General features: G+C 41.9%; 1 protein-coding gene and 1 pseudogene across 3 annotated transcripts; one reads left to right on the forward strand and one right to left on the reverse strand.

Moving 5' to 3' along the window:
- Positions 1-4,825: 4,825 nt before the first annotated feature.
- GAN (gigaxonin) lies at positions 4,826-57,277 on the forward strand. 2 transcript variants are annotated; one of them, XM_081107525.1, is made up of 11 exons: positions 4,826-5,185; positions 33,676-33,790; positions 36,339-36,689; positions 38,366-38,583; positions 38,793-38,914; positions 42,777-42,889; positions 44,086-44,235; positions 45,108-45,244; positions 45,494-45,622; positions 56,011-56,120; positions 56,208-57,277. In XM_081107525.1, exons 1-11 carry the CDS (start codon positions 5,019-5,021, stop codon positions 56,387-56,389), a joined length of 1,794 nt encoding a protein of 597 aa, XP_080963651.1. In that variant the 5' UTR covers positions 4,826-5,018; the 3' UTR covers positions 56,390-57,277. The 2 variants fall into 2 exon arrangements, with proteins under 2 accessions (XP_080963651.1, XP_080963652.1); XM_081107526.1 differs by lacking the exon at positions 33,676-33,790 and having other exon boundaries at positions 4,846-5,185.
- On the reverse strand, positions 10,782-11,262 carry LOC308531346 (large ribosomal subunit protein eL21-like; annotated as a pseudogene). The gene has a single exon. The product of its transcript is annotated as a large ribosomal subunit protein eL21-like (transcript).
- Positions 57,278-72,089: the final 14,812 nt, after the last annotated feature.

Consider the following 72,089-nt stretch of genomic DNA (forward strand, 5'->3'; position numbering starts at 1 on the left):
TAAAGATGTTTTTTTAAAGATTTTTTTTAAAAAGAGCCCTGGCCAGTGTGGCCATCTGGTTGAGCATTGTCCCGTGCACCAAAAGGTTGCTAGTTTGATTCCCAGTCAGGGCATATTCCCAGGTTTTGGGTTTGGTTCCCAGTTGGGGTGCTGACAGGAGGCAACTCACATCCATGTTTCTTTCTCTCCTTCTCGCTTCCTCTCTGTAAAATCACTAAAAAGCATTTAAAAATGTGAAAGTTAATTAGTTTCAAAACTTGCTGGCTAAAGAGGTCTAACATATTTCAGAAAATATCAGATTAATTTAAATGTTAAAAAATAAAATTAAAGGCTGGAGCATGAAAGAAAAGGAGTCAAATGAGATGTCTAAAGGACTGGAGTAGGAAATTTAAATGTCAGATGGAGTTAGAAAATAAATTAAGTTCACCTAAAGCCTAGCATTAATGTCAGGGAGAAAGAAGAAGTGAGGCTGTCAACTCAGACCTGGAGAGGATGTAGCTGGTAGGGCCCTGACTGTAGAGGTGAAGAGACTAGATTTTTTACTTGAAAGTAAACTAGAAGCTGGGCAAGAATTGTGATTGATAATAAACATTATACAAGATAAGAGAAACCCTTTCTGATGAGATGACATCTGAGCTCTGATCTAAGTAGAAGGAAAGAGCAAGCTATGAGAATGAGGAAAGAAACTTTCGGGCTGAGAAATCAGCTGATGAAAAGGCCCTGGGGTGGGCATATGCAAGGCCTATTCAAGGAAGAGCAAATTCGCCCTTTTGGTTAGTGCACACGGAGGGAGAGGAGTGTTAGGAAACAAGGTCACAGAGGAAGTACAAGGCCAGATCATATAGGATCTGTAAGGCATGGTAAGGACTTTGGATTTTTTTTTTAAGTTTGATGAGAAGCCATTGGAGGGTTTTGCACTGGGGAATGACAGATTAACTCGATCTGATTAAAGGGGTAAGAGGAGAATCAGGGAGAGCAGCTAGGAGGCTATTACAGGAGTCCAGGTGGAGTTAGCGTCTGGACCAGGGTGGTACTGGTGGAGGTTGTGAGACAAGGCAGGATTCAGGAGACAGTCTGTAGGAAGAGCTGCAGGGTTTGTTGGTGAATTGGATGAAAGGTGTGAGAGACAGAGGTCAAGATTGCCCTTAAGTTTCTGTCCTTTAGTGCTGCCATTTATTTGGAGAATGACTAGGTTTAAGGGGTAAAATCAGAAGTTTAATTCTGACATGTTAAGTTGCAGGTGTTTATTAGATATTCAACTGAAGATGTCAGGTAGGCTGTTAGCTGTACCAGCTTGGAGTTCAGTGGGGACTTACGGAAAACAACATCTTTAGTAATCCCTTATGGATAGAAAAATCTCAGTTCTCCTACCCATTCACATTTATTCATTTGGCAAGTACTTATTGAGCACCTAACTATGTGTCTGTCATTGTGCTGGGTGCTAAGGAGTATAGCATCGATTTTGACAGAAACAGTCACTACCTTCATTACAATTTCATTAGTTCACTGGTTTCTGAGACACTTCTCTGAATATTGTATAAATATAAAGAAGCAACTAAAGAGTTATAAATACTGAGATGTTCTCTGACTCAGCAATTTGGAAGAGCTTAGATTTTTGGAAAGAAATGGGCTACATGTAGATTTGGATAAATGGCAGATTTACCCAATAAAATATATGCAGACCGCCTTAAAATGAATCAGAAGAGACTGTCTCAACCAAATTAACGTTTACAAAGAGTCAAGTTGGTGTAATGGAAAAGCTTACAGAGCTGGGAGGCAGAAGCTCTGGGGCTGTCTGTTCCGCCCGACGAGGTCACATGTATGACCCTGACCAAGCTGTGTGCTCATCTTACTTAAGTTTTCTCTTCAATAAAATGAATCCACTGGATTTGATGACTTGTAAAGAGCTTTCAAACTATTCATTTTTTCCCTTTGTATTAGTTCTTTTACTGGATTCACATTCCTCTTTTTAACATTTATTAAAAAATAAAACCCCAGGGTGATTCTTCTCTTCTTTGGGGGATCATTTTTTCAAAGCAAAGCAAAACTGTTCTTTTCTTTTTGCAAGTGAAATTGTTTTCTTATTTTTTTCTGATTGTAAAAAATGATACATGATCAGAAAAGCACAGAGAGTAAAAAATCTCTACAATGATACCACTGAGGTAATTATGTTTTCACCATCATTGTATCTGCAATGTGTACCAGATAGCAGGTGCTTAATATCTGTTGAATGAGTGACTACTGTTAATATCTTGTGAATATCCTTTAAACCAAAAACAAAACAAGTCCTATTTCTGGGGGTTGTTTAGCCTCTAAACCAGAAGGGGACAGTTATAGTCACCAGAGACTGAAACTGCAGGGATGATATCGGATCTCTTAGATTATCTGTTTCACAATAGCTGGTGTCTTACATCTATGGAATGTAGAGAGACAATAACAACAAATACACCATTCTGATGGCCATAAACAATATCAAAGCCAGCTCAGTTTGAGCAATATCAAGAAAGGCTGCAAAACAGTCCATTGCCCAACCAGGAGTGGCTCCTACAGCAGATGGAAGGGTAGGCTCTGCCCCTCCCCCAAACCCTTCTTCCTTTCCTACAGCACTAGGATGAGTTTTCTTGGGGCACTTGAGTTCAACTCAACAATGTCTATTGAGAGCCTAGCATCCTTTTGATTGTTAACTCCCTTCTCAGTAAACCAAGATGGGTTTCTGATTACCTCTGGGAATGAATTAAAACCAGATCCTGTCTGCAGACATATGCTGCATCTTTATTTCCCAAATGGAATTAGTGGCTAACGTTGGAAAAAACATCCAATATGTGAATCTGAATGTTCAGATCTCTTGAAAAATGGCTGGATTTGGCACCACTGGGCACGTGCAATCAGCCGAGGAGCATCCTCCCACTTGAGACGGGTGTGTGTCCTTCAGCTCCCTGTAATCCCACCTACCCCTATTGTGTTATATCCTGCCTCTCCTGCTCAATTACTCAACTTGCTACCTCTAACTAATTAAGTAAAAGAATGAGGGGGCACCCACTAAGCACTCTAGAGAAGCACACAAACCAACTTATAAACCAGTTAATTACAGTGCGGTGAAGGCCATGCAGCACAGAACACATGAACATGGCATAGCATGGGGACTCTGCCATGAGAAGTGGGTTGGAGGGTCTCTGAAGGTCATTTTGAGCTGGGTTTTGAAGGATGAATGTGAGTTATTCAGGCAGGTGGGTTGGTGGGGAATACTGCAGTGAGGGTGGTATTGAAAGCAAATACAAGTTCTTCTGCTGATTAGCTGCCTGTTGCATGGGTGACCCTCTGAAGCCAGCAACTACCTTGCACCTGAATGATGCTGGTCTGTCTACAATCCTCTAACCAGGCCCTCTCATTCCTTCCTTCTGTCAAAACATCAGAGAAGGCTCATCCTTACCAGGAAGGGCCTGCCTAATCCCCACTCACCTCTTCAATTAAGGCAACACTCCCATTCCGGGATAACTGGTTACCTGAGGGTGATTCTGTTATTTGAGCTCTTTGTTTTGTTTTGGAACCTCTGACATTTGAAGAGTAGGCCGGCATTCCAAGCAATGAATCAATAAGAATCCATCAAATGTCTACATGGTATAGAGAACTCTCTCTGTCCTGGGTATCATTTTGACCTTAAAAAGACAAATACACTAAAAATGTAGAATGTAAAGACCCAAGACTTTATCGGAGCCTTGGGCCGAAAGGAAAGGCTGAGCTGATCCCTTGAGAACCACATCCCGCCTTATCTGGAACGCGGGTCACATTCTTCTGGCCCTTGGTCCTCGTAAAATTGCAATTTCTTTAGAAGCTTACTGAGCACCTGTTTGCAGGAAATGGCGGCTACATTCCCCATTCCCACGGGCAAACCTCGGACAGAACAGGGCTCGCTCTAACAGCCAAGCGGACCCAGGGTGGCTTCCTGTCACAGATGATGTCTGGCCTCTCTCTCTGAAAGGTCCCAACACCCAGGCAATTTCTCAACCCAGAACATTATCCTGGACTCCCCTTCTCTCGCAATTCTGTCTACTCTTTGCAAGCCATCCACTGTTGTGCACCGCCATCATCAGCCTTCCTTCTAGGCCACCGTTCCCTTCCCTCAAGTACTGCAATATAGAAGCACCATTCTGTCTCTGGAACACTCGATCTCTCGATCTCTCGATCTCTCGATCTCTCTCTCTCTCTCTCTCTCTCTCTCTCTCTCTCAGTGATCACCACCCGCTCAAAGCCCTTTCCCGGTTCCTAACACCTGCAGGAAGCAAGACCAACTCCCTTCCCACGGCCAAGGAGGCCCTGCAGAACGCAAGACCTGCCGCTTCCTTCTCCAGCTTCCTCTGCTACCTCTCCTCCCTAGGCCGCGACCTCATCGCTCTTTTCAGAGCTTGTGTTCTCGCGTCTCGGCTCTTACTTGGGAAGCGGCTTTTCCCTCAAACAGAATGAGAACTACACCTACTGCGTCCTTGCTCACAGGCTAGTCCACAATACTAAGAAGTCATCGTCTTCAGGCTGCAGACGGAGAGGTGAGGATGGCACCGTGCCCGTGGCCACAGCTAGAGCGCAGGAGCCGAGACCCGGGGGTCCAGAGGCCACCGGCTCCACCACAGAGTCCCCGCCGGCCGCACAGCCTTTCGGCGCCGCAGTGATCCCTCCCGGCCGTGGACAGCCTCTGACGGCGTGGGGGTGGCACCCGAGGGCCCTACAGGAGAACGACGCTTCTGATTGGCTGCGACAGGCGAGAGGGCGGGAGCAAGAGCGTGGGGGCGTCGCGGAAAAATGACGTAATGCCGCGGCTCCTTAAAGGTACCGGCCCCTCGCGCCGAGGATGGCGCAGGCGCGGTCCGAGGGCTCTCGCTTGTTCACGGATCACGGATACCCGGGCCGGACGGGCGCGGGCGCGCGGGCTGTGTAGACGGGAGCGCGCCGGACGCGGACAGCCCCAGGGGTCCGGCGAGGCGGCGTGGGGAGCAGGTCCGGCCGGCTGACTAGCGGGCGCCGCGATGGCCGAGGGTAGCGCCGTGTGCGACCCTCAGCACGCCGCGCGCCTGCTGCGAGCGCTCAGCTCTTTCCGCGAGGAGTCCCGCTTCTGCGACGCTCACCTGGTCCTCGACGGGGAGGAGATCCCGGTGCAGAAGAACATCCTGGCGGCGGCCAGCCCGTACATCAGGTGAGGAGGGGGCCGGGCGCGGCTGCGCTGCCCGAGCCCGGGGGCGGGGCGGGGCCGGCCGGGCGTGGCTCCCGAGTCCCCCGGCCAGCCGCCTGGGTCCCTCCCGGCAGACACCCCTGCTGGGCCCTGGGACAGCTCCGGTGTCCTCGCCCACCCTCAGGCAGGGCCCCACGGGACCCTCGCGCCCCCTGTAGATGACCTCGGACCCGGGCCGCAGTCCCTCGGCCCTCCTCCGATTCCCACGGCCCAGCGCTCGCCCGGGCCTCCGAACCCCGCAGGCGCCCAGACGCCGTCCCGGGCCGTCCCGGGACCCGGACCCGCGAGCAGAGCGGGGCCGCGCCCGCGAAGAGCCGCCCCTCGGCCGGGCCCAGCCCGCGGATCCCGGCTGAAGTTTGCCGGCGGCTCGCCTCCAAAGCGACGCGCAGCCGGCGGGGCTCGCGGCCGGCAGCGCCGCTCCCGCGCGGAGAAGCCAAACAAGCTCCACGCCGGGTGTGGGCTGAGCGAAACCCTCTGGTCCTGGCTCTTCTCCTCGGGTTGGCGATCCGACCGCCAGGGCTGAAGTTCTGTCCAGCGTGTCTTTTCCGCTTCCTTGCGGGAACTCCGTTTAAAGGAAGGGCTGTCTGTGCGTTATAGACACACGGGTCCAAGTCAGCTGTAGGGAATTTTAAGACGACTGCAGTTCTCAGGATGCGGTTACAGCTCGAGGATCAAGCGATTTTAGCGACTCAGAAAGCATTTTAAAACTTCAGTGAAACAAAGCTTAACCTGACTTGCCATTCCAACTAACCTGGTTAAAGGTTGATGAGATAGTGATTAACCAAGTGTGTCAGATCTTGCAGGGGGGGCTGTTTACTTTCTTACAGCCACTTTCTTGCAAACTAGGTTGCTCTTTTAATAAAAGAGAAAAAAAATGCTAAAAGCTGGAGAAACTTCCCAATAAGCTGGTTAAATGTAGCCTAATAGTAGAGAACTCAATAGAATTGACAAGTCAGAAAAAGCAAAAGGATGCGTACGGCATTCTTAGTGCTTTGCCTTAGCAGAACGCAGCATCCAAACTACATTTTAATCTTTGCATAAGGAGACATTTGTGCTAACTCACAAGCAGTTCAAATGCTCTTGTAACTTCTCAGGGCTCTTTTGTAAATCAGTTTTCACTCTGTGATTTTAAAGCTGGGTTGTGGTGGGAGTCTTCGTTAGTAGGGTGTTTAGATTGCCGATATGACAGCTCATAGCTGGCATTTCAGAGGTTTGAGCAATCATTCTCAAATTGGAATCAGTGGCCAGAGTCTTCCCGGTATCCGAAGTGTTCCCTGTTTGGGGAAATGCTTAGTAGAACAACTCCAGATGCATTATTATTGTAGTTCTTTAAGTGGCATCCTGCCAGCTTAAAAGAAAATTGCAAATCCCCAAACACATGCTCTCTCTCCCCTTTTCATGTTTTCTTTTTCTCCATAGCACTTACCACTGTAAGATAACCTATATTTTACTCCTTTACCTTGTTGCTCTTTCCCAACCACAATGTAAGTTCAGTGAGGCCGGGGGTTTTTCTTTTGTTCTTTACTGTGTCCCTGGCAGCCAGAAAACAAGTGACTAGTGGTTTAGCAAACGCGAAGGAGGGACTGCCTGCTTTTCTGCCACCGCCGATTGGACATTGGAAGGTTGGCCCTGTGACATTTCCACCTCAGATGCTCAGTTATCCCTGACTGAGAAGAGCGTGGGAGCTGCTTTCTCCCTCCAGCTTTTACTCTTGCAGCTGTGCGCTGTTGTAGACGACTTGATCTTGGCTTCGGCTCACGAGTCTGATAAGTGAGGGATACAATGTGTCTTCATCTCATTTAATCTTCGACCCATCCTGTGAAGGAATATGTAATAATGCTTTGAACATGGCACAGGTCTGTACATAAGTCTATAAAAGGTGGTAGTATTCTCTGCTCTATCTGCTGAATTATGAAAGCTGGGGTATCCACTTGTGACATGGTGGCACACAATGAGAATATTTAGTTATGTGAAATGCTGTTTATTTAATACAGTAATTTAGGTATGAAATATTACTAATCAAAGTAGAGGAGCCGGAAAGGACTTCAGATGTCCAGTTCAATTCTGTTACTTTCCACAACAAGAAAATGGGGCTCAGTGGGCATCAGCGACTTGTCTTACGATGAGGTTATTGGTGCTTAATGGTTGAACTAAGATTAGATGCCAAGCTAATGACACCATGTCCCCTACTCACTTACTATACCAGCTTAGAGCATTACTTGTACTTACCTATTCTTTGTGTACACTCCACTACTGGCTGACATATACTGTGTTATGATTTCAAGTGCTTATCAAGTACTTTCGTATACTGCCTCATTTTGATTTTCTTTTTTCTTTTTATGAATTTTAGAAGACGTTTATGAAAGCTGGGGACAGTGAAACAAGGAAGGACTGGGGAAATGAGCCTATGCTGCTCTGCTTTGGCTCATTAAGTCAGAGAAAAAGGGCCTTGGGAACAGGTTCAGGGAGTTTGTCTGGGACAAATTGCTGCTGCCCATCATGGGGTCTCCGAGTTTAGGAGATGCATGCCTGTGGGGGAAAAGGGGTGAGGGGTAGCGTGGGCATGCTCTGGGGAGGAAGACCGCGCCTTGATTTTTATTTTCAGCCATCTTGTGCTGTAGGTAGGGCAGGTGGATATTTTTGAGGTTTTGCAGATAAACATGAATCAGTCAATGTATGTGTGTGTTTCAGTGACTAATTGCTCGAAGTTTATTTGGCTATTGAAGTGGTAGAATGTTCTTGGGGGTCTTTTAAAATTATTAATCTCAAGGCCACTTAAAAGTAATTTCACTAATCTGTATTACTTAGGAACAAAGTGTTTAGTAGTTTTACGATATTAACGATATTGGTGCTGCCCCCCCCCCCCCCCGGCTTGTACCCACTCACGGCACAGAGCAGTTGGGGCCGGCGCCAACAGTGGGTGCAAGCGGGGCTGGTGCCATCAGCAGCTGCTGCCCCGATCGCCTCTCAGGAGCAGAAGGAAGTGGAGAAGCCCTCAGGGGAGATTGGGGCCAGCAGCCACTGTTCGCACCTGCTGACGGCACCAAGTGATCAGGACCCATGCCAGGCACCTACAGTGGGTGCAAGCGGGGCCAGTGCCAGCTGCTGACTCCGATTGCCTCTCAGAAGCAGGGAGAGGTGGAGAAGCCCTGAGGGGCGATCGGGGCTGGTAGCTGCCACTCATGCACCCGCTGATGGTGCTGAGTGATCAGGGCTGGCACCAGGCGCCAGCAGCAGGTGCAAGCAGTGGCTCCAGCGCAAGTAGCGGGTGCAAGCGGGGCCGGCGCCAGCACGCGGGAGCAAAGAATTTCCAATAACCACCAGAGGCTTGCCCGCCTTGGTCTGGGGACCCCGCTTACCTGCTCTACTATCCCGCCATGGTCGACGTCCGCCATGTTCCACGCTCTGCCACCTGCTGCCAACGTCTACCATGTTCCACGCATGCCCCCGGTGGTCAGCACATGTCATAGTGATCGGTTGTTTGGTTCTGCCATTTGGTCTATTTGCACATTAGTGTGTTATAGATATAGATATAGATATAGATATAGATATAGATATAGATATATAGAGATATAGTTAGGTCTGTTTTGTTTGAACAGAACTTTAAAGAATTATATTGAAACAAAATGAATTTGTATATTCCAGAATTTGATGTTTCTTACTTTCCCTTTTGAAGCTTAAGCATTTAGGTCTGTGATGTCATTAATGTATGGATTGGGTTTTCAAAAGTTTGCTAGTCTCCAAAGTTTTATAAAAATCTGAGTTTTGTTTAAAGTCTATAGTTAGCCTAGTTTTAGTAACTGTCATAAGCTTCTGAAGGTATATGGTTTGGAAACAATGTTGTATATTGCTTCTATATGCTCAACAAAAGGAACCAATCCAACTTTGTAAACTAGGAATTAAAGCAACTCATTTGCATACTTTCTACTTACTATAGAAAAGTCTTTTCACCTAACTTACTGGTTTAATCTTTTCCTGTGCTTTATCTTCAGTTTAACATTTGCTTTTCCTCTTGATCATCTTAACAATCAAACTGTACTAGAAAGGCTTTTCGGTATAAAAGGAAAAAAACAGAAAATTCAACTTTAGCAACAGAACCCAATTGTTAACCTGAAAAAAGGTTGTGTAGAGTATGTCATATAGCCTTAGGATACAGATGCTATGGGAAGTCAGGCAGGACCTTGTGTAGTCCATCATGTAAGTGAGATGCTGTTTTCCCAACATACCCACTTCCCAGCTTTTCCTCATTCTGATCTCTGAATGACATTTTTCCTTTGATTTAATGGGAAAAATGAAATCTAAACGTAGCTGATGACCTTTAAGAATGACGAAGTTGATTCATGGACCTAACGACCCACAGAATCTTTCCATTTCTCAGCAACTCTGAGACCTTCTGGGAAAGGTTCCCTGAGGCTTACAGGAAATTTCCCTTTCTTCTGAATATTGCAAAGTTTGCTTTGCTCATGTCCGAGGCTCTTCTGCTCTGGCACAATCCCATAGATCTGATTTGGAGTTCGGACTCCTTTCTCTCGTGAGCTGTGGTTCTTAGGGAGTAATGTATATGAAAGGATTTGAAAGTGGATTGCTTTGTGATTCTGCAGTAACATAGTGGCTCTGTGCAGGTTCCAACCCTGTTTTTGCTGTTGAGAATTTCAGTTTTTCTGGGAAATGTTTAGCTTTGAGTACTGGAGAGTAAAGGAGAGATCTCCTCTACTCCCAAGATCTTGGGATCCTTTGATGAGTCAGCCAACAACAAGAATGGCAATCCCCTCCCCCCCTCAAGGTTTTTATAGAAAGCTGTTCTGATGAGAGTGGAGGGGAGACATTGGGCCTAGAATCCAACCTAAGTCATATTGGACAACTTTTCTGAGACATAGTTTCCTCATGTGCAGAGTGAGGTTGGTTGGACAGGAATAGCAAAGCCCCTGTAAGTCTAAATTGTGTGGCTCTAGGCTATTTTTGTTGTGTTTTGTGTGTGTATGTTGTGTGGATGGGGTCTATTTCTGTTCATGTCAGTTTTGTTATATATTGTCTATTTAAGCTTTGTTATATATTGACAAATATGTAACAAATGTATCATTTAAGTTTTGTTATACATTGACATTAAAGCGTTCCCTTTGCCCTGTCATGCAAGCCTTCTTGGTGGGGTACTCTGCTATATAAACCCAGCCCTGAAGAGTTGTTTGGTAACAAGCATTTATTTTATGCTGCTAATCTGGATGTGTTCCAGGGCCTATATTAAATATAAAGTTTGACTCATAGATGATGCTGATGAAACTACTTAAGGAGACTAATATGATCTCTCTAGGAGTCCAAGTTTCATAGTTACATAGAAATTATCATCCTTTCTTTGGGTACCTGAAATCTGCCCTGTAGTTAATGGCATCAAGGTCCATTGGTATTGTACGCTGTGTGCAGAGCATGCTAGTACTCCCCAAGTCCCCTTTCTTCCACTTGTGCTTTGAGTTTAATGTCACCTTGTGTAGATAGCAGCTCCTGAATGATTGTCATAGGAATTTTTTTTAACAATACAGAAGGCTTTTATTTATGTCTTTTATACTTACCATGCCATGAATTCACAGGGAATGGGTCCCAGCAGCTCAGCTCCTTTCCACTGGTTCTCACAAAGTGTGCTTGTCTGGGTGGAGCAGTCTGGCGCTTCAGGTGAATCCAGGTACCTTTCTCTTTGGCTTCCTTCTTTTTCTGATCTTTCCCTTCACACGTTTCAGGAAATTATCTCAACTCTTAGAGGGCTTAATATGCTCAATAGGTACATTAATTCTCCAGGCAAGAATCTTGCCCTTAACTTGTTTGTTCACAACAATGCCCACCACATACTGGGTGACATTGTAGTCTCTTCCAGTTTTTCCATGGGAACATTTGTGGGCACTCCTTTTTGAACAGTGCATTCCCTTGATGTCTACAATACCACCTTTCTTTTAGATGCCCATGCATGTAATCAAAGGAACAGCTTCATGTTTTCTAAAAGGCCTAGTGACCGTATAGTGGGTACCTCTCCTCTTTCTCTTTGTGTGGGTCATTTTGGCGAATTACTGGAAGATGGTGGTTCCAGCCCAAAGGGGATTGTCAAGAGGATTTTGAATAGCTTGTAACTAAGTTTCTTAGTGCTCAAGGGTTCAGGTCGAAGCTCCAGGTTCTGAGACCCTTGCATTTGACTGGATAGTGAACACACAATACAATATACAGATCATGTATCATAGAAATGTACACTAAAAACCTATATGATCTTATTCAGTGTCACCCCATTAAATTTAATAAATAATAAAATAAATCAACTATACCTGTGTCTTGCTGTACTCTTAGGGTGATGGGAAATAAGTGGGGCCTGATTATCTTTTAATGGATCTGGGCCTTGTTTGTTTTTATCCACCTACTGCAAGGCATCCTTAACAACTGCTTAAAAAGATGAAATCTATCCTGAAGGGCTTACAATCTCATGGTTGAAAATTAGTTTTTCTCCTCCCCCCCTCCTTACCTTTTTTCTAGTATTTGCAATTGTGTTTGATTAAACCCTGTTCTTATGTGAGTTTTTCAAAAGTGATATTAAAGTATGTTCCCTTTCAGAAGATCAAAGAAGTATTCTCTCTGGGCTTCTAAGGAAACAAAGCACTTGTAAATTGGAGCTCTAAGTTTAATATAGGTTACTCATTTCAGCTTTAAATTATTTGTTTATTTATACAAGATTGTGGTGTCACTGTTCATAGCAGTAAATGCTCTAATTCTGGAGAGGTTTTTGGAAGGTTTAAAATGATGAAACAAATCAATAAAATTCTTGTTAGACCAACACACGATGAATCCAAAGAAGGAAGTGAATTTAACATAAAGTGAAGTATTGAGTGTTTAGGTTTATTGAAAAACTTTTCTGAGGATTATTTTGAGTAATAATAATGTGATAAAAGTAATACCTAGCTCTAATGAATACTAACTGGTAAGTCCACACTCTTCTACCTGTGCCTTTACACTTCTACCTCTTCTTGAATCTGTATTTTCCCCTACAAGTCCTTTAAATGTTCTTAGAGTCATTTTTATTATGTATTTTAGAGAGTCAAGCAAAGTGCTTTTCCACATAGAAACGCTGGGTCTTTGGGTTTAGATTTGCGTTATGTAGACCAGCGGTCGCCGACCTGTGGTCCGTGGACCACTGGTGGTCTGTGAGGTCCGAAAAGTTGGCGACCACTGATGTAGACTGAGCATCCAGATTACATAACCACTTTATCCATTGTTTAAACTGTTTATCAGTTCAACTCATGATATCAAATCGAGGCTTAAAATCTATTTATAATCCATAAAGGAGACATAATTAGGACAAATAAGTAGTCATTGCGCTTATGAGTACTATGCTTAAGTCCTTTAGGAAGCTGTATCAGCCCTCTGAAGGATACGGGTCTATCATTTTGTGTACTGAAGGTACAGTAGAAATGAATAATTTGTAAGTTAGAATTCTAGGTTAAGGGTGGAGATGTAGGGCTGCAGGGTGTGACAAGGCTATGGTTGCAGCCTTGAATTTGAGTGCTTCCCATGGTTTCTTTGCCTCCTAAAACACGATGAGTCCAAAGAAGGAAGGACATCAAAGGCTCAGGTAAAAGGCGACAGTTGTAGCTCTATGGAGGTAAAGGTCATGTGTCCACCTAAATGCCCTTCAAGGGTCAGCTGTAGCTCTTGACCCCTTGTGCTCAGAAAAGCAGAGTGAAGTCCTCTTAAGTATTTATTGCCAAAGAGTGACTTAGCCATAAAATGATGATCTCATGTTTGCTGCTTCCATTTCTCTGTGGGAATACATTATAATATGTCTTACTCTATTGAGAGATATCAGAAATAGAAGACGTAGGGAAGATCTTGGTGAAATGTTTTGTTATATAAAAGAATTAGCCTTCAAGCAACAAAGCTTGAAGCAGGGTATATCATAAATGGAAGATGGAAGGACTGGTTTTAAAAAATAGACTGTTGAATAAACCTTAACTGCATAATTTTGCTCATAGGCATTTTGTAATTCTCTCACTATTAAGTATTTCTGTATCTTTTTAGGAATGATTTTAAAAACCATTTGATGCTTGTGATTTTTATCTTAACATGGTAAGGCGAGCAGAAATATTGTGAAACATAGTTTTATTTCAATCAATCCCTGAATTGGAGGGAACCTCACATTTAGGATGTGATATGTGGTTGGTTAGAGTCTCTTCTAGCATGTAGAGCACATTCTTCCACAGGGAGTAGCCAGAAGTTTGAGGAAAGTAGGATGATGAAGAGTGGTGAGAATCCTTAGAAAGTTCATTGATAATTGTTTCCATTCTCCCCTTCCCATTGCCCACTTCTACTTCAGGGGTGGAATTGAAGGCCAGCAGGACCCGTGTCTTCTTGCATAGCCTTTCATTCGATTGGAAAAAGAAGTTTCCCACCAACATCCAGCTTTCCCCCTACACCAGCCGTGGGCAAACTACGGCCCGCGGGCCGGATCCGGCCCGTTTGAAATGAATAAAACTATTTAAAAAAACGACCATACCCTTTTATGTAATGATGTTTACTTTGAATTTATATTAGTTCACACAAACACTCCATCCATGCTTTTGTTCCGGCCCTGCGGTCCAGTTTAAGAACCCATTGTGGCCCTCAAGTCAAAAAGTTTGCCCACCCCTGCCCTACACCAAAGCTAGCATGGGAAGTGCAGACTTACCTTAGCAGATTAGGAGCTTCCCTTTGGGTGTGGTTTGTTTGTTTGTTTGCTTGCTTGCTTCTTTATTTTCCTGCCTGGCCTGGGTGAGCAGAGCCACCTACTCTGTCCCCTGCTTGGAAATTATAATCCCTGTTGGCAGGGAGGGAGGGAAATTCTCATTTTTTTTATCACGCCTGTAGTGGGGCAGGAACAGAGTAGTTGTCTGCTTCCTTTGTTTACCCTCTTCTCTCCGATCATGGGAAAGGGGTTTATGAAAACATTCCCCACTGTCCCAGCTGTTACTGCACTCTTTAGAAATGTCATCACTGCTCGTGGGAACGTGCTTACCATTAATAAATTACAGTTCAAGACTTGGCATTGTCTGAGATACCTTATGTACCTAATGTTGACTGGGGGCTTGATTATAGGTTTTCATTCATTCAACAAATACACAAGAGATACTCAGTATCAGCAGCAGTAGGTGCTAGAGAGACAGTAGTGACAAGAGACAGACGAGGAGTTTACATTTCAGTAGTTTGCGGAGAGTTATGACTTCATTTTCCTGCCTGTGTGCTGGCTGCCATTTGAATGAGTATTCAGTGGTCTCCTACCAACAGTGTCAGAACTGAGGCCGTGGAGACCTAAATCACTGAGCTTATTTCTTCTGCCTCTATGGGGCTAGGAAAGGAAATAAATATAAAACCAACGGTTTTTAAATTATTTTTGATGTTCACTCAATCTTTCAATACTGCATATCCTAGTGTTACGTAGTCATATCAGAATTTCAATGATGGGGGAAAGAAGAATAGATTAGTGTTATATTTGGAGTAGACACTCTTAAAGTGTACTCTAAAAGTATTTAAATTATTTATCTGATCATTCACCACTATATTAGTAACCCCAACGAATCACATTTACAGAAATGACTTTAAAAAATATTTTTATTGATTTTTACAGGGAGAGGAGAGGGAGAGAAACATCCATTTGAGAGTGTAACGTCAATCAGCTGCCTCCTGCAGTTTGGGGATCGAGCCGTATGCACGTGCCCTGAGTGGGAATCAAACTGGCCACCTTTCGATGCACAGGATGGGGACACCACTCAGCCAAATGAGCCACACTGGCCAGGGCTATAGAAACAACTTTTTAAAAGCAGAGAACAGAGGTTTCTTGATTAAGGTTCCCTAATATGCTCGTTCATTCACTAACCTTTCCTTGAGTGGTTATGTTTGGCACTGCCGTGCACTGGGCAGACGGCTTCGGCATGCATGGAATCCTGCTCTGGAGGCAGACAGTGGAGAAGTATAGTTACAGAAGTGTGAGGAGTGGGCATGGTTGCTGCTGTAGACTGGGTGAGGGGAGCACCCCTCAGAGGAAGATCTAAGGGAGGAGGAACAGAACTGGGCTGGGAAGGTGTGGGGGAGGCACAGGGAGGCATGACCGGATGGTGAGCAGTTGGTAGAGTGGCATGAAACAGGAGTAGAGGGGTGGGCAGGGTCCCAGAGTCCCGAGTTCAGGTTACAGTGCTCCCCAGTGAGATTTCAGCTTTTGCTGGAACATTTCCGAGTTACTGAATGTGTGTTGGGACCTGGTGGGATGTGGAAAAGGGACCCATATAAATCTTCCAACTTAGTTTAGTCTGCGTGAGAGTGTAAGTTTTATTTTAAGGGTTATGGGTAGGTATTTCCGGGTTTTCAGAATATGTAGTCTTATTAGGAGGGTACTGCAGTCATTCGGACAGGAAATCAGGATGCCTTGGATGATGGTTTGTCAGTGGAGTTGGAGTAAAGTGACTGGATTATAGATGTTAACAGTAGGACTTGTCAGTGAGAGAAAGGGAACACCAAGTTCTTTATCACCAGTAAGCAATGCTTATCATCACTTACTGGGAGTGTTAACCTAGGGACAGTGTAAAAGATATTCTGTGAAGTCCAGAACCTGTTCTTAAAGTTTAGAGCTTAATTGTGAAGAAAAAACAAATTATGGAACAAAAGCTATTTTAATTGTATGGATAGTTCTAGCTATGGGAGTTCTGAGGAGGAAGAACTACTTGGGTGATTGCATAAGCTTTCCTGGAGGAAACAGTTTGAACAAGACCTTGAGAGGAAGAGGAAGTGGTGGGAGGTAGATAAAGAGAAGGGCAAGGAGGATCATTCAGGTAGAACACAGGTGTAAGTGCAGGAACATAGGTGTATGCGCTCAGGGCAGTAGGTACACTGGACTGCACTACAGGCTTGCACAGGAATCGTGGGAAGTGTGTATGGGCGGGCAGGTAAGAACAGTATTCTAGAGCAGTGGTCGCCAACCGGTGGTCCACGGACCACTTATGGTCCATGAGGTCCAAAAGGTTGGCGACTGCTGTTCTAGAGTGCTGAGTTAACTTAGATTTTTATTCAGTTATTAAACAAAAGTGAATGGAGCTCTATTTTAAGAAGGTAACTTTTTTGTTCTCAGGACTGGGAGGAGATGAGACTGGAGTTGTTAATTCAGATTAGCAGAGCATGGCAAAGTCCAATGGCTGATGTCTGGGGTTAGGGAAGAAAGCAGCTGTCTGCTATTTGCATATGAGGAAGAAGGAAGAGATAACAGGTTTTGAACTTGGCTGCTTAAGGAAAGTGAGGAAGATAATCTGTCTTTGATGTGTTAAATTTGAGGTGACAATTGCTATATAAACACCTTAATTACACTCTTCTAGTTCTTGAAAATTCGATGCAGTACTTCATGTATCTGTGAATATGTGTGTTTGTTTTTGCACGTTCTTCTTCTCTCTGCCTTTCTTGACCTCCTGTTCTTTTCTGGCATATCAATTTGTATTCATCCTTCAGGACCTTGCTCCAATATCCCTTCCTTTGTCACATTGGTCCAATTCTGTGAAACAATCACTCCCTCCCACAGGCTCCTTGAGTGGTTTGTGTACCTTCAGTGTGCCTTAGTGATCAGACTTCTATTCAGGGAGGAGAAATAGAACAGACAGATGGCCTGGATGCTTTTAAAGCCCATCTTTTTATCTCAGGGCCAGAGGCACCAAATCCATTAGTGAAATTCTGTACATAAGAGAGTTGAGTTGACTGCCTTTTGCAAGTACTGATGAAGTATAAGATCAGAGTTCAGGATGCTTTATGCACACTGCTTCTAAATAGGATCAGTCTTTTTGCTATAACATTTTAGTAGCTGAATATGTATTGAGGACTGGGGGAGAGGGACAAAATAACCCATCTAACAAGAGAGGGTTCACTTTGGGGCTATTTTAGATGGTACAGTCAGCTCCAACGAAGTCCATTTCTGGTGCCAAGAAACCGGGAGAAGAAGGGACCAAATTCTGTATTCAGAAGTAGTAGCTCCAGTGAGAGAGCTTTTGTTACAACACGACTAAAGAATTCATTGAGAAGCATTCATTCCCTTGACAACACTTTGGAAGGCACTTTCCAGCTTCAGGTTGTTTGGAGAAGTTTATGACAGTAGATTATAAATTAAGGAGTGCCAGAAGCAAAAAGGTGGTTTTAAGATTGAGTTTAAAAATGCTAACGTGAGGCTGAAGCAGGAGCTGCTCTCATTTATTAAAGGGAACTGAAAGGGGTGTGCTTCAGCTGTAGTTTTTGTTCTCCCTCTCCCCCCATTTTGGGGTTTTATTTTCCCTACTCTCACCTCTCCTTTTTAAAAAAGAAACAGAGATAGTTTCTTAACCTTCACTTAATACTTTGATTTGAGCTGCTTTGAAAGGATAAATTCAAAGACAACAAAAACTCATATAAATTCTTACTTTCTCTGTGAATTTATTCAGGAGCTCTACTTCCTCTGCCTGTGAAAGGGCCTGAACCTTTCTTATAACTCTCTACATTGGGAAAGAGAGAATGGAAAATGCGTAGAAATATGGACCTACTTCTGAAATACACAACTTCTGTAGTATTTCGTGCCATTTGTATAGAGCAGCAAAAAGAGCCAGATCAGCCAGTTTTTCATTAGAAGACTTATAAGAGTGCCCCCAAATAAAAGGGGCTTAGAGATGATCCTTTGCATGGGGTCTAAGGTTCTAGAACAGCCGTGAGCAAACTACGGCCCGCGGGCCGGATCCGGCCCGTTTGAAATGAATAAAACTATTGAAAAAAAAGACAGTACCCTTTTATGTAATGATGTTTACTTTGAATTTATATTAGTTCACACAAACACTCCATCCATGCTTTTGTTCCGGCCCTCCAGTCCAGTTTAAGAACCCATTGTGGCCCTCGAGTCAAAAAGTTTGCCCACCCCTGTTCTAGAAGGAGCCTCCTTATAGCCTCTGAAAAATCATACCTAAGTAAAAAAGCTGGAACTGTGTGACAGGTCGAGGCATGAATATCTTTCTTTTATGTCTATTTCTAAAAGGTCAGGGTGTGACCAGAACAAGGAACCAGGCTTGTTTCATTCTAGAAGAATTTTCTGCTTCACAAGTTGCTGCATCATGATTCTGTCTTTGAACTCATCTTAAAATTTTTAACATGCATTTTCAGACCTTGTCTTTCAAGACATAAAATTTATAGACTGCTTTACTATAAAAATTACAAGAACTAGATTTAAATTTTAAGCATCTATTTTTTTACCAAAAAAAATTTATGGGAAATCACAGGAGAGTTCAATTATTTATGTCACCCAAAATTAATTCTGGTTCTGAACAGTGTACTTAATATATTGTTAGAGTTGTGATCTATATACACATTATGTTTTCACTTGAAGTCATTTCATATCCCTCTTGTATCTCAATGTAATGCCCATAATCATTTTTAATAGCTCTTTGTTATTACATCATATTGCTGTTCCATATAATTTGCTTCATCATTCCCTGATTTGACATTTTAATTTCCAGTTCTCTTTTCTTCTGAAACAAATCAGAAAAAAACTTTGGGTATATTTTCTTTGTATTTTTGTGGGTGCCAGGAAACCGATTTTGGGGTCTGTGTCCCAGGTACCTCTGTTTTTGAAGATAGAAACAGGCTTCTTCTCATTATAAGAAATCAGATTATTGTCTAGAAAGACACATTATCATATAAAGGTTATAAGATGAGTGGCATCTGAAAAATCATATCTGAGTAGAAAATCTGGAATTTGCAGTGTGTATCTGATGTTTTTTCTCAGATCTCTCACCACTGCCTTGTCACTTTTGCAAGTGGTTTCTCAAAGTTGTTATTTTGCACATCTGTTGGGCTGGATTTTAAAATGTGTGTTTGCCATTGTAGAAACATTTAGAGCAGGGTTTGGCAAATTTGTTCAGTAAAGAGTCAGACATATTTTAAGCTTTCCAGGCCTCATGTGGTCTCCATCACACATTCTTTGTTTTGGTTTTAAAAACCTTTTACAAATATAAAAACCATTTTTAGCTCAAAGGTCATACAAAAACAGACTGTGGGTTGTAGTTTGTCCACCATTGATCTAGAGTATTAGATTTTAAAAATTTCGGTCTAAAAACTTTAACTCTGAAGATAAACTTTGATGCTGTTTAAATGTCATGTAATGATTTGCATGTCAGTCTTCTGTAGAGCAGGAAGTCGGGGCTACTTCTCCCTGACCCTCCCCCCACCCTACCTCCCAGCTCACCCACCCATATTCTCCCTTTTCTTTTAGGATGTTGTCCTTTCGTATATCCTCATCCTTCTCTGGTGTTTTTTATTTTTTTCCCTTCTCTTCTGGCTCCTTTCTGTAGCATAAAAGTATGCTTAGGTCTTTTCTAGTGCCTGGCATATAGGAAATGTGCAAATGTTGAGTAAATGCATCTGTTACAAGCAAGCAGCCTCTGTGTCCTCTCCTAAGTGCATGATTTCCTTCACTTTGCAAGCAAGATTTTTGAAAGAAATGTTTATCTTGTCCACAGTCTCACCTTGTTTTTTCCTTCACTTTGTACTTAGACTCCTATCTTATCACTCCATTAAAACTGTTCTTTAAAGTTTTGCTAAGTATGATCACCAAATCAAGTGAAAACTTTTAAGAATTTATCTTACTGGACCTCTCTACTATATTTGTCATTCTTGGTCCTTTTCTTGACACTTGGGCTCTCAGGGCTTCTCTGACCTTTTGACCCATTTCCCCTACAGTCTGCTTTTTTTACTCTCCTTATCTGTCCCTAGACTCAGTGTGGCACAAGATTCTGTCCTCGCCCTCTACTCTCCATGACAGTCTCATACACCCCAAAGCTGCCTCCACCTCCCCCTCTCTCCCGAGCCTTTAGCTCCAACTTGAGGCCCTGTGCACGAAAATTCGTGCAAGACTAAGCCTTCCTTCTCCCGGCTGCCGGCACTGGCTTCCCTCTGGCACCTGGGACCCGGGACCCGGGCTGCTTCCCTCTGGTCGCCGCTGCTGGCAGGCGCCTGGGACCCAGACTGCTTTGCTCCAGCCCCGGCTTCTTCCGGAATGACACCCAGAAGGATGTTTGGTCTAATTAGCATATTACCCTTTTATTATTATAGATAGCCCACTACACGACCACTCTAAACTCAGTCAGCCCCAGCTCCCTCTGCCCCCAAGAAGGTTGTTCTTCATTTACTGAGGAGGGTAATATGCTACCACGCTCCCTAGGAAAAACATGGGATCCTTGGGAATGTCACCTCTTCCTCCATTCCTCAGCATCTCACTGTTCCCAAGACCTATCATTCAACCTCTCAACTCTCTGGAATCTGTCTCTTCTTCACCATTGCCAGTGCTCACGTTCTAGCTTTTATTAGTTCTGAGTTATGATAGGATAATACTGGTTGGTCTGCCTCCATGCTCAGTTCCACCCTGCTGCTGCCGAGTGATGTTTCGAGAATGTAGTTAGATCATGCTTAAAACTAATGTCTTTGGAGACATGGTTGGAGAAATACACCAGGAACCTGTAGTATTTGTGCCAGAAAGTAAGGAGGTGCTCGAAAGAAGATCAACATAGAAGCCAATCTTAAAGAACTCCCAATGGCCACCCCTGCAATAATTTGAGCTAGAAAATGAGTATCAATAACATTCCAGCTCAGCCATCATGGCTCAGTGGTTGAGCATCAACCTATGAACCAGGAGGCCACAGTTCTATTCCCCATCAGGGCACATGCCCGGGCTGTGGGCTCAATCCCCAATGTGGGGCATGCAGGAGGCAGCCAATGAATGATTCTCTCTCATCATTGATGTTTTTATCTCTCTCTCTCCCTCTTCCTTCCTCTCTGAAATCAATTTTATATATATATATATATATATATATATATATATATATATATATATATATATATATCATTGCATTATAATCCATAGAATAAAATAAACACCCATGTATCTAGGGATAAATAAATGAAAGATGAATAAAGAAATAAGTGGGGTTGAAGAGACAACTCTTACAGATGAATTTCAATTAATAAATGTAGAAGGAATAAGAGAACAGAAAATCATCCTTTGCACACCATAGTAATAACTGTAGACAGGATCCACCAGTGGATACTAAAATTAGGGGGCCAGAATGTGAGGAGAAAAAGGACATTTGTATATTCTCAAATTATCTCCTTCAATATACTATTTATTTGTAACAAAGGGGGAAATCATAGATTTCACTTTGTAGTGAAGAAACCCAACAGACATCACCATAGCCAAGTGGCTGAGTTTAACATCACCAGTAATAATGCATATTGACATCATGTTCTCCCTGATATGATGTGGAGGAGGGCATGACAACACTTCAATATTGTTTCTGCCAAAAATGCATCAGCTCAGTGTCATCATAAGTTATTAACAAACCCAAGTTGAGGGACTAAATAATTGACCAGTATTCAACAAAGTGTCAAGGTCTTTGAAGTGAAAGATGAAGGAAGATTAAAGAAAGATCACACCATAAAGACACAACAGCTAAAGGTAGTTTGGAACCCTAGATTGGATCCCAGAGCAGAGAAAGGACATTCTGGGGAAAAATATTTTTATTTTTTTTAAATATTTTGTTGATTTCAGAGAGGAAGGGAGAGGGAGAGAAAGAAACATCAATGATGAGAGAGAATCACTGATCAGTTGCCTCCTGCATGTCCCACACTGTGGACTGAGCCCACAGCCCGGGCATATGCCCTGACCAGGAATTGAACTGTGATTTTCTGGTTCATAAGTCAATGCTCAATCACTGAGCCATGCCAGGCAGGCACAAAATAAAAATATTTTTAAAACACTAAAACTCATCCTGAGCAGCTCCATTTCCCTCAAGCTGAAATCCAAAATCATTTCTGTGGTGTGCAGGTCCTCCAGGAGCCGGCCCCTCTCCACTCCCTTCTCCCATATATCTTATCTCTGTTTTCCCTTCCTGTCTTCCTAAAGGACTTGTGCCTGTCATTCATTGAATATACAGCTCTTTACTTCTAAGCCTTAGCTGTCCCCCTTCTTGGTATGCTGTAAATGCTGTAAATAAGCCTGTAAAATACTCAGCTAGACCCAGATCAGGTGCACCTCTGTGAAGCCTTCTCTGCCAGGTCTCCCCAGGGAGCTTTTTGACTCCCTGGTACTTTGCATAGCACCTGCTTCAAAGTTTACAATGATTTACTTGTCATGTCCCTTGGTTTCCTTAGTCTATGACAGTTGGTCAGCCTTCCTGGGTCTTTCATGGCCTTGGCACTGGTGAATACTGGTCAGTTATTTTGTAGAATGTCCCTCAACTTGGGTTTGTTTGATTTCTTACAATTAGATTGAGGTTATGGATGCATTTTTGGTAAGACTCACACAGGAGGACATTGCGTCCCCCTCAGTGCATTATGTCTGGGGCCCATGATGTTATTTTGTCCCAACTTTGGTAATGTTAGTTTGATCATGTGGGTAAAGATGGTATTCACTGGGTTAATCCACTACTTTCTCTTTGTAATTAACAAGTAAATTATAGGGCAGTACTTAGAGATTATGTGAATATTGTATACCTCAGAGATAGTGCAGGTTTAGTGAATTCTCAGTAATGGGAGTCACAGATTTTTTGGTTTCCTTGTGTATAGAAAGTTGTGTTTACACTGTACCGTAGTCTAGAAAGTGTGCAATAGCATTGTGTCTAAAAATATGCATGCCTTAATTAAATAATTTTTTTCTAAAAATTGCTAACCATCATCTGAGTGTTCACGAGTCATAATTGTTTTGCTGGTGGATGGTCTTACCTTCAATTTGTAAAAAACGGTAATATTGGTGAAGTGCAATGAAGTGAAACATGCCTGTATTCCATTCCTCATCAACTTTCACTTGGTAGGTTTAGCATCCACTTACACTTGGTAACTCAATCATTCCTTTTGTGCTTTGTTAGTTGTACTCCTAAATTTTAGGCTTAAGCAGCTGGGCAGAAAATAGTGCCATTTCCTAGTAAGGTGGAGACAGTGCGGGAAAAGAAATAGGCTTTCAGGTTGTGGCAGGCTGGGAAAACAGGATTACTGTGGGACATACAGGCAGTAGGTCCTGGAACATAATGCTACTAGAAATAGCTGCAACATTTCATTTTACTGACATGAAACGCATGGTTAGAAGTGATGGCTTGCCAGTTCCTCAGAGGTGGGGACCACCAGCTAGTTGAGATCCAATTTCTGAGTCCATCCCTAGAACAGTACTTAATACTGCGCCTGGACACTGCGGTTTTTATTGGTTTGGCCACACTTTGTCTTTTCCCTCCAGGGATTGCTGTGCTGCTGCCAGGTGTAATTAACGCCACTTGTAGTTGTGCATATCCAGTTCCTGTGATATTCTGTGTGTCTTGCCTCCTCTCCCTTCCTCCCGGTCCCCCAAACACAAAAACAAACTCTAGTTTCCTTGAGCTGTTCCCTGCTTAAGATGTAATTTGCATTTCCATGTTCTCTCTTTAGAAAACATTATCTCCCCTCAGATAAATTGCCCCTTTGTTCAAATCACATGACTCTCAAAGCATATGCTTTTTGTTCTCGTATGTCTTCCAGATACTGATGTATTTGGACATGATTACTTGGAGCTGGTCAAAATACAAAGTGCTGTGTTCTTAAGAGTGGATGATGTGATATCAAGAGAAAATGGAAGACTTTATGAATCCTCTTGTGTTGCATAGTCAGTGGCAGGGAGATTGCCAGGAAAGCTGTGGACCTGGCCTCATTGGAGTAGTTGATTCTGCATCCTCTATGGAGAAGCAGCTCTGCTTCAGCTTCATTATCACAGGGTTGGTTGGTGAGGTAACACCTGGACAGTAAACCCTTGATTTTCCAGAAACCTTTCCTAATCCTTGCAATTTTCCATCACTTACATTCCTAATTTTCCCATGCAGTGCACTGGTGATGGTGACTAGAAGTCAACGGAGCAAGTGAAATGGTCCACTGGATAATTAGGTTTATTCACAGACTACAAACCTCCTCGACAACCAACCTTAGAGTCCAGTTGGCCTCAGCACGGAGGTGGACTAGTGCATCACGGTCATTTGGGTGACTTTGCAGTAGTGGAGCATTTGACATCCAGTTCTTGAATTGCTGGCTGTACAACACACCCTGGGTTGAGTGCTGTGGGGAAGCATCTCCCCCTTGTGTGGACGAACCTGCAGGATGCAGTGTAGGGCAGCTCACAGCTCACAGCCGTTCTGCTGGTTACTGATGCCATTCTAAACAGTTGTGCTCATTTTGTTTGAGGGCCACTTTATTTCAGTAACTGACACTGCAGGGTTAAAATCCAGTGGTTCCGAACCTGGCTGTGTGCTGTTACCATGTCCATACATACTTATCAAGTGCCTATTCAGTGCCAGAAGTGATTGGGGATAGAACAGTGAGTAAAACAAAGTCCCTGTTTTCCTGGATGTTGACATTAAACAAATGCAGTTTCTTAGATGGTGATAAATTCTATGAAGAAGAATAAAGCAGGGAAAGGAGTATAGGTGTTATTTTACATAGTGTGGCACCTGGGCTGCTCTTTGGAGGTGTTATTAGAGCATTCACCTGAAGTCAGTGAAGAGTTAAACCAGGTAATAGGGGAGTGGGAAATGGAGAGAACATTCCAAGAGGAAGGGAATATATCAGAATTAGCTGGGGACTTTTTAAATATACACAGTCCTGAACCTGACTTAGTTTGTCTGGGATTGGACTCAGATCTGGAAAAGCTCTCCAGAACATTCTAGGATGCCAGGCTGGGGAGCTACTCTTAAAACCCTTTCAACTTCTGAGTCATTCCAGGATCTACTAGTATATGAGGGAAAAGTTTTGATGGTAAAGAAGTGAAAACCATAATCTCTCTAGGTGAAAAGAATTGGAGGCAGAGAGACATGAATAGAGGAAAATAAAAAAAAAATAATGAAGGAAAATAAATAGTATGGAATTTCCATTATAATTCCACTCTGTAATAAAGTTCAACTCCTAGAGTTGTAATAGGAGGAATGTAGCCCCAGTTGTACCTTTTCTTGGCCACCTCCTGATCTAAAGTATATCAACACTAGGCTGGTGACAGACACAGATGGGTCACCTAGCATAATGCCTGTGCTTTCTTGTGGTTCCTTCTCCTCACTGCTCCCCTGGCTTTGATTGGCCCTGTAGGAAGAGAGCCTCAATGATTAGTTACCCTGAGTAGGTAAAGGTGCTATGGAAGGGAAGCTTCCCTAGAAGTCAGTCTGTAACATCTGGTTCTTATCCCACCATGTGCCTGGGGCTTCCTTGGGCCTTCCTCTAGGGCCCCGATCACGTCTCATAGCCGTGTAAATGCTCTTCTTCCATGTAGATGGAGTTCTTGGGTGGCAGGAACTGCGAGATCGATGGAAAAAGCAGGCCATAAAAAGCCTTGACATGAGAGGATGCCATCTGTTGATGGAAATATTACCTACAAATTTTTATTTTATTAAGTTGAATGGGGACTAAAGAAGTACACTTTTAAAATAGACTTTATTTTTAGAACAGTTTAAAGTTCACAGAAAAATTGAAAGGAAGGCACAGAGATTTCCCATATACCCCTGTCCCTCACATGCATAGCCTCTCCTATTATCAACATGCCCCACAAGAGGAGTAGCTTTGTTACAACTGATAAATCTATACTGATCCAACACTCACCCAAAGTCCATAGATTACATAAGGGTTCATTCTTGGTGTTGTATATTTTATGGATTTGGGTAAATGTACTATAAAGGCATGTGTCCACCACTATGGTATCATACGGAGACATTTCACTGCCCTAAAAATCCTCTGCCCTGAAGATCTTTTCTATTGTTGTTAATTCAGAGGCTATTTTTCCATTGATTTTTAGAGAGATTGGGAGGGAGGAGGAGAGAGAGAGACATCAACGTGAGAGAGACTCATCTATTGGTTGCCGCCTGCACGTACTGTGACCGGGGCCGGGGATCCAGCATGCAACCGAGGTGTGTGCCCTTGACCAGAATCAAACCCGGAATCCTTCTGTCCGATTGGCCGACACTCTGTCCACTGAGCCAAACCAGCTAGGGCCTGAAGATCCTTTTTTGATACAGTTTTTAGGAGCTCATGAAGACAAAGGGAAGCGGGGGCATCTGTAAAGTAGACTCCCACAGGAACATAAATTATTACTTAGGCCTAACTGGGCAAATAGAGTGGTGGGCCCAAGCCCCTCTGCACATATCTCAATGAGCCTGCTCTTGGTAGCTACATAGTTTGATGTGATAGGAATCATTTGAAACTGTATGAGTAATGCTACAAATCACCCTTGACTTCTTGAACTTTACATTCTCTTTCACTCTTTGATTATGTTTCCTTGCTTTTATTGCAGACAAGCTTTTGCATCAGAGAGGAAGAAAAGTCGCTTAGACATATTCTTTGTTCACTGTTACATCAAATCCTATTCAGTATTGTCTAAAGCAGCGGTTCTCAACCCGTGGGTTTCGACCATCGGAAAACACATATAGCACATTAGATATTTACATTACTATTCATCACAATAGCAAAATTGCAGTTATGAAGTAGCAACGAAAATAATTTTATGGTTGGGGGTCACCACAACATGAGGAACTGTATTAAAGGGTCGCGGCATTAGGAAGGTTGAGAAGCACTGGAAAGTGATTCTTGGAAGAAAACAACCAGGTCTGATTATCTGGGGTGTTTGTTATGGCATTTAGACACATGCAGCTTTTTCAGGAATTAGAAGCCAGTAATAACAGGACTGTATGTATAACCAACAGAACTTGGGCTCTGTTATACTTATTCAAAAGTTGTAGACCTCATTCATGGGTGTAAAACTTCAGATAATACCAGCTTCATTACCAGCTAGTAGCTGACAATTTTTTTCTTACAAAACCACTTTTTTGTGTTGTCAAAGAAAGAAAATTGATTTTGTTTCACCTCTGTTCAACTTTAATAGAAAATAATAAACTTCTACCGCATGCCCGATAGAAGGCATAAATCCCAGGTAACTGATTGAGTTGGGTGGACCCTGTCCTCTAGGACTCAGCAGGATGTGTCTCCGGAGCAATCTCTGTAGTAAGTGCACACAGCCTGTTCCAGCAGGTTAGTCCAGCAATGTTCAGGGAGGAAGAGCTCGCAAATCACCTCATTTTACCTCTTCTTTTTACAAATGAGAAAATGGGCAGAGAGGGGAATGTCTTGTCCTAGAAACAGAAGACTGAGGAAGAATGTGATAGGCATGGATATTTATATCTCAATACCTGAGGCCCAATGTTACCATACTCCTAATTATTTCTCATTTTTTCAAAGAGGGTTATGAAATTCTGAAAGTGATATTTATGACTGCTGCATTTTCTAAGAGGGAGTTTGTAAATTGACAATCATATAATAAAAACAAAGATATTGTGCTATTTACATATGACTCTATAGCCTGCTGGGGCAGAGATGGAAGAACATAGAAGAGTTAGCCCATATATACCTCCTGTTATATATATATATATATATATATGGGCTAACTTTAGAAACAAACCTATCAGTTATTAATCCTTTAGCTTTAAAAAAAAATTCATTAACTCATTCAGCTCAGTTCATTGAATTCTCGGTTATATTTGGCAGAGGAGCTAGAGACGATGTGCAAGGTAAAAGCTATGGAGAGAATGTATTGGGCTAGAGGAGTGCTAAGGATAGCCACCTGGTAGGTATTAGGGGGGAAATAGCATATAAAAATTAGGGTATTCACTGAAGGAAAGAAATGTAAAACAGAATGGAACAAAAACTAAAGGGATGGGGGGAAAGTGAAGACAAAAAGGGAGGATAAAACAAGTTTATGAGGTTACTAAATAAGAAAGGCATGGTGACTAAGAAATGAAAGAAGGAAGTAACTATGAATAACAATAAGTATGAACCAAGACTCACAAATTTTTTTAAAAATTTTTTTTATTGATTTCAGAGGGGAAGGGAAAGGGGAAAAGAGATAGAAACTTCAATGATGAGAGAGAATCATTGATCATTTGCCTCTTGCATGCCCCCTACCAAGGATTGAGCCTGCAATCCAGGCATGTGCCCTGACTGGTAATTGAATCTCAACCTCCTGGTTCTTAAGTCAATGCTCAACCACTGAGCAACACCAGCTGGGCTTTCATGATTGATTTGAGTGACTCTTACCATCTAATATTGGAAAGGACTGCCCTAGCCAGTTTGGCTCAGTGGATAGAGGGTCGGCCAACAGACCAAAGGGTCCTGGGCTTAATTCTAGTCAAAGGCACATACCTCAGTTGCAGGCTGCTTCCCAGCTTGGGCCCTGGTCAGGGTGCATGCAGGAGGCAACCAATCGATGTGTTTCTCTCACATCGATATTTCTCTCTGTCTTTCCCCTCTCTCTAAAAATCAATGGAAAAATATCCTTGGGTGAGGATTAAAAAAAAAGAATTATGAACTACAATAGGAGATTGGAGTAATGAGAGATTGGCTAATCCTATATAATCAAAGGGTAATATGCAAATTGACCCTAACAGCAGAACCACTGGGAATGACTGGCCACTGTGACACACACTGACCACCAGGGGGCAGATGTTCAATGCAGGAGCTGCCCCCTGGTTGTCAGTGCAGTCCCACAGGGGAGCTCTGCTCAGCCACAAGCCAGGCTGACGGCTGCCAGCACAGTGGTGATGGTGGGAGCATCTCCCACCTCCTCAGCAGTGCTAAGGATGTCCAACTGCAGCTTAGGCCTGCTCCCCACTGGCAAGTGGATATCCCCCAAGGGGTCCCAGACTGCGAGAGGGCACAAGCCGGGCTGAGGGACCTCCCCGCCCCCCGAGTGCACAAATTTTTGTGCACCGGGCCTCTATTAACAAATAAAGAAAACTAAAAAATACAGGAATCCCTGATAAAAGAGGTAGCCACCATCCCCAGCTGAGATGTAGAATTTTTTCGATAGGCACAGCCATGGCTCACTGCATGGCAGAGAAGCCACACTGGTGGGACTTAATTTAAACCAGCCCTCTGAAATCTACCTTCTAATGTGTTCATGGAGAGGTATCTCACCAGAAACACTCCACCACTGAACTGCCTGAAGGAGATTCTGGGGAAAACCACTGGACACTGAAGTAGCTGTGTACTGCAGGAGCTTGACGCTGAAATGCAGGCTATGTTGTAGGAGGAGCCTGATGCTGAAATGCAGGCTATGTTGTAGCACAGTGGTTCTCAACCAGTGGGTCGCGACCCCTTTGGGGGTCGAATGACCCTTTCACAGGGGTCGCCTAAGACCATCGGAAAACACATATGTAATTACATATTGTTTTTGTGATTAATCACTATGCTTTAATTATGTTCAATTTGTAACAATGAAATTGGGGGTCGCCACAACATGAGGAACTGTATTAAAGGGTCGTGGCATTAGAAAGGTTGAGAACCACTGTTGTAGCAGGAGCCTGACACTGAAATGCAGGCTATGCTGTAGCAGCCTACCTAGCTGCTGTACCAGAGTCCAGAAGCCGAACTCTTTCTCCTCCAGTGTCTTCCAGCTCCCTCTACTGAAAACCATAACATCTTGCTAGTTGACAAAAGAATCATTTTTAAAGGCTCAGATCCATTTTCACAGAGCCTGCAAAAAGGGTGAACTTGGGCCCTAGCCGGTTTGGCTCAGTGGATAGAGCGTCGGTGTGGACCGAAGGGTCCTGGATTTGATTCTGGTCAAGGGCACCTACCTCAGTTGCAGGTTCCTCCCCAGCCTGGGTCCTGGTTGGGGTACATGCAGAAGGCAACCAATCGGTGTGTTTCTCTCACGTTGATATTTCTCTCTGTCTTTCCCTGTCTCTTCCACTCTCTCTAAAAATCAATGGAAAAATATCCTCAGGTAAGGATTAAATAAATAAATAAATAAATAAATAAATAAAGCCCTAACTGGTTTGGCTCAGTGACTAGAGTGTCAGCCTGAGGACTTAAGGGTCCTAGGTTCAATTCTAGTCAAGGGCACATGCCTGGGTTGCGGGCTTGATCTCCAGTGGGGGGCGTGCAAGAGGCAACCAATCATTGATTCTTTGTCATTATTGATGTTTCTTTCTTACCCTCTCCCTTCTTTTCTGAAATCAATAAAAAAATATTTAAAATAAATGGTGAATTTGGATCCGAGAATTGATACGTTGATAACCAGCACAGTGACTGAAAAATATAATCATGACATTCTAAGTGAAACATTATTAGAAGATGCATCTGCTGCCAAAATAGTACATGATGCATTTCAGAGCCAAATATTAATGTTTTAGGTATTATTCACACCACTTATACTATTTTTATCTCTTGATTAAGAATTGACTGAAATTTTTCTTCACTTTTAGTGAAAGTGTTAGGCATATAGATAAAGTTAGGGTACAACAAGTAAACAATAAAATACCTTTTTTTTAAAAAATATATTTTATTGATTTTTTTTACAGAGAGGAAGGGAGAGAGATAGAGAGTTAGAAACATCGACGAGAGAGAAACATCGATCAGCTGCCTCCTGCACATCTCCCACTGGGGATGTGCCCACAACCCAGGTACATGCCCTTGACCGGAATTGAACCTGGGACCTTTCAGTCCGCAAGCCAACGCTCTATCCACTGAGCCAAACCGGTTTTGGCAATGAAATACCTTTTGAGTAAAACAGTTCAGTAGAAACTATAGAGGCAGGAATAGCAGATATGAAATATGGGGAGGAAACAAAGTTATCTGAATATCCTCTTTATACCTCAGGTCATTATATATTTCATCAGTTTCATCTTTGAGGTCTTCCAAGGTCTTCTACTGACACCAAAATCGACTGGCTTCCTTATACTGGTACATAGCTGTTATCCTAACATCCTCCTTCATTATTCCCTGTTTAATATCCAGGGGATACTAAATGTACTGCCTTGATGCACTGCCTTGTTTGTTGGGACATATTTTCCAACATCATTCTGAGAAAGGTTTCATGGGGGATAAATTGTTTTGAGACCTTGTGAAGCTGAAATTGCCTATTCTCTGCTGACATTTGATTGGTAGGCTGGCTGGTTATAAAAAAAAATCTAGGTTAGAACCCTAGTGTTTTGGCTCAGTGGACAGAGCATTGGCCCAAGGACTGAAGGATCCCGGGTTCTATTCCTGATCAAGGGCATGTACCTTGGTTGCAGGCTCTATCCCTGACCCTGGTTGGGGTGTGTGCAGGGGGCAACCAATCGATGTGTCTCTCTCACATCGATATTTCTTTCTCTCTGTCTTTCCTCCTCCCTTCCACTCTCTAAAAATCAATGTAAAAAATATCCTCAAATGAGGATTAACAAAAAACAAAACAAAACTGTTACAAGTGTGTGAAGATAATGATGGTGTCAGTCCTGGAGTGTCTGGGCAGCATCTGGCGAGGCAGGGCCCCTGTCCGCCCCTGGCCTGTGCACAGCCTCATCTGTCTGCCCCCGAGTTAGGTTACATTTTCTACGAGTGGTGTGACATGAAGACGTTTCAGAAGTGCTGCTCCGTAATGTATTGGAAGCCCAGAGCCTGTAAATTAGGTTTATTGACTGTGGGTTTTGCTGTTGCATGATCAAGCTAGGTTGTTTTCTAGTTGCAGATCTATGTCCATATCTTTAAGTCTTTCCTTTTGAGCTGATCAGATCCTCCAAAAGAGTCTTCCAGTTTCTTGCATGGAGGCCATAGGTCTGGCTTTCAGCATTTTAGGAGCAGAGATGAGAAAAAAGACTGATAGTCTCAGCATTCAGTATGTAAACACTCAGCTCAGTTTTTGGCATGGTACACCTACCTCAAATGAGCCTAATATCACCCTGCCCAGAGACCCACCCTCAGTTTTATATTTCAGAATATAAACCACTTACCTTCCATTGGAACTGGGGAGAGCCTTACTGAACTGTGCAGGAGAGTTGTGTGTATATGTGGAAGAAGGATCTGGGAATTCAACTATTTCTTAAGACTTTGTCAATTCATTCTTCTATTTTTAGCTCATCTTTTACTCTTCTACTAGTATTCACAGCTTCCTCATACTACCAATTCCGATCCTTTGGGGGATCTTAAGTGCAATTTAGACAGTGTCTCAGCTTTCCTCTGCTAAATTAGGAGTTTCTTTTAGACTTTGTCTAAGGTACCAGTTCTTAAACAAGACACAAAAAAGCATTGACCATGAAAAATTATCGTTCATCACATTAAGTGTCAAGTCTGCCAAAAGATTAATATCAAGAATATAATAAAGGACTTCTCCACCTCAATATGAGGAAGACAATGTACTCAGTAAAAAACTGACGAAGAAATTGGAACTGAACGTGTGTTCCACAGAAGAGGAAATACATGTGACCACAAACATAAGAAGAGATGTTCAGCACCTGGATTGTGAGGGAAATGCAGATCACAATGCAATGAGAGATTATATTTCACTCACCAGATTGGCAGAATTTAGGAAGTATGACAGATTCAAGTGTCGTAGAATTTGTGGGTCCACAGGTTCTCTTACACATACGTGATGAAGCTATAAACTGCTCTAACTACTTTGGAGAATCATTTACTATCATCTTATACTTTGGAGAATAATTAGCATAATTCTACTCCCAGAGGTACCACCAAGGGAAATTTGTTTTGCCTAATACAAAAGAAGACATGTACGAAAATAGTCCTAGCAATACTGTTCACAATACTGAAAACCTGGAAATGGCCCAGATGCCCATCAACAGGAAAGTGGAGTATTATACAGTAGAAAGAACAGAGAACCAGTGTGATATGCAGCAATGTAAATGACTCTTAGCAATGTAATATTAAATGAAAAAAAAAGCCCCAAAAGATTATAGACAACATGAAACTCATAAAATTAACAACTTAAGATTATATGTAGATACATTTATTTACATATTATATATTTCATGGATGTTTATATTATATTTCATGGATACAATAATAAGTATGTATATATTATATATTTAATGAATACAATAATATTGTGTCACATACATTTCATGGATACAAAAAGAACACAAGAGAAAATTGAACATAGGATTTAGGGTAATAGTTACTTCAGATGGCGGAAGTAGAAGAATGGAGTGGTGAAGAGGAACATTGGTTAGAAGCAGGTTGTTGTCAGCATCATACATAGCTTTTGTTTTGGTTGGTAGGTTTGTGGGGTCCTAGTTACTTTATTAAAAAATAATTGGATAATTAAATACATGAAAAAATAAGCTGAAAGATCTGAGGTTCCCAAGGTGAAGTAGTAGAGATCCTTGTTCAAGGGATCTTATCTGGTTGTCTTGTTTGTTTGTTTGTTTGGTGTGTGTGTTTTTAAGAAGTAGCATTTTGAGTCCAGGAACAAATGTTTAGGAGTTGAAAGTTATATATATGTATATTAATCTAAAGTTAACAACCTGAATTTTCTAGGTGGGGTTCATATACTGGTAATTATCATAACTTTATAGAATATTTAGTGCATAATTATTTATGCCTATTTGTTCTTTCATAGAAATTTTACATTTTTTTTCCTTTCTTAGGACAAAGTTAAACTATAATCCTCCAAAAGATGATGGATCAACCTATAAGATTGAACTTGAAGGGATATCGGTAATGGTTATGAGAGAGATCCTGGATTACATCTTCAGTGGGCAGGTATGATGAGACACAAAGGAAGGAAGACTAAGTAGAGGCTTCTCAAGCTCAGGGTGAGGGTCTCCTTTCATCCATTCTGTGACCACGTAACCTTCATCTTCATCTTCTGTCGCCATGTGCTTGCCTGGTCTCTGCTCCTGTTAATGGCGCCCATTGTGTTCTTCCGGGGCTCTGCTCTTTACAGAAAGGCAGACTGAGCAAGATCTTCCCCAGTCCCCGTTTTTTATTGTACATCCTGAGCTCCACCTTCTAGCATGAGATGTGAAGACCGTGGGATGCTCCCTTCACTGCTGACTTTTTGTTTTTAAATCTTAATTCCAATTTTGCTTTTTTCCCATTCTGTTGAGGAACTCATTCTGTCTCCATAGCATGGAAATGGGAACTTCCTTGGGCAGGGGGATATTTAGAAATAAAGAGTTCTAGACTCACAAATGACAGGCACCTGCATTGTATTCATGATTGGTCCTGTTGCCTGAGCAGGACCAATATCCCTGCACCACCCCTATTCTTCCTTTCTGATTTCCCTTTATTCCCACTTACGTTTCTGGGGGTTTAATGAAACCTGGGGAGGAAAGTGATACGTGATTAGACTTCTTTTCTTTGCCCTCTTCTAACCCCTGCCTGCTATTATGTGATTGAAAGTATAGCGTGAGGACTCCTAAGAAAAATCTTAGGTGTGAATTAGGGCTCATTTTTTTGTTAACAGGAAGAAGTTAGTGAGAATGCATTGTATCTTTATTCTTTGAGAGTTTGTTCCTGACTGTCTTTATTCCTTCTTCATCTTACGTTACTTTTCCTTTTTGTAAAGGCTGTGTCTCCTACATGTTTCTAAATATTCTGAGTGTGCTGTTCACTTTCTCTAAATATATTCATTCTGTCTAGTCCAGTGGTTGGCAAACTGCGGCTCGCGAGCCACATGCGGCTCTTTGGCCCCTTGAGTGTGGCTCTTCCACAAAATACCATGTGCGGGCACGCATGTACAGTGCAATTGAAACTTCGTGGCCTATGCACAGAAGTCGGTATTTTGTGGAAGAGCCACCCTCAAGGGGCCAAAGAGCCGCATGTGGCTCGCGAGCCGCAGTTTGCCGACCACTGGTCTAGTCAAACTCAGTGATTGTCATCCTTTTTTGAAGTTTTTGGTTTAGTTTCATGATGTTATCTCCGTTTCTCTAAACACTAGGTGGTGGGTGTGTAGATGTAAGGTTATGTGTTGTATGATTGTTAAAAATAAATGAATTTAAATTAATTTTAGGGCAGCCCTTAAAATCCTGGAGAAAACCAGGCTCTTATCTAACTTGTAAAATTGTTTCAGCAGCAGTTGTAACAAGTTATGAGCCAGTAAGAGGTTACTCATGTTAAGGCTTAGGTTTGAAACCTGAAGCCTTATTTACAGATTTTGTTCCCAATTTAAATTAATTGTGGTTTTAAAATCATAGTTACAAGGTAAGTTATAGCAAACTCCTGATATGGCAGTTTAATTTTACTGAAATAGAATTTAGTGGGGTTTTTTGTTTTTGTTTTTGTTTACATGCCTACGTTTGAATAGTCTACAGCTATCCACTGTCTTGTGGCTAAATTTAATGTTATGTAAACGGGAAATTTCTCCATACTTGTAGTTTACCCCATACACTTCTTCCTATTTTTGTTGCTTGTTTTCCAAGGTGGTTGGCAATTATACATTTTTTTAAATCTGTGGTACAAATGTGTAAAATGTAGTAAAGTGTTTCTTGCTGTTCTGTACTCTGAACCTTCTCCTCCCATTTCCGAATGGAGGATAAATACCATTCTTGGGACCACTTGTGATCATGGCAACATCTTAGAGGCCTGTTTCTTTACATTGCCTGACTGTTGAATAGAAAAACTGTCAAGTGGGTGGAGGAAGAAGCATCAGTCAGAAAACTAAGAAAATTAAGGATAAGTAAATGTTCAAAATTATTATTAAAGTCTTATAAAAGGGATTCTTTCCAGAAAGTAGCTTTGGGACCAAATTGTATCTGTTTTACCAAGCTGAGTACAGTGTTTGGTGTTTAGACAAGGCTTCTAAGGCAGTATGGAGCCCCTTTCTTCAAGCAGCTTACATTCAGCTTGCATACCATTTGGCAAAGGCATGAACTTAATATATTGGAGGCAACACTTCCCATAGCCCTGGTGCTACTATTTAAAGAAATCACCTTCAGTTTACCATAGAATATAGAACTTTCAATTTCCTAAGCATTTCAATCATTTAAGGTTTTTCTCTAAATTGAGTATAGAAGTAAGCCAACTGGACAGCTCACCTTGAAGAGTTATTGGTAGTTAACATTGGTAAAGCAAGGGACATGGTAGGAAAAGTTAACCAGCCACCCACTGCTTATGTTATTGAAAGGTTCCTTGGGGAACTCAAACTCTTCTTGGATAAAAGTACAATGTTAAACCATATGAAATCGCCAATATTTTATCATCTTTGACCTACAGAAATGGAGCTTTCATGTGGTTCAGCCTAATAGATTCGTGGTTTGGGTTTTAAATATATACATTCAAATGTAAAATATTTATGAAATTCTGACAGATCCGGCTAAATGAAGATACCATCCAAGATGTTGTCCAGGCAGCGGACCTGCTCCTGCTGACGGATCTTAAGACTCTGTGCTGCGAGTTTTTAGAAGGCTGCATTGCTGCTGAGAACTGCATCGGGATCCGTGACTTTGCACTTCACTACTGTCTGCACCACGTGCATTACCTTGCCACGGAATACCTGGAGACTCACTTTCGAGATGTCAGCAGCACAGAAGAATTCCTAGAACTGAGTCCTCAGAAGCTTAAGGAAGTGATTTCTCTTGAGAAGCTAAACGTTGGCAATGAAAGATACGTATTTGAGGCAGTAATTCGATGGATAGCACATGATACAGAAATGAGAAAGGTATTTGTAGTTTATAATGTTGTCTAACTTTGCCTTTTTACTTATTTAATTGATTTAGTTACTTTTAATCCAAATTATCGATGTCTTTCTCCTTCAACGTGAAAGACTTGCAAAGTTACATTCTAAAAGATCTCTGTAAAGCATCTTCCCATAGGATCGTTAAAGCGGTTGGTGTTTCAGAACATAATATCCTCTGTATGTTGTTCTTTATGGGAAAATGCATTTCCAGGTTAAGCTGGAGATTATTGAAATGCAGTGTCCCAGACTCACTTTCATCACCCTAAATCATTGGCTAACCTCTTCAGCAACTCTGATGCAGGCAGCAGGGCAAGGGTGGCACTGGGAGCTCTGGCACAAGGGGGAGGGCTGTGGGCTCTCCCTGGAGTGACTGACACCACTGGGGAGAAAGCAGGAGAGCACTCTGAAGTTTTCATGATAATGCAGGTCCAAATAGGAAGGCTCTGGGAGTGAGCCTGGGAAGGAAGGGTCTTCAAGAATATCAGACTTTAGATCCAAATTGTTTTTGCACTGGGGGAGGGAGCAAAATCACAGGGCTTTAAGTCCAGTAATTATAAATTAGATGCTAGCTTCAATTACTATACTTACAATGAAAACTACATTAGGTTTTAGAGTAGTTTTCAAGTGTACAATTGCATTATTAAGTTCTTGATAACCATTGACTTATGTTTTAATGATTATTGTATAATTATGTAAATTCTGTAGGCCTATGAGCGTGTTCAGAAACTATGCTTGTAGACTCAGCATAGTTATACAGTTGATGCTCTATTTTCCACATTAGTTGGGTAAGTTAGGAAAGGAGATAGAACATTTTCCAGCTTGTGCCATTCACTGAGTCCACTATCAGTAGTTTCTCCCTTACTCTCTTCTTGCCGGAAAGTGATGAGGATGCTAAGGTCAACTGACTGCTGGGGAAACAAGAGGCAGTTTTTCATCCTTTGGTTAATCTGAACATGATGCTGTAAAAACTGTTACCTTTTAATACTCAGGGTAGAGAAGAGTATACCTTAAAATGACTATTTCAAAACCAAGAAAGACTATCATTAAAGAGTTTCACCTTATGTATGTAGAATGCTATAATCATTTGGTTCAAATTTAATAATGGATCATGAAAAATATATAATTCATATTTACATGTTAGATATGTTTAACAATAATTACTTAAGAAATAATTATATAGTACTCAGGATTTTTTAAAACTTTGTCTTTTCTAATTTTTTCATATAATAATAATGTTGAAACATTTTCACTAACTGGTTTACCATATTGTATCAAGCTATTACTGTATATAATACTTCTATAAACATGATTTAATTCACAGCACATTCAAGCAAATTGTAGCAGAGTTCTTGCAAGTTTTCTTATTGCTATGGGAACCCTATAAGGTGTAAAGAAAGCCGCTTGAAACTTTACAGTGATACGTCAAATATAAATATGAATTGATTTTTTTAAAATCAAACTTTTTAAAAAATCAAGGCTATGGGAAATAGAAAGGAACAGGGCTGGTAAGCATATTCACAGAGTACTAGCATTTATAACTTGCCTTGTGATAGTCTATCAACAATTTCAGTGTTCCATGAGTTGGGAAATCCATATTCTAAAAGCTATGTATCACATTCTCCATTTTTCCTCCCCATCCTCTCTACCCTCTTCTGCAGGTCCACATGAAGGACGTGATGTCAGCACTGTGGGTTTCAGGATTAGACTCCAGCTACTTACGGGAACAGATGCTGAATGAACCATTAGTACGAGAAATTGTCAAAGAGTGCAGCAATATACCACTGAGCCAGCCACAGCAAGGAGAGGCAATGCTGGCCAATTTCAAACCCCGGGGCTACTCAGAGTGCATTGTGACCGTTGGTGGAGAAGAAAGAGTGTAAGTATGGGTGTGTGTTGTTTGAAAACGGTATAGAGGAAGAAAGATCTCTGTGTGAACAAGAATTCATAATATTTTTCAGTATCTAAAGCATGATAGCAATAGATTTTCTAAATGGTTTAAACATTTTTTGGAGTGGCAAACTAGTCATAGTTATTGTAGCAGAACTACATAAAACATATTAACTGCTAATCTATTTCCCTTTTTAGTTCACGGAAACCAACAGCAGCAATGCGCTGCATGTGCCCTCTTTATGACCCTAATAGGCAGCTTTGGATTGAACTGGCCCCTTTAAGCATGCCAAGAATTAACCACGGAGTGCTCTCAGCAGGTACTGTTCTGTGGCAAATTTTACTTAAACACATGATCAAGTAATGTGTAATTTCTGGGTTGTGCAGAACAACTCAGCCTTTATTTATTTATTTATTTTTTCTTTTGGTTAATCTTCACCCAAGTATATTTTTCCCATTGATTTCTAGACAGAGTAGAAGGGATGGTGGGGGCGGGAGGGTGGAAAGAGAAAGTAAAACATGAATGTAAGAGAGAGACATCAATTGGTTGCCTCCTGCACATACCCCAACTGGGGCCAGGGATCGAACCTGCATCCGAGGTAGATGCCCTTGACCCAGATTCGAACCCTCAACCCTTTGATCCTTCACTTCACTAGCTGATGCTCTAACTGCTGAACCACACCAACCAGGGCTGACAGCCTTTTAAAGAGACAATTTTATTATCTCTGTGGTGACATTTTTAATGTATTTCTAACTTTTAAGACTATGGTAAGAAGAGTGTCTTCTGTCAGTCCTTGTTGTCCCCAAATTATAATACATAGCAACTTTTCAGACTTTAGTATATTACTTAATGACCTAACTCAGTGGTCGGCAAACCGTAGCTCGTGAGCCACATGCGGTTCTTTGGCCCCTTGAGTGTGGCTCTTTCACAAAATACCACGTGCGGGCGCGCACGTACAGTGCGATTGAAACTTCGTGGCCCATGCCCAGTAGTCGGTTTTCAGCCTGGGTGAGTCTATTTTGAAGAAGTGGCATTAGAAGAAGTGGGGGGTGTCGTTCGGGCGATGGGATATGCAGTGTGGGAGAGGTACATTGCTTTGAGGTACGTTCGCTGAGGTTGACCCCTTCCATCTCTCCCATCCACACTCATCTTGTATACTTGTTTCAGATAGATGAGTGTGGATGGGAGAGTTGGAAGGGGTCGACCTCAGCGAACGTACCTCAATCAGATTGAGGACGTTTTTAGCAAAGGCCAGCTTAGGAGTACCCTAATTTAGTTAATAACAATGTACCTACCTATATAGTTTAAGTTTAAAAAATTTGGCTCTCAAAAGAAATTTCTATCGTTGTACTGTTGTTATTTGGCTCTCTTGACTAATGAGTTTGCCGACCACTGACCTAACTGATAGAAGAGCAATGAGCTGTGTGACCATACTTGGAACACAGAATTTCTCTTAGCTGTGATAGTCACATCTTCTTTGAAATTCAATTTAGAATCACAAAATATAACTGTGTCTAAAATAAGAGTATATTGTAAAAGCAGGCATTTCATATGAGACTCTAGAAGACATTACTTAACAATGGCATAAAGTTATTTTACCACAGAAAGGATGTTTTAGTTGACCTTTACAAGTTTGAAAATAGCTCCACGCTATTCAAAGCTCTTACTCAAGGAAATGAGAGAAAAGGTTGTCTTTGCTGCCTTACCCATTAGCCTCCTTTCTCTTAATCTTGGATCTGCCTTTTGGGTTCACCCCACAAGTACCATTTTACTTCATTCTAATTTTTGTCAGCAGTCCTTCTGGGATGCTTACTTTATTTTTTAAAGCTATATCACACCGCCCTAGCTAGTTTGGCTCAGTGGATAGAGCGTCAGCCTGCGGACTGAAGGGTCCCACGTTCGATTCTGGCCAAGGTCACACGCTCGGGTTGCGGGCTTAATCCTCAGTAGGGGGTGTGCAGGAGGCAGCCAATCAATGATTCTCTCTTATCATTGATGTTTCTCTCTCTCCCTCTTCCTTCCTCTCTGAAATCAATAAAGAAATATATATTTAAAAAAATAAATAAATCTTTATCACACCATACCATGTTATAGAAATGGCTAAATCTATACTATACTGTAGAAATGGAATAATTTCCTGGGTGCCAGGTTAATTGAAAGTATTGTCAAAATAAACAGCTGGATGGAGTGGTATAGCCAGCAGGATGTAGGGCTGATATCTCTGTTCTACCTTTTCAGAACTTGCTTCCTTAAATTTTCCTCCCATGATGTATATACATATTTAGAATTTTATCACATGCACACCTACCACAAAGGTTCCTATATCACTAATTTCAAAAGTTTCCTAGAGAGTTTGACATTTCAGAAACTTTAAACCATGAGGAGAGGAATTGTGTCCAGTTGTATGGACTGAGGTTGTGAAATGATTGAAGTAGTTCCTATTTGCCCAGCCATTCTGCATTTCTTCTTTTCTTGCATTTTTTAATTGATTGACTTTTTTGGTCATTTATTCTTTCCCTCTATACAAGTTTAGAAGTTATATTCTTTGTGTATATTCCTTTGAAGGTTTCCTCAGAAACCAGAGCCTATTATCAAAGCCTAAAGTTAACCAGTACTTTTATACTCTATTTTCATGTTTTCTAGTTTAGTAGTATTAAAATACATGATCATTTATAAATACAATATTTGCATATGTACATGTTTCATTAATCTATGTTTTATATATGTATCTATAGGTAGATTGTGTAAACTTACCCACATGTTTACCACTTTGTTTTTTCTTCCTTGCCCCTCAGACCTTCCATTTAGGATCATTTTCCTTCTCTTTAAAGTTCATCCCTTTGAATTTTCTTCATTGTGGTTCTATTGGTAGCAAACTCTTCAGATTTATTTGTCTGAAAGTATCATTACTTTGCCTTCATTTTTAACGGATATTTTTGCTAGGTATAGAATTTAAGGTTGATATTTACTATTTTTCAGCACATTGAAAATATCTTTCTACTAACTTCTGGTTGTTATTGTTGTCAGCCTAAAAATCTATCTTTTCTCAGGATTGTATTTAAAATATTTTTCCTTTGTTTTCTGCCATTTCATTACAGTGTGCTTACATGCACATTTTATTTCACATTTTACCATATTTGGGGATTGTTGGTCATCTTGACTCTATGGCTCAGCCTTTTGAGTCTGGATCTTATTCATTATATCTTCAAAATATTGCCTCTGTTCTCCTTTCTTCCTTTGATTTTGGGAGTCAGATTAAACATGGCTAGACATTTTTACTCCATCCTCTGCCTCCTACCATTGCGTTGTTTTTTATGTTTTTGCCACACTGTGTTGCTTTCTTTATTATTTCTTTTTATTTATCTTTCATTTAATGAATTACCGCTTTAATATGATGGATCTGCCATTAAAACCATCTATTGAACTTTTAATTTTATCTGTTTTTTATTTTTTATTTCTAGAAATTTTCTTTAAATCTTTTTCAAATCTGCTAGTCACTTCTTTAGTCCTATTTCCAAAGAGTTATCTTCAAATTTGTCATTATTTCTTAAACATAGTAAGCATTGTTGTTTAAGTCTTTTGATTATTTCAATATTTGAAATTTGAATTTTTTGCAAGACTACCTCCTATTGTCTGCTTCATAGAGTCTAGTTTCTTTGTATACCTGAGTACAGTATTAATTTGGAATTACTATTAATCAAATTCAAATCTTGAGATTTCCTGGATAGGCAAGGAGATTTAAATCTGGTTTCTAGTTCTGGTTGGACTTCATCCTGAGGGTTAAAACTTCAGAGAGGCACATTTGCTGTGGGCCTGGGGTTTAGATTTGTCTTTTTCATCCCCTCAAAGCCATTAAAAGAAAGATTGAATAGTTTCCCAGAATAGATGAACTGAGATAACCCAGAGCTGCTTGGTGGGTTGAGTGGGTGGTGTCTTCCTTCTATGCTGTAGGGTAGAGGGAATCCATTCAAACATACTGAGTGAAGTAAAATGGTCAGTGACTCAGACTTCCTCTCTCACCAAGGAAGGAATGGAATCTGATAAAGATCTCAAATCTGTTGTTGTTATCAGAGAAGGTTTCTCCACATTCTCTCTCTACAGCTGTGGCATTTACATTCAACTGGAGGTGGGTATTGAAGATTTGTTTTAACTTTCTTGTGTGTCTCCTTTGATTTTTGCAGAAGGATTTTTGTTTGTATTTGGGGGCCAAGATGAAAATAAGCAGACCCTGAGCTCAGGAGAAAAGTATGACCCAGATGCAAATTCATGGACTGCATTGCCACCAATGAATGAGGTAAAACATTGCTTTTTTATTTGTTCGGCATGTTTGTTTTTTTCCTTTGGCACTTTTGTTTTGCACTTGAGTATAAGAAAAAATGTAGCAACCCTGCCAGGCCCCCTTGCCTAAGGCCAGTGCCTGCCCTCCCAGCTCTCCTCTCTGTGCCATCCCCTTGCTCAGTCTGATCTCCTCGCAGTCTCTCAGACCTAGAAATACTCCTGCTTCAGAATCGTTGCCAGATACCCATGTTCTTTGCTTCCTTCAATGTTTGCCCATATAGCACCTTGTCAGGGCAACCTTGCCTCTGGTCCATCTGTTCTCCTGTCTCCCCTACCCTACCTTCTTTCTCTTCATACCATGTAACACCTTCTCACATACTGCAAAGTTCACGCAAATTCTTTTTGTTTTTTTGTTAATCCTCACTTGAGGATATTTTTCCATTGGTTTTTTTAGAGAGAGTGGAATGGACAGGAAGAGACGGAGAGAGAAACATCGATGTGAGAGAGACACATCGATTGGTTGCCTCCCACACATGCCCCTACCAGGGCTGGGGATTGAGCCTGCAACTGAGATACTTGCCCGGAATCAAATCCGGGACCCTTCAGTCTTCAGGCTGATGCTCTCTCCACCGAGTCAAACCAACTAGAGCGTTCACACAAACTCTTGATGGCAGAGGAGTTTGTCTGTGTTTGGCTGACATTCTATCTTTAGTGCTAGAATAATGCTGGGTGCATAGGGGACACTAAGAAAATACTGACAAATGAATGTGAAATGCCTCCAGCTTCTGTCATTGCCATAGCCTTAGCACAGACCTGTTTCCCACACAGCTTCTCTGCTGCAGGCAGTCCTGTTACTGTGGTTCTTGTCTTTCACACATCAACTTGGATACACTTGCACAAAGAATCTCACTGAACCAGAAGTGAATGTGTGTGTTTTTTTCTATTTGTGAGCTATTGGGAGTAAAAAGTACTGATTCTGACTGAGAATTTACCATGCAGGTAATTCCCTTGTTTTGAGAAATTTCTAGGCTTGGGTTCTCTGTCTATTGTGATAGACAGAATGAGCTGCTAGGGAAAGCAGAAATGTTTGAGAGAGAGGGTTTTGAGCATGGACGTCCTTGCTGGAACATATCTGTAATTTTTATTAAATCCATAATACCAGCTTTCATTATGACAGCCTTTTGTATACAAAGATCTTTGATGTCATTTCAGGCAAGACATAACTTTGGAATTGTGGAGATCGATGGAATGCTGTACATTTTAGGAGGAGAGGATGGTGAAAAAGAGCTAATTTCCATGGAGTGTTATGATATTTATTCTAAAACCTGGACAAAGCAACCTGATTTGACCATGGTTAGAAAGGTGAGAACCATATCTTGTGTTTACAAACTGGATTTTATAGTGGATGTTTTTTTATTTCCTACATAAGTCTTTTAATACAATTGATAGTGTTAAAAGAATTAATGTTACAGAATTCTGGTAGTTTGCCTTTGCTATCAGCCATACACCAAGGTGGGAAAATGAGGGTGTGTGAGCATTTACCTAACAGTGGCTGTCTGGCACTGCTGTGTCCAAGGCCTACACTTGATAAATGCTTTGTTAGTGCACTAACTTAGGAAGCAACCACATCTTCTAAACCTATTTTCTTAATCATCATGCAGGACGAGGGAGAAACATTAATTTTGAGGTAAAGAACTACCATTGCTCACTGGGTAGAATATAAAGACACAACTGGTCACATTGGCTCAATAGAGCATCTGTCTTTCTTTATTTATACTCTCTGAGAGAGCAGTGAATTTATCATCAAACCAGAGTTTTGTCCAGTGCTGTAGGTATGTCCACCTTTAAAATACTGACATCTACTCATAATATGTTCTCTCACTGTCTGTGCCCTTTCAACTAAATTATTTGGGCAGGAATTGAGTGACATCTTGCTCCATAGAATTAAATCTTGGAATCTTTAACAGTGATGAAAAGATAGACTGGAAAGTTCCCTGAATAAGAGGGTTATTAATTATCTTAGTGAAATAGTATTAGATGAAGTTAATTCTTTTCTGAGGATTAATAATATGTGTAGTACCTTGCTCTTTTTCTCATTTTTAAATCATTCGTAATATTGGAAAACACCATAGTTTTACTATTAGAAGTCTTATAGTGCTCTTAGATAAGTGAATATTAATCTATCTAACTTTAATAATAAATGTTGCCTCCCCACTGTTGCTTTCTTATTTCAGATTGGCTGCTATGCAGCTATGAAAAAGAAAATCTATGCCATGGGTGGAGGGTCATATGGAAAACTTTTTGAATCTGTGGAATGTTATGACCCAAGGACCCAGCAATGGACTGCTATATGTCCGCTGAAAGAGAGAAGGTGAAAGAATGTGCATATGGACTTTCCCCAAACCTGGCTTTTGCTCTTCTTTTTGTTTAAATGAACCTTTTATTTGACTTGGCATTTAGTTCATATAAAATTAAATGAATAATCCATTTCCTGAAAAAGGAAGAATGCATATTCACCAAACACTGAATATTGCAGAATTAAAACAAGCAGAAGAGGAATTAGGGAATTGGGTCATGAGTTGTAAATCAAATGCCTAATCAGCTCTGTGTGGCCTTTCAGATTTGGAGCTGTAGCCTGTGGAGTTGCCATGGAACTGTATGTATTTGGGGGAGTCAGAAGTCGCGAGGACATCCAGGGTAGCGAGATGGTAACTTGCAAGTCTGAATTCTACCATGATGAGTTTAAAAGGTAATTATGAATTGTTTCACGTAGCTTCTGCAATTTTTTTTTTCCTTTCAAAGTCATGTTTTAGGTTTATTTAGTTTTGTTTTCAAGTTACTTCATGGAATTGTTATTGGTGGGATGTTCTCTTGTCCCCACCTGTTGCTGGTGGAAGTGGGCTTCTTGTGATGTCATGAGAAAAGGGATTTTCTGAGACTTGCATAGGAAAATGAGAGATACTTATTTGCATGGAATTAAACCCCTGAGTTTCCAAGATCCCATCTCCCTTTGTCCCACAGGAAAAAGTCCAGCTGTATCTTAGCAGAGTTAGAATTAAAGCCACAGCCCAGAGCCTTCGTTCCATATTTGCACAGTCCAGCATCAGGCTAGGTTAGCTTGTGTTTCCATCTGCAATCCATTGTGTGTGGGGTCTGCATGGCCTGGGACTTCTAGGGCCACCTGGCTCTGGAGAGAACATGGGCAAGTGCAAAGAAGCAGGAGCAAAGAGAGAGAGAATTCCTTAGTCTTGGGATTTTGTACTCCCAAATTTTCATGGGCTTGCTTTGGCTCTACCCAAAGCCAATGATCTTCATTCCCAGGTTAGAGTGATAGACCAGTATTTTCCTTATGTCACCCCAACTTGACTCTACATGCATCCATCTTCCCCTTTGTTGAACCCCTTCCCAGTGTAAAATTGCAGCTTCCTGGTGAAGTTGCCAGATAGCCATGCTTATAATGTCTGGCCTTCCCTTTGCTCCTTTCCTATTAGTAAGTAGCTAATTACAACGTTAACAGAATTATCTCATCTATTTAGTATCTATGTCTAATGCATACTAGATATTGAACTTCTTAACTTAGCATATTTGGCCTTTTGTGATATGACCTTTGGCTTCTTTTTCTGCTACTGTTCAACCCAGTATATTTTCCCCCAAAACATGTCATGATTATCTGTGCTTTTATACTATTCTTTTGCCTAAAATTTCCCTTCCCACATTTATCCAGTTAATTTGGCCTCTTCCAAAACTCTGCTTATTTATCACTCTCTAGAGGTCTGATTGGGTTCCTCAGTCTGTGATTTCATAATACTCTGTACATGTCTTATTCTTGGATTGTAGTTGTTCACCGTAAGCTCCATCAGGGCATGGTCCAACCATGCCAACTTTAAATCCTAGCTTCAGCTTTACAACTGGCCTGTATTAGACATTCAGCAAAATGCTAATTAACTGAGTAAAGTATTGTGCCAGAGACTACCTCTGACAGGCTGCATAAATGTCTTATGGAGTGGGTAGCATTCTTCCCAACATCCCCCCCTCTTCCCTTCTCTCATTGCGTTTTTGTTTTTGTGGTATTTTTTGTTGTTGTTGTTGTTATAACCACTAAAGAATATTCTTATTGCAGTAATATGTTCAAATCCTGCAGGGAAGCTGCCATGCTAAAATTAATCTTGTGATAGTGTTTCAGTCCTGTTACCAGAAGGGGGTGCCATAATATAATGTTTAATTTCATATTTTTTAAAAAGAATTTTTATTGATTTAGAGAGAGAAGAAGGGAGAGAGAGAGAAACACCAGTATAATAACGAAACACTGATGGGCTGCCTCTTGCATGCTCCCTACCAGGGATTGAGCCCACAACCCAGGCATGTGCCCTGATCGGGAATCAAACCGGCAAACTTTTGGTGCAGGGGATGTTGCTCAACCAACTGAACCATACCAGCCAGGGCTCATGATTTTTTATTAGAGCAAGCAGTGAGCACTTACCAAGATTTTAGTAAAAATATTACCTAACTTAATGTATTGTAAATTTAGGGTATTTGCATAGCCTTTTTTCCCTTTCAATTACAGGGGTAAACTATCTTAGGAGAATTTATTAGACAAAGTGTGAGAACAGTTTAGAGGATGTTTGCTATGGTGGGGCTGGGAGGCAAAATTTCAGACTTTTCTAGATTTCTCTTCCTTAACATACTACTACTATGAGGGTTGACAGTCCAAGGTATGAAGTAGTATATTAATTTCCTGCCCTAATGAATCTTGAGATAGTCTGCCCAGTTTCATTAACCAGCAGTGGACAGTGTGTTAGGTTTCTGATAAAGTATTGATACAATTTTTTTTTTTATAATGGCTGAATTACTATTTAGATAGTACAAGCTAGAGAGCTATAATAATCAAGGTTGGAATAATCAAGGTTGTTTATGATTTTACCATTTTCTGTCCCTGTTTTGAGTATATAGGACTTAGATCAGGCTGCAAAGTTTCTCAGTCTGCCCTTTATATTTCTATCAGGTTTCATATTTTTGGTTGATAAGCTTTAAATGTCAGTGTATTGCTTTCAGCTCATAATGGTTAAACATAAGAGAATTGCTCCTTTCTTGCTATTTAAAAGCACTTCCAAATAAAATGCATGTATCTTTAGTTTTCTTATTTCTAAGCTCTTCAATGTTAGTTCATAGATAGAATGAAGAAAGCTAAATTTCTGTTGTTAATATAGCATACAGTTCACCCTTGAACAACACGGGTTTGAACTGTGTGGGTCCATTTAAATGCAGATTTTTTCCCCAATAAATACATACAGCAATATAAATGTATTTTCTCTTCCTTATGATTTTCTTAACATTTTTTCTCTATTGTTAGAATACAGTTTATTGTTAGAATATGTGTTAATTGATGGTTTATGTTATCAGTAAGGCTTCTGGTTAACAGCAGGCTATTAGTAGTTAATTTTGGGGAGAGACAGAAGTTATACACAGATTTTCATCCACAGGGGATGGTGTGGGGGTCAGTTTATATAGAATTCTTACTTGTTTAGATGACACTAAACACATTTGTACTTCTAAGCACCGTGTATTAACTCATTCAACTCATTTAATCTTCACAACAACCCTCTGCGTTATAGGTACTCTTTTTGCTCCTTTTATTATTTATGAGGAAACCAAAATACACAGAGGTTAGGTATCTGCCCAAAGACACATAGATTGCCAGTGGCAGAGCTTGCATTTGAACTCAGATATTCTGGCCCCAGAGTCAACCTTCTCAGCTCCCATACTATCTTGCTAAACATAGGCATTCCCATAAATATCTATAGAAATAAAGTAACGTTTTTTTATTCCTTAAAAGATCAGATGTTTCCAAGTATGTTATATTTGCATTATCTGGAAACTGTTGCCAGATGAACAATCTGTATAAAATCGGATTTATTGTTTTTAGATAATCTCTTGTCTTTCCTGCCTTTGTTCCCTATTTTTAGGTTAAAACTTTCCTGGAAAAATGCCATATCTTATTATTTTCTGTGTTTCTGACTAAAAAAACAAACTGAAAGAGAGCAAAGAAATTGCCATAAGTTAAACCCAGTCATAGGAACGACTTTGTCAGAATGACAGTGTCTCTACTCCTGTTCCTTATGCCCCCATTCTTTTACTAATCCTACCACCTCCCTGTTGTCCATACTCAAAAAGGTCCTCTTTGATCTCTCCCGTGCCTCATGTCTCATCAGCTGTCAAGTCTTATCTTCTTGTTTAAACTCTATGTTTTACATGCACCCCACCTTTATTTCTCTGCTCCTACTTTCAAGGCATTCTCTTTCCCCTGTGCACGTCATTAGCCCCTAACCCTAACCCGTCTTCTCTAATCATCTCACCCACTTGTGCTTCTAAAGGAGTAATGTCATTCTGATCTATCATCTCCTGCGGAAGAGTCTTCCTGTTTCTCCACTGCTTACCAAATTGAGCTAACCATGTTCAGCACCAGGACAGGCCTGCAGTCCCTCCAGCACCCTCTGTTGACAAAGCCTACCACTGCGTTTATCTTTCCCAGGAACCAGCTGTTGATGGTCATTTCTCCACCGTGTGTTTTCATTCCATTGGCTTCTGCTTCTGTCTATACTGTTCCTTTCCTTTTACTTAGGGTTTATTGTGCTCCTCCTTTCCTAGCTTCTTCAGGTAGAGTTTTTCATTTTTTTTATTTCTCTGCTGAAACCTCCTGTGTTTCATCATAAGCACATTTTCCTCTCCCTTACTGAGCAGAGTCATGGTAGTTGCGTTCAAGTCCCTGCCTGATAGATAATCTCAGCATCTGAGTCATCGCAGAGTTGGCGTCTGTTGATTATTTATTCCCTTGAGAATGAGTTATTTTTCTGGCTCTTTTTTTGTTGAGTAATTTTGGATTGCATCCTGGACACTGTGAACTGAACGTTGTCGAGGCCCTGAGGACTCTTATATTGCTTTAGAGTGCTGTTCTGAGATCTTCAGCAGGCAGTGGACTTGGTTAGATTCAGACTGCAGGCCGTCACATCCATAGTGGGTGGCCGCTCACAGTCTATCCTTCAAGCCTTAGTTACAAGCATTCGTGGTTCTGGGGTCAAAGACTTGAGAATTGAGTGCCCATAAATTTAGGGGTTCTTCTCTACCTCTCATCTTTCAGAGATACACACACACACACACACACACACACACTCACACTCTTTAGTGATTCTGGTTGCTCTGTCTACCCTGATTCCAATGGCCAGAAAGATGGCAGGGTTTTCTCTCGGGGTTTCAGCTGTCCCAAGCCACTGCCCTCCGGTGAAGCTACCAAGGAATGTAAATACTCCACGTGAGATGCCTGTTCAATTTTCAGCATCTTCCCCAAATCTGCCTGCTTTTGTTCACACTCCAGGCCCTCAGGCAGTTTGTTGTATTTTGTCCAGAGCCTGTAGCTGTTCCTTGCAGGAGGATCAGCTTGTTAAGAGTTCCTTCCTGACCGGCCAGTGTGGCTCAGTGGTTGAGCATGGACCTATGAACCAGGAGGTCACGGTTCAATTCCTGGTCAGGGCACATGCCCGATTTGCAGGTTTAGTCCCCAGTGTGGGGCATGCAGGAAGCAGCCAGTCAATGATTCTCTCTCATCAATATTTCTGTCTCTCTCTCCCTCTCCCTTTCTCTCTAAAATAAATAAAAATATGTTTATAAAAAAAAAGTTCCTTCCTCCCTAAAAGCAGAAACCTCACTAAAGCTTCCTCTTTCCTTCCTTTTTTTATTTTTGTTAATCTTCACCCAAGGATATTTTTTCTTTTGATTTTTAGAGAGGGTGGAAGGAAGGGAGGGAGTGAGGGGGAGAGAGAGAGAGAGAGAGAGAGAGAGAGAGAGAGAGAGAGAGAGAGAGAGAGAGAAGAGAGAGAGAGAAGAAAAACATTGATGTGAGAAAGACACATCAATTGGTTGCCTCCCACATGCACACTGACTGGGGTGAGGATCAAACCTGCAACCCAGGTATTTGCCCTTGACTAGGAATCAAACCCAAGACCCTTCCTTTGGTGCATGGGCTGACGCTCTAACCACGGAACCACACCAGCCAGGATTCCCTCTTTCCTTCTCTCTCCTGAGTTGATTTCCCCTTCTTCCCCCCATCCCTCCTTCCTTCTCTCCTCTCCTTGACTGTTTACCCTCCTGCTCTCCTCTCTCTGAAGCTTGCTGCTATTGAGCCCTGCTGTATTTTGAAGTGTTGTTCTCAGGGAGCATTCTTAATCCTGAGTTACCAGCAGACTCATCATTATAGCCTCCATGTCTAATAAGCCTGTGTTTAAAAACCTTGTAACTAAAGGCGTAACATTGCCTTGGCCATTATAAAAATCTACTACCACTTAACGGTGCCTACTATGCACTAGACCAGTGATGGCGAACCTATGACACGCGTGTCAGAGGTGACACACGAACTCATTTTTTTGGTTAATTTTTTTTTTGTTAAATGGCATTTAAATATATAAAATAAATATCAAAAATATAAGTCTTTGTTTTACTATGGTTGCAAATATCAAAAAATGTCTATATGTGACATGGCACCAGAGTTAAGTTAGGGTTTTTCAAAGTGCTGACACGCCGAGCTCAAAAGGTTCGCCATCACTGCACTAGACACTATGCAAAGTGCTTTATGTTGGCAATTTCATTTCATCCTCTCAACAGTCACTTGAGGTTGGTGATGGTGTCTGGTATCCCTAACTTTAAAGATGACAGAACAAGACTGGGTTAGCTAAATTGTCCCAGGTCAACAAGGTGATAGGTAGTAGAAAAAGAAATGGAAAACCATATGCCTTTTATATCTGTTTTATAAGCAACAGCAAGTATGTGCTCCAGTTTTCATGTTAGTTTCAGTTAATTTGAAGCCTCAGCACTATATAAAATAGATCACCTAACCGTGGTCGGCAAACTGCAGCTCGAGAGCCACATGCGGCTCTTTGGCCCCTTGAGTGTGGCTCTTCCACAAAATACCATGTGTGGGCGCACGTACAGTGCGATTGAAACTTCGTGGCCCATGCGCAGAAGTCGGTTTTTGGCTTGGGAGAGTCTATTTTGAAGAAGTACTGTTGATATTTGGCTCTGTTGACTAATGAGTTTGCCGACCACTGACCTAGGATGACTTTTCTGAAACCCAGGAAGTCTGAATTAGAGATCTGCTTTTGGTACATCATCCACATAGACCAGTTTCTTCAGCATTACTTATTCCAGAGAAGGATTATGTTAAGTTTTCAACTCTGTAAAATTACTCCAAAACATTGTATCCTGATGTGCTTTTTCTGCAGATAATGTAATCATAATTTTTTAATTTAGAAGTGACATTGACCTGCTAAGCACACATGGTCTTTTAATGGGTTTGTTCAGAAAAGTTGTGTGTCTCCTCTGGGATTGGCCCTGCGGTGCGTTTCAGCAGCTGACAAGGCATAGGGATTTTCTTCAACTTGTTTGATTCAGATCCTGGGAAAAAATTAAATGTCGGGGTTTAGATATTTATGTTTAGCCCTAAAGACAAAAAATGTGAATAAGCCAGTTAGTTATTGTAGTTCGACATTTCAAACTTTTTCTTTCAAAGGTCTATTCAGGTCCCTGTTTCCACTTTTCAGTGAAAGCTGTTAGATTTTTCACTTTTCCTATTAACTGTTCCCAGTCCCAGACAACTATTGGATACTAGTCAACATTCAGGTGTTAGATGATTCAATGGTAGATGAAGTATTTAGAAATATGGCAGCTCTTATTAGCTTTGCTTCTGACTTGTATAGGATCTTGGACAAATCATTTGCTTTCATGTTTCTTGAAATTCAAAATTATGGAAGTTACTTTTTTATAACAATCTTGGAATAGTATTCATTGAAATAAAGGTGCTGTTTGCAGTGAGATAGTTTTGCATTTTTATTTAGCATCGAGATGCTCTCAACTACACCTCTGGCTTATTAGACACTTCATAGAGAGTTAGAGATACAGGAGCAATGCCCGTGCATCTGTGTGCTCCAGCAATGGGTGTCGGCCTGGACTTCAGTGATTCTCAATGGTTTAGAGACATTTCCAAGGTCTGACTAATATCTACTCTGACCAGGTTGTGCCTTTAGCTATAAAAGGGAAATTGGTTAGGTTACCGTGAGTGAGCATCATTATTCAGCAGTCTAGTTTTGTGTGTGTGTGTGTGTGTGTGTGTGTGTGTGTGTGTAAGAAAAACAAACAAACAAACAAAAACAACCAAACTTTTATTTTGGAATAATTTTAGACTTGTAGAAAAATTGCAAAAATAGAGTTCCCATAAGCTACTCACCCATCTTTTTCTTACGTTAACATCTTACATAAATACAGTTCAGATCTAAAAACCAGGGTATTAACATTGGTATATTATTAAGTAAACTGTAGACTTTATTTGAATTTGACCAGCTTGTCTCCTGCTGTCTTTTTCCCTCTGCGCCAGAATCCAGCTCAGGGGCTGACAGTACACTTGGTTGTTGCATTTCTTTAGTCTCCTTTCATGTGTGACGGTTCCCCAGGCTTCCTGGTCTTTCACAATACTCTTGAAGATTATTGGTCAGATTTTTAAAGGATGTCTCTTAATTTGAGTTTCTCTAATGATATCTTGTGATTTGGCTGTGGTTAGGCATTTGGGGGCAGGAATACCACAGTAGTGGTGCCATGTCCTTCTCTGCACCACGTCAGGTAGAACATGATGTCAGTATGTCGTGTTACTGCACGGGCTGGTGTGGCTCACGGTTGAACATCCACCAAGAACCAGGAGGTCATGGTTCGATTCCTAGTCAGGGCACATGTCCAGGTTGTGGACTTGATCCCCAGTAAGGGGTGTGCGGAGGCAGCCTTATCAATGATTCTCTCTCATCATCAATGTTTCTATCTCTCTCTCCCTCTCCCTTCCTCTCTGAAATCAATTAAAAAAAATTTTTTTTAAATATGTTGTATTACTGTGTTGCTAACCTTGATTACCTGGTTAAAATGGTGTCTGTTGGGTTTCTCCACTATGAAGTTGCTATTTTTCCCTTTATAATTAATAAATATCTTGGAAGAGAGAATTTATGAATATGCATGCATTGTTTTTCCTCAAACTCTCACCACTAATTTAGCACCCATCAGTGAACTAGCCTGCAATAGTTTTTCCTGTGGTGTTTGCCCATGGTGATTTTTCTGTTACTCTCATTTTTTCTACATTTATTAACTGGAATTCCCTAAAGAAGACCTGTCCCTTCTCCCTATTTTTTAATGTATTCAATTATTTATATCAGTATGGATGCATTGGTGTTTATTTTATTCTGAGTTATAAATCTGATACGGGCCTTATTTGGTTGCGCAGTTTGTTCCAGCTCTGGCCATTGGGAATCGGCCCCCGGGTCCCTCTGACACACCCCATCCTCACTTAAGCACTTCCTCTCTGCCAGCACAGGATGCTCCAGGCTCATCTTGTATTTTCTGTCTCAGCTGTGGAACCAACCACTTCTTCAGGGAGCCCCAAATCCTTTTAGTGGTTATTAAATTGATTTTCAACAGAAGTGCTAAGGCCATTTAGAGAGGAAATAAACATCTTTTCAGCTAATGATGCTGGAACAACTAGATACATATACAAAAAAGAAAAAGAACCATGCCTTTTTCTTACCGCATACCATACACAAAAATTGACTTGAAATGTATCATAAGACCTAAATGTAAAAGTTGGCACCATGAAATTTCCAGAAAAGAGCACAGGAGGAAAATATTTGCAGCCTTGGAGTAGGCAGAGATTTCCTAGAAGGACACAGAAAGCATGACCTATAACAGAAAAAAAGGATGAACTGGAATGCATCGAAATGGAAACTTCTGTTCTTCAAAAGGCTCCATTAAGAAAATGACGGCAGTCTACATGCTGAGAAAAATTTTTGTGATGTATGTATCTAACAAAGGACTTGTGTCCACAAACATAAAGAATATTAAAGTCAATAGGAGACAGAAAACCCAATTTTAGCATATCTTTGAGCAGACATTTCACAAAAGAAGATATAAAATGGCCATTAAATACATGCAGAGACGTTCAACGTCATTAGTCTGCAGAGCAGCGCATACCACTAACACAGATAAAATGACAAAGACTGGAGGTAATGCCAAGCAGACGGACTTCTTACACATTGCTAACCGGAATGCAAAGTGGCACAACACACTGGAAAATAGTGAGGCATTTTTTTTATCAAGTGAAATACACTTTTAACCATATAACCAGTCAGGTTCATAACATAGGCTCACAAAAAAGATTTGCACTCTTAATGTCCAAAATGGCATTATTGCAATAACCAAAATTAGACACTACCCAAATGAGCATTAGCAGGTGAATGTGTAAACATATGCTGGCATGTCCATATAATGGAATATACTTGGAAATGAAAATAAATTATTAATGCAGGCGACACATGGGTGAATCTCAGAAACATTGTGCTGAGCAAAAGGACCAGATTGAAAAGTGCATATTCTTTATGATTCAATATATATGACATTCTAGGACAGGCAAAACTAATATCTAGAGCAGGGGTGGGCAAACTTTTTGACTCGAGGGCCACAATGGGTTCTTAAACTGGACTCAGAAGCAGGAGCTGCGGCCGTGTTTCCCGACGTTGCCATGTTAACACTGCTGCTGGTGAAGGAGCGGAGGGGAGAGCAAGAGAACCCTCCGCTCTTTTGGCTCCGCGGGCCGGATAGAACAGCCGAACGGGCTGGATCCGGCCCACGGGCCGTAGTTTGCCCATGGCTGATCTAGAGTGACAAAACAAATCACTGGTGTCCTGGCCAGGTGGCTCAGTTGGTGGAGTGTTGTCCCACACACCAAAAAATTGCAGGTTTGATTCCTGATCAGGGCACATACCAAGGTTGCAGGTTCATTCGCCGGTCAGGTGCGTACGGGAGGCACCTGATCGATGTATCTCTTTCTCTCCCTCTCCCTTCCTCTCTCTCAATAAAAGCATATCCTCAGGTGAGGATTAAAAATAAAGAAGTAAAATAAAATAAAAAGAAAGCAAATCAGTGGTGGAGTGTAGGGTTGAGATTTACTGATGTGATGTCTAGTACTGTTGGAGGCTCACCAAGTTTTATTGTCGCTGGAGTCTTCCTACATGTGTGGTCATCCTTTGATGTCCTTAATCTTGTCCTTCTGTTTGTTTTCAGGTGGATCTATCTTAATGACCAGAATTTATGCATCCCCGCCAGTTCCTCTTTTGTTTATGGAGCTGTACCCATAGGAGCCAGTATTTATGTTATCGGAGATCTTGACACAGGTAAGAATGTGACGGTGATATTTGTCAGGACTGTTTCCTAGTGATGCTGAGGCATGTTCTCTCATCGCTGCTTATTCTGTGGTTTAGGTACCAATTACGACTACGTGCGTGAGTTTAAAAGGAGCACAGGAACCTGGCACCACACTAAACCACTCCTTCCATCTGACCTCCGCCGCACTGGGTGTGCAGCCTTACGTATTGCAAATTGCAAGCTTTTCCGCCTGCAGCTTCAACAAGGCTTATTCCGTATCCGTGTTCATTCGCCTTGAAGAGGAAGCAGAGCCGAAGCAGAGCTCCTGACCAAGCACCATAAGGTGGCTCTATGCGAGGGGGACAGAGATGGCAGCCAAACCTTGTTCTGCGTGCCGGGCTTTGTGTGGTAACTCTGGTGGTTTTATAATGCTTAGACGCTTGAGCTTCAGCTCTTGTTTGGGAGAACATGTAACTGTTGACAAACTGCCTGGGAGGAATTAGTTCCTCCAGTTAGATGTGTCTATAGACAAATGGAGGCTAGTCAGTGTCAAAAGGAAGAGGGAAGTGAGAATTGGCATAATGGAAAATACTAAAGTTAAAATACTAAGGTGCGTTTTCCCTGAAGGGAACTCGTATCTGACTGCTGTGTACCTGGCTTTGGTAAACAAACAAACAAAAATCCATATATGCAAATCAACATACCCAAACATACCAAGACTGCTTTGTTCTGCACTTGGAAGGAAATATTATGCCTAACCCTGCCCAACAAATTAAGGATTGTGCCTAAAACGTTAGATTGTACTGTATGCCAGCTAGTCTCCATTTACTATTAGTATTCTGTGCTGAGAATATTTTTTAAACTATATTATGATGAATTGAAACTAAGATAAAATTTGTTTGGTGACATTCTATCTTAGTAATGTAAAGACTCAATAAATGAGTGAGTCAAGTTGCAGCCCTCATGTGACTTTAAAGGAAGTTGCTAAAATCTGTGTTAATTTAGATTAAGGTACGTCATGCCATACTTTCTGGGTGGTACTGGTGGAGTTGGGAAGGGTCTCAGCAGTGCCACTCGTCCTTCAGTTCATCAGAACCGTTTTATAAATCGGAGGCCATTAGAGAGTAGGAGATTTTATAAAAGAAAGGCCTGAGTCAGACAAATAATAAAGGTCTGCTGTGACTACAAAAACATACAAAAAAACTGTCCAGGCAAAATATAAAGGGATCAAAACTTTTTTTAAAAAATCTGTCTGAAAGCACACACAGTCTTGTTTACTACTGTTTAGGATTTGAAAACTTGTCTTAGAATGCGAACATGTGTTCAGAATCTAGTCTTTGTAGTAGAATTTTCTCAATGCCATTCACTAGTAAGAGATTTAGACAAATTATGATAAAGTTTGGCTGGTAGAATACACTACCTCAACCTAATTTCATTCTGTTCATAGTAGAGCAAATTCATCTTTTCCTCCTTTCCTATCTCTCACTCCCATGCCACTCTACCCACTTTCTATGGGGGGAAAGTCTGTCATTAGTAGCATTTATCTTTAAAGATATTTTGTTTCCCATTCAAATTACACCACCTTAGTGTGAAATCAGGGACTTCAAAGTGCTTGATTGCATCATCATTTGAATTTTATGCAATATCAGGTTTCTAGTCAATTGAATATAGAATTCTTCATTTTTAATTGTTTTCTACAGCTTTTTTCTCTCTCTTAGAATATGGCTCTATGCACAGCATTTTGTCATAAAGATTAATGTATAAATGTATCTATCCTCTGGTTGCAAATTTGAGACCAGGATTTTTTTAGGAAACTGCTATATGGAATGTTTGTATGTTGTTAACATGCATATGAAATGTCGCTTGTGTTTTCCCACCATGACATAAAAAAGAGTGAGAGTTTTTGTTGTTGTTTTTAATACCCATTAGAAGTCAACACAATGCTATCAAAGTTGCTGAAAGGAGCCTTGCCTGTGGGGGTTCTAAAGAATGTTGTGTTTGGCTCATTTACTCTCCATTCTGGCAGAAATGTTGGTAAAAGAAGGTATGAGGTTTTTATATTCTGTGTCAGGGCGCGAGGCCAGGTTTGCCACACATTTATGTAACAGTCAAATTCAATCTGTAAATCAAAGCCGGTCTTTTTTCTTTGTGTTGTGTACCAGTCAACTGTCCGCACACTTTCCCAAGGATACTTTGGATATTTATTAATCAAAGCAAGCTCCATGGCCACTGCAAAGAAAGAAAACTTACTTTTTACAATTAGGTATCAGTTTTAGAAAAGATAAATTGCTGAAAAAATGAATTTGCTTTGGTAAAATATCTTGTACAGAACACAACTTTGACATTCAGAAGCTGCAGATGAGGTACATTACAGTGATAATTGATATCTTATTAAAGCCATGACAATCAGCAGTTCTCTCTTTTTTTAAAATTTCTGAAGTTTAAAATTCTTCCCGGTCTATGCCAGGCCTTTCCAAGGAGACAGTTCATTGTCCAGGCGTGAATGGGTCCCGGATGCAGTATTGTCAGCGCCTGCATGACTTGGTCAATTCATTTTATAAAGTATTTTTTTAAATTCAGTTTGATGACACTATTGCTGCAAAAATTAGGGAATGTTTTATAAAATAAACTTGCCACATAATATGGGATGCAACAACTAACAAAAGCTGTTAAGTGCCAAACTGTTTTTTACTATATATAAATATAAAAATATTATGTTGGAGTGTAGGGATGTATTTAACTTTATTATGTTCCAAAATTAACCTTGACTTTTTTTGTAAATTACAGTTATTTCAGTATTGTGAAATAAATTTTAACTTATTTCATGCAGGTTTGTGTTTTAACATTCCACTTATGACTTGAAACATCTTTTCTTGATAAATTTTTGATACTTCTTTTTCCATAAGGCACTTTTACCAGGAGTATGTTGGAATTGGCGGCTAAGGCTAGATCTTAAAATTTTAAATATAATATCTTTGGGGGAAGTGCAATTTATTTTCATTATCCCACCAAACAGAAGGAAAGTTGTCTCAGGTTAGAATAAGTGAATATTTAAAGGATCTCTCCTATGCTACAGTCAAAAGTAGATTTGTTTGTTTATTTGTTTAACACATCCAAATGCAGATTTTTTCAAAGATTTTTAAGTGTTTAATTTACAGTGAAGTTTTGTGTGATTTTTTTTTTTTTGTGATAGTACTTATATCCTGTGAGAGGAAAAGTGTGAGAAGAGAGATGAGAGAGCGAGAAAGCAAAAGAGAGAGAGAGAAAGAGAGAGAGAGAGAGAGAGAGTGTGTGTGTGTGTGTGTGTGTGTGTGTGTGTGTGTGTGTTGCGTGACTTGTTAAGTCTGTTTCCTTTGAATTGTAGTCCAGACTACGTATATCACTGTCTCCTGGTGCTTCAGATAAATTCTGAGCCTGTGGCCCTTCAGTTTATGCTACTGTGTTACACTCATGTTGAGTGTAAATATTGATACATTTGTAGTTTTACTTGGTGTTTGCATTTCTTTTCTTTAGTGGGATTAAAAACAATGTTTACCAACTAGTAGTTGGTATACTAAAGATTTGGCCTAAGAAATTTCTAAATTCATTGTGTATTTCATTAATTCGTTATTTCAGTAGGCTTTTTTCAAACTATAACAACCAAAAAGGGACATTTGGGGGATGTTGGACGGTGTATTGTCTGTATTGAAGTGTTCTATTATATTGCACTACCACTTTAATATGGCACTTTCTTCAGTGGTGCTTTAGAAGTGCCTTTTTAATCATAAGTGTGGGGGGTTCCCTAGGTGATGTACAGGAAATACATTCTTTATGCTGACATGGTAAAAATAGGGCTGTCTTTGCTATGGCACCTCAGTTACTTATGGCAGTGAGTTAGGTTTTTAGAGAAATACATTAGCTGCCTTGGTTCATTGGGGTTCCATTTGAAGCGTTCCTACTTCAGTGTACCAAACCAGGATCCCAAAATGTTTTTCAGGGACCACTAAAAACACTGCAGTATTACCTTCCAGAATGTTGGCTTTCTTGATTCAAGAGGAGGCCTCCTGTGGTCAGATGAAGACATTTGATAATCTGGGGAGAGAATAAGATGCACTTCACTGCACATTGCATCAATTTAAAGAGTGCTGGGACCCCCTTAAAAAGCACCTGGTGGAAGGGAAGGGCGAGGTTGTCCTTGTTCAGTGGCTGCCCCTCGAGCCTCCGAGCCTTGGAGGAGGCTTTGATTAGTGCAGAAAAGCCTGCTCTGGGTTTTTTCAACAAATTATTGAGCATCTGCTAACAATTCTGCTTGGATTTCTGGGAAGCAGAAGAGTGAGGCAGATGTAGCACTGCCCTCCCTCTGGATTGTAAAGTCCTGTGGGCAGGGCCATCCCTTAATCATCTGCGAATCCCAGTGCGTGCACACAGTAGGCAGTCAATAAATTTTGTTGGGTGAATATAGAATGCTGTGATCAAAGTGATGTTCTTCACCGGATGGAAAAGTACCCTCCGAGAGTGACTTAAAATTTTTCTGGGTTTAAACGCGAAAGTTTGTGCACAGATGGCTGGCCTTATTAAGTGGGAAACTAGCACAGAATAAAAAACGCAAAGTGCCTGACATGTGACGCACAACTCTATGGTCTCCACTTGTTCTGTAGGATTTTCGAGACCTCTGCTTGGCATACCTGATAATGCTTATCCTAGTGGCTACTGAGTTATATTTACTGCTCTTTATATGGGACTCTTTGATCCTGGCATCTGTGTGAAGGGGTGGTGCTCCCCACTGGACGGAGAGCAGTCCAGGGCCCAGTGGGTGCAGCTTCGCTCCTCTGCAGAGCAGCAGAATCCAGGCCTTGGGATGACCATTTCACTCCTCAGCCTCGTAGACTATCACTTACCTTTCTAGGCCGACAAGGATGTTTATAAACATATCATAACCATGAAACCCCCAACCATATTTTTTGCAAGTTGCACAGATATAAGATGAAAGATCTTAGGTTTTCTTTATCAGTTAGCTATAGGAAATTTCAGAATTTACTAAAACAAGAAGTAATAAGTGTGTTTGAAAGAGAAGCTACTTTTGCATTAAAGAGCTGAATCTTCGTTTATACTTCTTTTTCTTGCCACATGTAATCAATAAGGGACAAGAAATTGTGTTTTAGAATGTTGAGAAAAGCATTTCGCTAGTTTGTTAGTAAGCCCTGAAGGTTTCTTTCTAGCCAGCTCAGAAATTATAGAAATGTGTGGTGTAAGGTGAGGAATAGCCCACTTGCCCGTATTTGAGAACATGAACTCAGGTGAGAGTTTGTCCTGCCTGTTGGCTGTAAAGTCTCAGTAGTATTGACCTATAGATTTTTTTTTTCAAGCCAGCTGACATCTTTTAAAAATGTTTGTATTTTTCAGAAGGAAATCTATTGTTATTTTCATTTTAAACTTACCAACTTTGTCTCGTTGCAAAAATCCCATTTCTGTGACCTCTGAGGCGCTCAGTTAATGACTATATTCTTTAAGAAAGCTTGTTCTTTCTTAATTCTGTCATTACAAATTATCTAAGGGATTGGATCTTTAAATTCTATCTCTTTTAAATATCTAATAACAAAGTTTTAGATAATCAAATACCTAAAACAGTGTTGCATAATTATCTAGTGAGAAATGTCTCTTGCCTCCTCTCTCTCTCTCTCTCTCTCTCTCTCTCTCTCTTAATCCTCACCTGACAATATGTTTCCATTGATTTTTAGAGAGAGTGGAAGGGAGGAGGAGAGACAGAGGGAGAAACATCGATGTGAGAGAGACACATCGATTGGTTGCCTCCCACACGTGCCCTGACCTACTGGGGCTGGGGATCGAGCCTGCAACCGAGGTACGTGCCCTTAACCCAAATCAAATCTACAATCCTTCAGTCCGTGAGCCAGTGCTCTACCCAAACCGTGAGCCAACCCGGCAAGGGAGCCTTCTCTTTTATTTTGAAATAAAAACAAATCTTTTTAAATTGCCACTCAACTGAAATTTGGGCTAATTTTAACTTTTTATATTAATGTCCTCGTGGCCCAACAAAGTGGTAATTCTTCAATCACTGTGATGTGAATTAGAGAAGGTCCAAGCAGGAGGAAATTGACAGCCCAGACTTTGGGCCCACACCGCATAGATGGGAAGACGTGAGCCAGTCCGTCAGACCCTGGTAATAAACAGCCACTTCAAGTCATTCAGATCCCAAGTCTGTAGGTTCATCTTGCTTTCTGGTTGGTGAATTATATTTATTAGAACTTTGTTTTTAGCATGTCAGAACAAATCGTAGGTTTTACGTACCTTATTTTTATTCTTATTCATTAATTACAAATAAGGTGTACCTAAAAACCTTGGGTCATACTTTCTTAACTTAAACCAATGAACATGGTTTAAATATAACTATGTGAAGCTTGCTTTATCATGTTTCCCGTTTAATCGGATGAGAATTACATGCACTTATTCCCTTGTTCTTCATGTTTATTGGAAAACTCTGTTCTCGGCTACCTCATTATGTGGTGTTGTGCTTGATCCCCTGCCAGTTTAGAAGAATTGAACACATTCTGTCCTTTGACAAAAGCCTGGAAGCAAGCAGTCAGCGGCCTTGAGGAACACAATTCTCTAAGGCGTATTTTCCATTTTACTGTTTTTATTTAAATAGGCACTTTTAATCAGGAGGAACAATAATTCTCCTAGAGCTGCTGCAAAGCGATTACTTGAAACTCAACTTGAACTTTAAAGTCTTTAAAAGACTATGTTTCCATAACGTAGGAAAGTAGTATATTTAAACACCACTCTGTGTAAAATGAGAGCTTCATTTCCATCCTTGTTAGGATCAGACAGGAAATGTGTCTATCTATAATCTGACCCATTGTTTGGAACTTAGATGCTCGGGGCTACTGTTTTTCATTTTCTATAAGGTGCTATCATGAGCAGTTTAAGGATCTGTTACATTATTTTCATGAATTTGTTTCCCAAGAATCTTAACTTCTGATGAAAATCTAGGCTCATTACTGGATTCTGCTCCTTTAGTTCTGATAACCTGGGGTCTTAAAAAGCGGCTCTGAAAGTGTTTCCCAGGTGCAGGGTTGCGGCTGGCCGAACAACATAGAGCTGCATTATACTAAAAACTGCGTGATCGGATTTGCTGCTGGGCCCGGGAGGCATCCCCACCTCCTCTTGTGTGTGCCTCCTCCGTTCTGTAGGCAGACCTGCCCTTCGGGAGCTTTTGTGATGGGAATGGCCCACTATCCCTAGTGCTCAGAAGCGTGATGCCCATTCCTGAAAAACACGCATGCTAGAGATAACATAGCAGGTGAGACCTAAAAACGTAACCGTCCTTGTGCGGGAAGGTTTCCTTTTTATACTTGTGCTTTTTAGAGGCTTTTCGCAGGACTGCTTCTGACAGCAGAATGGCCGTTTCTCCTCGGCCGACACCCGGTCAGCACCGGAGGGTCGGCAGCAGGCCGAGACGTTTCCTTAGTGGTTTCCAAGAGAACCAAGGCTCACCCCTCTCAAGCCCCAGACTTTTTATTGTAATGATTTTGAGGAAAACATCCGCAAACATGGACATAGTTTCCTAAGCGAACCGAGTGGTACCAGGCAGGTGCAGACTTGCGGTGCCAGGTGCCTGGGGTGTGAAGACGTCCCCCACTGGCGGCTGTGTGACTTCGGAGGCCCTTTAACTCTGAGGCTTGGCTCCCTACCTGCAAGTGAGATGACGGGCAGGGCTGCTGTGAGGATGAAGTGAAGTCTGAAGGTGAGAACTTGGGCTCCTCGGACCCGGCACACAAATGGCAGTGGTGGTGATGGCCGTGGCTGCTGTTGCCACTCATCTCAGCCTCTGGTCTGACTCTGTCACTCCTGTGGGGTAGGGCTGCCCTGCGCTGTATATCCCTGCTTTAGTGCGCCCTTCATTCTTGTGTCTACTGCCGCGTGACATACAAGTAAATGTGTATTTGTGTCAATAGGAGTGTTTACTTTCTAGACCCACGCTACCACTCTCCTGCTTCTCCAACATTTAAGTTTAAGGTGATTCTGGGTAGCTGAAACATCCCAAAATATGTGTTTAGAATATTTAGAGTTGTTATGAATAACCCTCAATTCAGAATTTGCCTCATGAAGCCCTCTAATAATACTTTTTTTTTTTTTAGTTTTATTGCTTAAAGTATTACAAAGGGTATTACATATGTCTCCTTTTTTCCCCCACCCTTGACAATCCCCTCTAATAATACTTAAAGCTTTTTACCAAACCTGAATTTTTCTTTTTTCCCTAAAATATCAAAAATAGTAGACTCTATTGTTCAAATAAACTGGATATTTACCAGGTCTCTGTCTGAGATCAGTAGACCTAAACTATGCTCTCATAACGTAGATGCAGTGCAAAACTTAAAAACAAGCAAACACAATTTGTTACCGGTGTGAGTGTGAGTTTGTGTGTGTGTAGAACTTCTGTACCTTAAAAATAAAGAAGGATATTTAACAGAGATACAACAGTGAGCTACTTAAGCCTTTTATCCTTTTACAATAAAACTTTCTTTTCAGTTCAGATTATGGGATTGGTAGATTTATTAGTATGCCCAGCTTATCGTAATTTCAGTGAGACATTTGATAAAGTCAGGAGAAAAGGAAATAGAAATAGGGTTGAAAGGGCAGAGAAATGGATCAAATAGCCACACCCAGGCGGTGTTGAGAAGAATGGATCCTTGTCCGTGTGGAATGAGGTACACTAACAGTGTCTAATTTTAACATTTTTATTACTCACTTGTATAAAAAAAATAAAAGGCAGACAAAAATACTGGGACAGATTAAGTATTAGGTGTTAGGGTCTATAGTGCTCTGTATAGTCTATTAAAATGGCTGAATATAAAGTCTTCTGTCTAGGTTCAGAAAAGATAGTTCCTCATTGAAAAAGAAAGAAAATGATAAAGTGGGGAGGGGGTAGATCATTGATAATTTGAATATAAGCCAAACTGTTTAAAAAAATAATAGCACATGTTTGTGTGGGGGCTGGTAGCTAGAAAAGGAAGTCTGTTCTGCTCTTCCATCCGCCCATGGGCTGCATTGCTAGGCCCCTGGACCACTGCATTTAGTTACCCTTCTAGGGACCACCATTTGGGAGACCTGAGCAAGTCTGGAGCCCCCACACCTACCCCCAACCCCAAGGATGGCAGCCAGAGTGGTGAGCACACCGGAAACCAGAACCAGAACCTTTGAAAGCCAGAGGCTCTGGCTGCAGGGAAGTCATATATATCATATATATATTACTCTATTTCAGAGAGGAAGGAAGAAGGAGAGAGAGAGAGAGAGAGAAACATCAATGATGAGAGAATCATTGCTCAGCTGCCTCCTATGTGACCCCCCCACTGGAGGGTCAAGTCCACAACCCGGGCATGTGCCCTGACCAGGAATCAAACCGTGACCTCCTGGTTCATAGGTCGATGCTCAACCACTGAGCCACGCCAGCCAGGCTACAGGGAAATCTTTAGAAAGACCAATGGGTGTGCTCCACCATGCCTGGCTCAGGCCAGTGGGCAGAAGTTTGTGAGTTTTAGAACTTTCAGATAGAATCACCTTGTGGTAAAATGGGTGCTTTCTGTGGTTCTGAACACCCATCTCTGAAAGTGCTCTCAAGGGGATTCCCGCAGCTATGACTAGGTCAGTGAGAGAGTTCCTGCATTATGGCAGGATAGTGGTTACCATCTCCAACACTCCTTGCAAACAGAGATTCTGTAAACAGGAAAAAAGAAAAAAATGATCCTGTTCGTACTTGAACTTTTATTGTCTTTGAGGAGGAGGGTCTTGGTCCCTTTAACCAGCCTCTCTCCCGTTCTTTCCTCCTCGCCATTCCTTGCCACCCACCGGTTCACCATCTCTTGATTGCGACCACTGGCCAACAGTTACAGCTGTCTTCAACAGAACTTTCAAAAATATATTTCTAGAGATTTCCCTTACACCATATTGTCAACTAGAACAGTGATTCTTGCTTTTTCTATATGTTTTGTTTCAAATCTCTTAGCATCTCTGCAGATTTCAGAAGCTATAAGTAAAAATAGTACTCTATCCTGAGAATTCCCACAGGACCCGGTTTGTCTCTCCCTCTTCTGTGAAGGCACAATGCTGTCCACCAGGGAGGGAGGGAGGGAGGGCCCAGCGCTTGTGTCCCTCCTGACCCCGTGGCCTTGCGAAAGGTCTGCCCCGAATCAGAGGGAACAAGCAGAACCTGGGACACCCACCCCTGTGCTCGCGAGGGAGCCATCTGTTTTTTTCTTACTCGTGTTTTCTCCCGGTTTCTTCTCTTAATAATAGCCTTGGGTTTGAACCCGTGTTGTTTTTCTTCCATGTCCTGTCGTGGCGACCCCAAGATACCGCTAGGTGCACTCTGAGAAAATGGACCCTCCCAACAGTTGGCACTTCTGTGCCAGTGGAGGGGCTTTCAGGGTGAAAGAGGTTATTGTGGTCACGTTAAGAGTACTCTCTTTCCACCCTTTTCTTGGCAATCACATGCCACCTTGCCCTCCATCCCTCACCCCCTACCTCTCTTACCTAATGTTTTAACTGCTTGAATTGTGTATTCAAAAAAAGGGGTGGGGGAGAATCTTCTAGTTCCCCAGATAATTAGCCTGAAAATATTTGTTGCAAAGGCATTCTTCCGGGAGCCCCGGATCTGGGCTTTGTGGCTCGCACTTTCCACAGCCAGCACATCCTGGCTAAAGAGAGCCAGACCTGGGGCCCAGGCCTGGTGCTCCCCGAGTCTGCAGCAGGTTAGAACCCAGCCCAGAGATTCTCCCACCTGAGGCATCACCACCTACGCGTCGGCTCCTTAGGCAGCTGGAGACTAGGACAGCCTCCCTGGGGTCCAGGCGGTCCCCTTCCTCGCCTGCGTGGAGGCCCCCAAGGCTCCTCTCTGGGCAGGAGAAGGGGCTCCAGTGCCACATGTACTACCTCAGCACCACCCGGGAGGCCCTGTGCGGGCCCCACACTGTCCGAGAGGTGGGCCAGCAGCTCTTGGAAACTGGCCTCAACAGGAGCCACCACGCGCCTGCAGCCCGAGCAGGGCGTCCGTGCCGCTGGCTTCAGGGCAGAGTGGGGCCAGGGCTTCCCTTTCTTGAGCTCCGGCTAAAAACACCGCACTCCAGGTTGTGTAGAGTCAGAAATTAGAATTGTTTACAGTAAGAGAGGGGCCTTTTCCTATTTTTTCAAAAGGAATTTTTGCTTTAGAACAAACTCCAGAAAATAAATGTATTATTAATCTAGCTTATGCTCATTGAATTGGACTCTGATGCTTTGTAAACATTACGTAGGCTGTAGTACATGGAGCAGAGGGGTTCCATCAGTTTAAAAACAAACCTCAGTTCATGTGAGTGCATAGCATCCTCTTCCTGCGGGGGGGGGGGGGGGCTCAAAATTCACGTTCTACATGAAAGCAGATCACCCCCAATCCATGGGGCAGATAGTCTTATGGTGGGAAATGTGTCAGGTGGCCTTTAGTTGAAAAACCACAGGCTATTTGGGAAACTTGCTTAGTAACCAATCCGTGGCGTTTTCTGCTGACAGGATCTTTTCATTTTGACTCACCTGTAACACAGCTTTTGTTTGGTTCCTCACCCCTGTACCCCCGCAAGTCACCAGTGGGGTGGTGATGCTCATTTTGTTTTGAATCATACCATTTGTGAACCGTGACAATCACACAAAAAATAATCACGGCTTTGGCAGAAATGGTGAACGACCATTGCAGCCAATTCTGCAGTTTATATTCATAGAACTGGGAGTGAACTTAGAAAAGCGCCTCCCTCCTCTCCCCATTTGCTCTCGGCATCATCAGGAACCATTGCAGAAGCGCCTCGAGCAGGCTCGGCAGCCTCGTCTCCATCGCTGTGTGTGCCTGGTGACAGACATGCTTGTATCTGTGAATGAGACCCATCCATAGCTCATGTTTTCTAGCACTGATGTCGGCCTTCTGTTCTGAGGGGAAACTATCGGGGAATTCCTGAAAACAGGGCTGTAAATCCAATGTGACTCCCAGACTCAGGACCGATCTTTCCTGAGGTGGCCAGGTCCCTCCTATTGGCTGGTGCCTCTGCAGTACCAGGTGCCAAATATGTGACAGTCACACTTGTTTGTCAAGAACCGGTTTTTAGCACCCTCTTGATTTGTCATTTTGTTGCTTTTAATACCATAAGGAAAATCCTATAAATACCATATAAATAGCCAATTCCCAAAATACCATATCAGAATTCATCCTGTTAAACACAAACCTTTTTTTAAATGAACATATCTATCTCTTCTGACGGGGTACATACAGAATAGTTTTAAATTTAAATCCTGCAGCTTTTATTATCTAGTAAGATTCCAAGTTGAGAAGTCCACTTAGGCATGTGTTCAGATTAGGTTGCATTGTGTGTGATAGGTATCCTGATCTTCAAAGAAACGCCTGATACTGAAAAACGGGGATTTGCAATGAGAAATGGATGAGCTAAATGAAAGACATTGTACAGAGAGTTCAAAATATTTGAAGTACCAGGAAGTGGACACTCGCACAGTTGTACTCCCCTACTTCAGTAGCGCAGTAGAGAAACCGTGCTGATGTGATTCAGTGAAACGTCGCGTCTCGGACATCCCGGGGTCCAAATGTACTTGTTCCGTGGAGTAATTTTCTATTTCTTTGCTGGTATGACATTTAGTGAAGCCGAAGTAATTTTGAATTAGTAACCCTTCTTACAAAGTTGCTTTGTGGTTTACAAGTAATACTGATGCAAAAAGGATATGTTAACTTTCTTAATGCCTAGCACGTGCTGTGTTTACATGCTTCAGTCTGTCGTGGGGTGACTGTGGGTCGGTCCCTTTTCCGAGCACAGGACTCTGTGCTCTGGGAACACATGGCCATTGTGCTGTACTCCTGTACTGAGGATCAGTGAAAGTGTTTTATCTTTTTTATGTAGTTTGTATTGACTGGATTTTATAACTGTAAGAAAACAAACCAGAGTGTTGTATTTTGACCTGAAATTTGTGTATGGTAAAGTGCTTTTGTTTTATGTATTGCAAGTTCATTAAAACTTGAAATATTTTCTAGAAGGGTACGGAGCAAAATGGATCGTCTTTAAGCTGTTTAATTAACCTAATAAAACAATTTGATGGGGAAGGCATTCTCATTGGCTCTCATTTGTACCGTCGTTCCTGCTAACTCGGCATTCTCGATACAGCTTGAGGTGATTTATGAATGGAATGTTGCCTTTTTTACGTCACAACCTAAACAGTTGGGTGTCGGCCCCCTGGCTCCTTGGCAGCCACACCCCAGTCATTGCCGGGGTGTCCTCCACCCCCGTCAGAATCCATCTCCACACTGTCTTCCCACAGAACAGTGTCAGATTCCTTTCCTCTGAAGAAAGAGAGAAATTAGACTTCAGAGCAGTAGAGAACCTTGATGTCAAGGGTGGAGTTACATGTTGGAGAATTCCGTCTGTGGAAAGTAGAATTCTCTATCATTTCCTCCGGCCACCCTGCCAGACACTGTAACCTGCAAAGACCAGTGGCACCAAAACAGATGTCAGAGGCTGGCCTCCGCTGCAGGCAAGCAGCAAGGAACTTAGAATCGCCCAGCGATGTCCAGTTACAGCAGTAAAGCCCCCTGAAATCACTCCCAAATCACGGAAAACTAGAAGAGATGGGATAGTCAGCGTTAGTCCTATGGCAGGGCGTAATACAGTTTTGGAAGTTGGTTTTCATTTCCTTCTACCTTCCACAGCAAGGTTGCAAGGTCTCCAAGCCTTTTTATCGCTGGAAGTGGGAGGATTGCTGTGGAACTTTCTTTAAACAAAGTCTTAGCCAGAAACCAGCTGGATGTGGAAGGCGCAGCTGTCGGGAGCCTGAAGCTCTGCCCCGAGGTGCCCAGGCCTCCCTCCAGCAGCCCTGAGGAGTCCTGGCCGGGCCCACCCACCCACTGCGAACCCTCAGCCTCCCTTTCTTATCTCTAAAATGAGACTGAATCCCTCGATTTCCTCGTCTGGAGGACAAAGGTAGTGAGTCCTCATTGTGTTGAGCCAGCGCTTTGAAAGGGAGGGATAAATCGTCACACACACTGGAATGGCTCTAATAATATAATGCAACAACAATATAATAATTCAACAACAATAATAATACAACAGCAACAGAAAATAAGTGTTGCCAAGAATGTGGAGAAATTGGAACCCGTGTACATAGCTGGTGGGAATGTAAGATGGTGCAGCCACTGTTGCACCCAGAGGCGGTTCCTCAACAAGCTAAGAGTCTCCATGTCCCCCAGCAGTTGCAATCCTAGGTGTGTGAAAACGGACTCAAATACTAGAACACAAACGTTCACAGCAGCCCTGATCACATTAGCCTAAAGTAGAACCAGCCCTACAAATGCAGCGATGGATGAATGGATTCACAAAATGTGGTCCATCCATGCAGTGGACTGTAGCTCATTCTGAGAAAGAAGGAGGCACTGACACAGGCCACAGCGTGGATGCACCCATACAGCATGATGCTGAGTGAAAAGCCAGACCACCCAGGACCACACAGCATAGGGTTGCGTGTATATGAAGTGACCAGAATGAGCAAATCTGCAGAGACAGCGGGCGAGTGGTTGCCAGGGCCTGAGGGGAGGGGCATGGGCAGTGACTGCTGATGGGTTTCCTTGGGGCTGATGAAGTGATGCTCGCACAACATTGAACGTGGCAGATGCCACCGAATTGTACACCCATAAATGGTTTGTGTTCTGTGACATTTATCTCCATAAAAAAGGCGGGATCGACAAAGGGAGCAAGTAAGAAAAAAGATCCACACTCGGGCCCTGACCAGTGTGGCTTGGTTGGAGCATTGAAAGGTTACAGGTTCGATTCCAAATCGGCACATACTTGGGTTTCAGGTTCAGTCTCCAGCCCCGGTCGGGGCGAGTGCAGGGGGCAACTAATCCATGTTTCTCACATCAATGTCCCTCCCTCTCTCCCGCCCCTCACCCCAAATCAATGAACATGTCCTCGGGTGAAGATTAGAAAAAAAGATCAGCACTGGATGCCACGTGGTTGGGAAGATGGAGGAAATGGGGAATCGACCTTTGTATCCCAGGTGGTGTGCCCTGTAGACGGCCCTGGTGGCAAGATTCAGGCTGGGGGCGCCAGGGGTCTGGTGTGTGCCGGCAGGTTGCTCTGCGCGGCCACTCTGTGTGTGTCAGCCAGTGATGGAGGGGACCTCCACACCATCAGGAAATTGAAAAGAGCCTTTTGAACTACTTTTCTAAATGACATTCAAGAGGACCCAGCCCACCAGTTCAATGCTAGTCTGCTGAGTTCACATCCAGCCTCCGCCACTACCTCGTTTTTTGGCTAGTTCCTTACCCCTGTACCCCAGTCTCCTGGGGACCATGACAGGCCCTCCGGCCACAGGGCCGTGGTGAGAAATAAAGGAGCTGCCGGCACACGTTAAGGCCTGTGTTGGTCCCTAGGCTTTTGTCTCAGCCCCACCGGGGCCGCTGCTTGTACACGGGGCTGATGGGAGCCGTGTTTTGCACACTCTCCCCTCTGCCTCGCCCCGGCTGCTGCTTCCCCAGGGGCAGTCACAGCCTCCTCTCGGTCCGGGCACGGCAGGGGGCACGGCAGGGGGCACGGCAGGGGGCACGGCAGAACAGCGAAGGCGCGGCCCCTCGGTGCTGCCCAGGAACCACAGCCACTCAAACTGTTTGCAGGGCAAGGCTCCCCAGCTGGAGGGGGTGCTGAGAGAATTAATTCCCAGCCTGGGGATCTTACCGTAAGGGTGGATGTATTTTTATCCAGCAGGATATACTTATCAGCTACGGCCAGGAAAGGGGAAACTGACAAACAATTCCAGGCCGGCCAGCTCCTCCAGCCACTGTAGCTGCTGATTCCCCAAGGCAGCTGGAGGGCTGGGGGGAGGAGAAACGGTGTCTCTTTCCTTCCATCCTAACACTTAACATCCCAGGCTCCAAGGTGGGTCCTCTGCTGCTAATTGTCATCCTCAGCATGGCTGCGAGGTCATTA

This window comes from Myotis nattereri (genome assembly GCF_964212035.1).
Source record: "Myotis nattereri genome assembly, chromosome: 15".
NCBI lineage: Eukaryota > Metazoa > Chordata > Mammalia > Chiroptera > Vespertilionidae > Myotis > Myotis nattereri.

Excerpts from the sequence above, each read along its gene's own strand:
- GAN (XM_081107525.1), top strand. The coding sequence starts at position 5,019 with ATGGCCGAGGGTAGCGCCGTGTGCGACCCTCAGCACGCCGCGCGCCTG. Across the intron at positions 5,186-33,675 it reads GCGGCCAGCCCGTACATCAG|GACAAAGTTAAACTATAATC; the intron begins GTGAGGAGGGGG and ends TTCCTTTCTTAG. Across the intron at positions 33,791-36,338 it reads ATTACATCTTCAGTGGGCAG|ATCCGGCTAAATGAAGATAC; the intron begins GTATGATGAGAC and ends AAATTCTGACAG.